Below are 62,577 nucleotides of genomic sequence, written 5' to 3' on the forward strand. Positions count from 1 at the left end.
AATTGTTGATGAATCGCACTCCATAAGAAACCGATGTTCATTTACAACTTTTGGCCCATTTGCTCCATTTTTCGTCGTCTCAGTCTTCCATTCAATTCATTCTTACCAATTTTACTCAACTTGGAGCCACCAGACTCGAACAGCACTTCGGCTTCGCCATATTTCCCTACCCAAAACCAGACACACCACGCTACCGACTAACTGCTGCATTTCACGCTGAGAATTTCACGCTGGCTTTGCCATTTTCAGCTACATCAGGTCCATCCATCATGGACTTTATTTCGCCCAAAATTGTCCGTCTGTTTTGATCCAAATATAGCTAATGTTTGTATACTCCATGTTTCATATGTTGGTCATATTTGCTACCATTTTCTCTCCGCTTACTCCTGTAATTAGTATGTCCAGATGTAACAAATGTAATTATGACCTCAGCTAATGTAGTCATGTACATTAACTTAATGTAATCATTGGCATGTTGTTTTTCCCAGAAGCAACAAATACACTAGATTACATCATCTCTACATCCTGTTAATGTAATTATTGTTCCTATGTTTTCTCAGCATACATGACATTAACTCCCGCTTTAGCGGGGTGCGCGCAGGCGACGCGAGCGGTTTAGCCAGCCTGTAATAACCCAGTAACTCGGTAGTGAGTTGTCATGTCTAAATGTTGATATTTAACCCTAACCCAGTAATAACCATAGTAAGTCACATGAATAGACATCAAAATCACTCAACCATCCTAACATAATACATCATGTAATGGTCTTATTTAGTGTTCAATTTCAACTGAACCATGATCATATATGTCATTTGTTTGTCTTCTCAGGTCTTACAGCAAGTAAAAATGTATGAACTAAAACATTTAGTCATTACCAGCAGGTTCTGTCCTTACCATCACAGTTCATTATGTGGTAGTAATGACGTGGTGGGAATAACAATTTTACGACATTTGGTCATAAATAGCAGGGATTCTAGCATGCTAACTCCAGTTGAACAGCTAGCATACAATGTACCCTAAATACACATAATTAAAACAATTTCAAAAATTAACATAATTTGATGAAATTATAGCCTATTTGGTAATGACCAAATAGACTCCACGACTTCCATGTGCTCCACTGTCACTATTCATATCCATGGTAACCAAGTACACACTTTTGAAAAAAAAAAGGTTATTGTCATGTAATTTGCTTGTCGTGGTGTTAATGACACAATACTTAGAGACGACTGTATTTTGTGTAAAGAAAGTATCAAATGGCTTATGCACATCTAATATGTATATAGTTTCCATGTATTTGACTCTTTTTAAACAGGTGCATTAAATATTTTGTAATTATCAAGACTTTTTAAAAGTGTAATACAAAGAAGAATGTCAAAAGTGGTGTGAGACAGAACAAAAACAGACATGACATGCTGAAGAAAACAAGAGTTGAAGGTTATTTTAGTATCTACTTAATGGATGTGAAATAAACAAACCTAAATTAGCATTTTATCTTAAAAATCGAACCCTGAGACACAAAGGCACTACAGAGGGTTGTGCGTACGGCCCAGTACATCACTAGGGCCAAGCTTCCTGCCATCTAGGACCTCTATATCAGGCGGTGTCAGAGGAAGGCCCTAAAAATGGTCAAAGACTTGTGGGAGTTAATGTTACATATAGGGACAGATGTACACATCTCCTTGCTAATTTTAGTATTACATCAGACCACAGGAGGAGAAGGCGATACTTAAGTGCATTTGCTCATCTGGAAAGGACAGCATACCAAAGATTAGATGGAGCGGAACATACAGAAGTACAATGGCCAAGGCCATAAGTGTTTAGGATAAACTGTACATACCAATGTCAGAGGGACACACAATCTACTAGTCCTAATAAGGGCAACATACCAAAGAGCACACCAAGCTAAACATAAGTACAAAGGTCAAAGACACAGGCCCATAGGACAGCTGGACATATATTACTTTTAGGACATGAAAGGGTCCCGCCACCATTATAACCTAACCGAAAGCAGATATGGGCGTTATTGGGCGTGAACAAACAGGAAGCTTAAACTAAAAGGTAATGGTGGCAGATGGACTGAGGAAAGTAACTGCATTTGCATGTGGGATGGACTCATATCGTATTAAAAGCCTTTATTGAATTCACAAGTTCTTGTAAGTGTTATACTTCTAAGACGATTTTCCACCACATACTCCAGCCACCCTAGTCATAGACTGTTCTCTCTGCTACCGCACGGTAGCTACCGCACGGCAAGCAGTACCGGAGCGCCAAGTCAAGGTCCAAGAGGCTTCTAAACAGCTTCAACCCCAAGTCATAAGACTCCTGAACAGCTAATCAAACGGCGACCCAGACTATTTGCATTGCCCTTATTTTATGATGCTGCTACTCTCTGTTATTATCTATGCATAGTCACTTTAATAACGCCATCTACATGTACATATTATCTTGACTGGGAATGACAGTCAAGTGCCCCCGCACATTGACTCTGTACCAGTACCCCCTGCATATAGCCTCACTATTGTTATTTTACTGCTCTTTAATTAATAATTTGTTACTTTTATTTATTATTTTTCTTCTTAAAACTGCATTGTTGGTTAAGGGCTTGTAAGTAAGTATTTCACTGTAAGGTCTACCTACACCTGTTGGATTTGATCACCCATATTCATCGTACTTCTCCAATATCAAACCAGTATGTCTTCTTTGTAACGAGACTGTTGCTGTTTGCAAAGAGTTCAATCTGAGATGTCATGATGAATCTAACCATGGTACTTTCAGAAGTAGATGTTCCACCCCAGATATGAAGCTGGAGTCTGATTCAGAAAGGAAGGTGGGCCTAAGGAGTGAACACCCTGTGTGCTTTACAGTGGTGATTTTAGCATGTACATATTTTATTGTTATCTAACATTTATTTAACTAGGCGGTTCTTATCGACTTACACAAATCCACAAGGAGTCAGTAGAAACCACATTTGTTTAAGCAAGTCAGCCATATCAGCTATGTTTTTTAAAAAGGCAGTAAATGAGGGTGAATTAGCTGCCAGACGAGGCTCCTGTGGCTGATAGCCAGGTGCAGCGGTGGTAAGGATTCACTCCATGGTGCTGAAAGCAAAGCTCTAGCATTATGTTGGACTAACTAAAATTCTGTTACAAATGGTTTATTTGAGCTGTTCTTGCCATAATATGGACTTGGTATTTTACCAAATCTTCTGTATACCACCCAGTGGCGTTTCACCAACAAAATGTTTTTTTGTCACTACATGTCAGCATGATATTTTAGTGTATTGATGACAATACATCTAATTTATTTGCTAAATAAATCAATACCATGTTAAGATAATGAAATGCATTCTGGGAATCATTGTGCAAAAATACTCTCCAAAGCGTTGTTGTTTCTGTCATCGTTTAAAGCAACAGTTGAGCTAGCTGTCAAGAGACAACGGGCAAAAGAAAAATAAAGAGAGAATGTCGAGAATAGAAAATTACGCATTTAAAAATCAGCAATGTATCAACACAAAAGTGGAGACCAAAAGAGCAAAGATCAAAAATGAGAAAGGACGAGAGGAGGTATCAAATTAGTTAAATTAGATTCCTTTTTCAAATGCAGTTCAAGTGCAGCCATTGCTAGCACAAGCAATGTAGCAGGACCAGAAGAGGATGTAGGTTTATCATCACCAGTAGCGGCTTTTAGCGTGTCAAGTGAGCCAAGGCCGAGCTGTTCCATCATACCAGAAGAAGCAACTTTGACAGAGGAGGATACAGGTTGTCAGGTATCGGAGGATACGACCCTGAGCACAAGCCAGGCCGGACAAGCTATCCCCGGGCCGGGCAGGGAGGAAGAGGATCAGGGCGAGGCTAGAATCGTGGTGGCTGAGGAAACAGGTGGAAGTGGGACAGACAACATTTTTACCTATCCAACTGACAGGGGGCATTATGCAACAAATGTGGATCCAAAGGCGGCGTTTTTCCAAGTCGTATTACACCACTACAACCAAGGCTGGAATCAAATGACCACGTACATGGCTATGTTATTCGGCCAAGGTAGATTGCACGTATTGTGAGCCTTGCTGGCTGTTCAGAGATCAGAGAGCCCCTTTCTTCTTTGATGCGTGATTGGAACCCCCCACTTGGCGACTATCTGGGTGGTTTAACGAGTGAACTCGAAGAGGGTGACCATATCACAGAATGGTCCTCATGTGGACCCGAAAGCTATGCTTTTAGGACTAAAGACAATCACGTGGTGTTGAAAGCCAAAGGCGTGACTCAAAACTATGAAAATGCCCAGCGTGTAAACTTGGAATCAATCACACGCTTGGTCGAGGGTTTCATAAACAACAGGAATAGTGACTTGGAGATTTTGAGCTCCTACAAAAAAATTGTTAGGGATAAAAAGGGCTTCCATCTAAGGAACACCCCACTAACTAAAAGATTCAGGGTAGTCTATGACAAGAGACTGCTATTGCCTGAAGGGACCACATTGCCCTTTGGCTACTGACTTATGCTACAAGCCCCCCCAGTGTGTCTTAAAGCTTAAGATATAATGACTGCTGTAGCTGATTTTGACCCCCGTTTGCAACTGCCATTTTCGGCCTAAATCGCAGGCCCATCAAATAGTGGTAAAACTTGCTTTGGAAAAAGTATTTTGAGAGAATTCTGAACATGTGTTATCTCAAAAGCCTGATAATGTTGTGTGGTGTTATTCATGTTATCAACCTCTGTATGATGAATTATTGAAGACAATAAAAATCAAGTTTGTTGAAGGAAAACCTGAATCCCTGTCTGATGATGAACTTCTCCCTCCTCATAAAAACAATCTGCTGGTTTTGGACAATATGCTATTTGCAGGTAGCGAACATCCCGAAATTGCACAAGCTTTTACCCAATATACTCATCATAGGAACCTGTCCGTGCTTTACTTGGTGCAGAATGTGTTTCACCAAGGTAAAAATAGCCGCACCATCAGTTTGAACGCCAATCCTAGAGACAAACTGCAAATTAGCATTCTAGCTCAGCAGATGTACCCGGGAAGGAAATCCTACTTTATGGAGAGCTATGAGGACGCTAACAAAGCGCCATTTTCTTATTTAATCGTGGATTTAAAAGCAAATATTCCAGAACACCTGAGGCTACGAACCAGCCTGCTCCTCATGGGAGTGGCCGGCTGCGTACATTCCTAAAAAGTAACAGCTATGTCTCTGCGTTTAAAAAGAAACCTGCCCCTCTTGAGAAGCCTAGTTGGGGCTACAGCTAAAGAACGGACGGCCATCTTGGGTCATCTCACTTTGGCATCGCCTGCAATATTAGTACCATCTCTTTTGGTCACTTTTAGACGCAAATGCACCAAGGTGTTGTTGAAGTCCAGATAGTTGTCACCGTGGCCTGGTATGAACAATTATATAGGACCGTTGTCTGTAATGGCAGAGAGTGGGGCTATCTCCACATAACTGGACCTCTCTATTTGAATGTTGGGTTAAGGGGGGCGTGAAAAGATCGAGCTCTGTCTTTACAGCTTCAGAGGACATGCGGTGTAAAAGAGCCATGGTGCTTGTTCTTTTAGAAAATACTTCAGAGTATTTTTGTCGTTTTTGATGTACTATATTGTGCTTCTTCATGAGTTTCTGAAAAGCATTATTAAAAAATTATTTTCCGCCATCAGTCTGCACTTTCTTGGGGGCTCCTCCATCCTTCAAGATAGGGTCAAAGGCCCGGGTCACCTCTGCCCCGCTCTTATTTAAGCCCCTTACAAATGCTATTTTAGAGAAAATATCTGTAACCGTTAGCATGTAGCGATTTCCATCATTTTCATCTGCAAGGACCTGCATGTCACATAGATCCGCCTTTCTTACAGGTTTATGGAGAGTATATGCATCCTGCTCTGATAACCACTCATTCACTTTAGCATCACTTAACCGGCTACCTGTTTCTTCGGCTATAGCTCTCTGTAAACGTTCCTTACCCCCATAAGACCCGGGGTTAGAGGGATTATAATAAATGTTTTTCAACATCTGCTCCGCCATCCTTCTTGCCTCTCTGAGGTACAATAACGTTAATGAGCCACTTTCAAATAACGACAACATTTCATTTTCATTATAGAATTTTTATTTTATTCATGCATCAAGTATTACGTATACAGACAATTCAGGATTCTTTCCAGGATACATGTCCCAGTTTTCGCAACGATCACAGCATGCAACACCCTGTATATTTGGTTTTAATTTACAGACTTGTGTCGCTGAACTTTTAAAACACACATGTCCGATATATAAGCATATAAACAACAAATATGATACACGTTACAATTAAATGGTGTTTCAAACAAGTAAAATCTTAGACAAAGTTGTTTCTAGTTCTTCAGAATCATCCACAACATGATTCATGATGTACAAAGAGAGCGTCCAACAGCTGGAACATTTTCAATTCCATTAGATCCCAAATTTGAAAAGGAATAAGCATGCGCAACCTAAAATCCCCTCCATCACAAATGTTTTGGTTGCGGGTTTCCTCGTTGCCGAAATAGAACTCCACGTAGCCACATGGAAGTCCATTCTTTCTTTGTATTTTCACCCTGTGAATTATTCTTCCTGAGGAGTCAGGGGCACCTTGAACAAGCTATACCCCTTGGTTATAAGGCTCAGTTTGTGACACACAACCTTGCGAAAAACCGTCCAGTCTTCAAGCCCGTAGTCCACTCCTAAAGTCTGGTCTGTATATTCTTCTCCTTCGGCTACCGTATAGAGGTTCACTCTACAGGCCAGGTAATCAAACCGATAACCCGATTGATGTCCATTAGACATCAGCACTTGATCTTTCAGCGTAGTTGCGGGCGGTATTTGGGTTCTATACACACTTAGAAACCGCTTTTTTTGGCGCATCGTATATTGTGGCTTGATACTTGGCCCTTTCTCGATGTTTCAACCGAGGTCCTGCTTCCGTTATTACAGTCATCACAGCTTTGCCACTGATCACAAAATCCATGCTGATTTAAAAAATCTTGTTTAGTGTTCTGAGGACGCATGTCTTGTTCTGGGCTTTATTTATAAGGCGTCTGCCAACCCCAATACCCCAGGACATTCGTGTTTCATAGAAAACAACCCTAAGGTCAATAAAACAGGGGGTGGGGGGGTCAAACTCTTTGAAATGGTCATCCCCCCCAGTTCAAAGAGGTCACTAGACATCAATCATCATGACAACTTCAAAGGCATTATATACATATTGTCGCACTCACTCCAAGGCGTGAGAACAGGAACAGGATGAACATATGGGCATAACCACGTGATCACTTCCCGCCAGGATGTCCTTACCGGATGCCCAAATATGGGCATGCACACGTCATCCGGACATAGGGTCATAAATCAAACGTTTGACGTGTGCCGTCTACTTTATTCTCTCTCACACCAAAACTGACAAGGTGCACACTGATCAGTAAAGAGAGACTAACATTCTATAATGCTCCCTTTCGTCTGCATTGTTCTCTCACAGTGAGAAACTATAGGATTACAATAGTGTTCTACACTTTCTTCATTTGATCAAATTCAACGTTGCCAATTATTTAATGACATGAGAATTAAGTGGAGTGTCTAATCTTAGCTGGTCTGAGAGAACTGATGAGGCCTGTCCTTTATGTATACATTTGTGTCTTTTTAAATGACCCAATCTGTAGAGCCTCTTCCCACAGTCAGTGCAGTGATAAGGCTTCTCTGAAGTGTGTATCCGTTGGTGTGTTTTTACATTGCCCAATTGGGAAAAACTCTTGCCACATTGAGAGCGGAAATAAGGCTTCTCTCCTTTGTCTTTTCTCGAATGACCTTAAAGCTCAGCTGGTGTTTTAACATTTCCTACAGTCAGATCAGTGGTAAGGCTCCTCTCGTGTTTCCTTTGGTGTCTTTTTAAATGGCACATTCAAGAGAAACACTTTCCACAGTCGGAGCAGGAGTAAGGCTTCTCTCCTGTGTGTATACGTTCATGTAGTTTTAAGTTGCCCAGTTGACAGAAACTTTTTCCACAGTCAGAGCAGGAGTAAGGCTTCTCTCCTGTGTGTGTATGTTCAGGTCATTTTAAGGTGTCCGGACGAGAGAAACTTGCCCCACAGTCAGAAAAGGAGTAAGGCTTCTCTTACTCCTGAGAGAAACTCTTTTCAAAGTCAGAGCAGGAGTAAGGCTTCTCTCCTTTGTGTATACGTTCATGCTGTTTTAAGGTGCCCAGGTGAGAGAAATTCTTTCCACAGTCAGAGCAGGAGTAAGGCTTCTCTCCTGTGTGTATACGTTCATGTTGTTTTAAGGCACCCAGTTGACAGAAACTCTTTCCACAGTCAGAGCAGGAGTAAGGCTTCTCTCCTGTGTGTATACGTTCATGTTGTTTTAAGTTGCCCAGTTGACAGAAACTTTTTCCACAGTCAGAGCAGGAGTAAGGCTTCTCTCCTGTGTGTGTTCTCTGGTGAACTTTTAGGTCAGTTGATGTTTTGAAGCATTTTACACAGTCAGAGCAGGAGTAAGGCTTCTCTCCTGTGTGTATACAATCATGTTGTTTTAAGGTGTCCGGACGAGAGAAACTCGCACCACAGTCATAGCAGGAGTAAGGCTTCTCTCCCGTGTGTATACGTTCATGTTTTTGTAAGGTGCACGGTCGAGAGAAACTCTTTCCACAGTAAGAGCAGGAGTAAGGCTTCTCTCCTATGTGTATACGTTCATGTTGTTTTAAGGTACCCAGTTGAGAGAAACTCTTTCCACAGTCAGAGCAGAAGTAAGGCTTCTCTCCTGTGTGTATACGTTCATGTTTTTTTAAAGTGCCCAGTCGAGAGAAACTCGCCCCACAGTCAGAGCAGGAGTAAGGCTTCTCTCCTTTGTGTATACGTTCATGGTGTTTTAAGGTGCCCCGTTGCGAAAAACTTGATCCACAGTCAGAGCAGGAGTAAGGCTTCTCTCCTGCGTGTAAACGCTCGTGTCTTTTTAGGTGGCCCAGTTGAGAGAAACTCCTTCCACAGTCAGAGCAGGAGTAAGGCTTCTCTCCTGTGTGCATATGTTCGTGACGTTTTAAGGCGTTACGATGAGAGAAACTCGCCCCGCAGTCAGAGCAGGAGTAAGGCTTCTTTCCTGTGTGTATATGTTCATGTTGTTTTAAGGTGCCCCGATGAGAGAAACTCTTTCCACAGTCAGAGCAGGAGAAAGGCTTCTCTGCTCTGTGTGTTCCATGATGAACTTTTAGCGCAGTTGACGTTTTGAAGCATTTTCCACATTCAGAGCAGGAGTAAGGCTTCTCTCCTGTGTGTGTTCTCTGATGAACTTTTAGTTTAGTTGATGTTTTGAAGCATTTTCTACATTCAGAGCAGGAGTAAAGCTTTTCTCCTGTGTGTATTTTTAGGTGTATTTTTAGCTTTGATAGAAATGGGAAAATCTCCTCACAATGTGTGCAGTGGTGAGACCTCTTTGCTATGTGATCTTCCTGCTGATGCTCTCTGGATGTAGAGAATGTCTCAACATGGTCTCCTGTGTGAACAATATCAGAACAACCAGTCAATTGGTGTGATATACATGTATATCAAATGTATTTCATGAAGCTCTTTTTACACAAGTTGTAACAAAGTTCTTTACAGAAACCAACCCAAAATACCCAAAGAGCAAGCAATGCAGATGTAGAAGCACAATGGCCACGAAAAACTCCCTAGAAAGCAGGAACCTTGGAGGAAACAGAGAGGAACCAGGCTCAAAGGGGTGGCCGGTCCTCTTCTGTCTGTACCGGGTGACATATCTATTCATATCAGTAGCCTGTACAATACAGGGGAATACAACTATTCTAAAAGTGGGTAACAGATGAAAGCTAAAAAAAGGGGCTTGTCATCCTCCACTCACTATAACAAGGGTTAGAAACGACACAGACTAATTTCATATCATCCTCCACTCACTATCACAAGAGTTAGTAACTACACAGACTCACTTCATAGAACTTTAAAACACTGGCAGTTGGTCTACTTCACTTCTTTAGTCTACTCTCTGATCACTCCAGACAGCTCAGTTAATAAAAAAAAATGCTGGCAATACCGGTGTCAAACCATGCACATCTCAGTAGTAGGAAATAACATCTACCTTCTCATTGAAACAGTTCATCATGAAACAGCTCTACTGCAACGTTTCATACACAGTGGGAAGTTGGAATGAACAACAAACTTAGAACCTGCTCTTACCATGATTAACAGATTTCCCAATCTTCTCCTCCTCTTCTTCATCTTTAATGTTGACATTCAGCTCCAGTGTTTGACTGCAGTCTTCCACCTTCACTGATGCCATCTCTGGATCCTGCAGTGCAAACTGGGCTCCACTGTCACAATCAGGACCCAGTGACTGTGGGGTTGGACTCAGTGTGGAAGGAGAGAGGCAGGCTGGGTTTGTCATTACTGTTGATGTTACTGGCCTCAGACTTAATTCTAGTCCTGTAGTAACAATGAGAAACAGAAACAAATGTTATTGTCTTGACAGTTCTGGCACTTTCTTTACTCTCTAAAAATATATTATATGTTCAATTATCTAATTCAGTGCTTGACTTGGACTGAAATGGGTGCTGGTACTGTTTATATTTAGGCACAGGAGCTCCACAATACTGTTGAGCTAATATTCTATAAGAGGAACTGCCACGACTTCCGTCGAAGTCGATCCCTCTCCTTGTTCGGGCGACGCTCGGCTGTCGACGTCACCGGTCTTCTAGTCATCGCCGATCCATTACATGTTCAGTAATCAACCCTCTGTTTTCCACATGTATGTGTGTGTGTTAGTTCTATGTTGATGGCTGTATCTGATGGCTGGTATTTTGTTGCCGGGCTAAGTATCGCTCTCGTCTCCTGCCTCTCAGGGAAGGCCCTGGAGTGGGCCAACGCCTTATGTGGGGGAAGAAGAAGCTTGTTGGACCACTTCGGGATTTCACCCGCTGCTTCCGGGCAGTCTTTGACCACCCGCCTGAGGGTAGAGCGGCGGGTGAACGTCTCGTACACCTGAGGCAGGGGACGAGGAGCGCACACGAGTTTGTGATGGAATGACAGGGCCCTGATCGATCACTACCGGTGCAGTCTGCGCGAGGACGTCCGTCGGGAGTTGGCCTGCAGGGACACCACTCTCACATTCAACCAGCTGGTGGACCTGTCCATCCGGCTGGATAACCGCGGACATCCAGATCGGGGTCTGTCAATTCCATCCCCCAGCACCACCGCCCATGGAGCTGGGAGGTGCTGCACTTAGGGCGACCGGAGGCGGGGCCATTCCATGCACCATCTGTGAGGGCACCCTGCCGGTTGGTGCTGGGGAGGTTCCTCTGGGAGTAGAGGCAGCAGGCGCGAGGACGTCCGTCGGGACACTCTCGTGTCAACCCAGGTGAGTAGGGGTTTCCATCGGTGCTACTACAGTGGAAAGCCTAGACCAGGTCTCCACCGTGCGCATCCCCTCTGAATATACCGATTTGACTCAATTACCACCCCATCGACGGGGGGGGGGGAATTGTGCGATAAATCTCCCGATAGACGCAGCACTTCCCGTAATTGTCTGACTCCCACCACGGTAAAGAAAGTGCAGCGGTTTCTAGGGTTTGCCAACTACTACCGGAGGTTTATCCGGGGCTTTGGTCAGGTAGCAGCTGCCATGACCTCACTGCTGAAGGGGTCGGCTGAGGCGGACAGGGCTTTTGTTCACGGCTGTTTACCTCGGCTCCCGTGCTGGCGCATCCGGATCCCTCTTTGGCGTTCATAGTTGAGGTGGACGCAGGTCCGAGACTGGGTTAGGACCCGTGCGCTCTCAGCGCTCAGGTATGCCACCAAAGCGCCGCCCCTGTGCCTTCTTTTCGAAGAAGCTCAGCCCGGTGGAGCGAAACTATGACGTGGGGGACCGTCGTCAAGACCTTGAAGGCGTGGAGACATTGGCTTGAGAGGGCTAAACACCCTTTTCTCATCTGGACTGACCACCGCAATCTGGAGTACATCCGGGCGGCGAGGAGACTGAACCCTCGCCAGGCAAGGTGGGCCATGTTCTTTACCCGTTTTGTTTTCACCCTGTCCTACAGACCAGGTTCCTAGAACGCTAAGGCAGATGCACTGAGGACATAGTATCTGATCGAGGTCCCCAGTTCACATCAAGGGTCTGGAGGGCGTTCATCGAACGTCTGGGGGTCTCGGTCAGCCTTACCTCAGGTTTTCACCCCAAGAGTAACGGTCAGGTGGAGAGAGTGAACCAGGATGTGGGTAGGTTTCTGCGGTCCTATTGCCAGGACCGGCCGGGGGAGTGGGCGGCGTTCACACCTTGGCCAGAGATTGCCCATCCACTAACCTCTCCCCCTTCCAGTGCGTACTGGGGTACCAGCCGGTTCTGGCACCTAGGCATCAGTGCCAGATCGAGGCTCCTGCGGTGGACGATTGGTTTAGGCGCTCGGAGGAGACATGGGACACCGCTCATGTGCACCTTCAGTGGGCCGGGAGGCGTCAGAGGACTGGCGCAGACCGCCACGGCACACCGGGGCTCTCGACCCTCCACCTGCCCCTCCACCTGCCCTGCCGGAAGCTGGGCCCGCGGTTTGTGGGGCCATTCAAAGTCCTGAGGAGACTGAACAAGGTTTGTTACAGGTTACAGCTTCCCCCCCGATTACCATATTAACCCCTCGTTCCATGTGTCTCTACTCAGGCCGGTGGTGGCTGGTCCACTCCAGGAGTCTGAGGTGCGTGAGGTTCCTCCGCCCCCTTTGGACATCGAGGGGGACCCGGCGTATGCAGTTCGGGCCATACTGGACTCGGGCCATACTGGACTCGGAGGCGACTAGCGAGGGGCCTTCAGTACCTCGTGGAGTGTGAGGGGTAAGGTCCGGAGGAGAGATCCTGGGTGCCGGTGGAGGACGTATTGGACCCGTCGATGCTGCAGGAGTTCCACCGTCTCCATCCGGGTCGTCCCCGAGGCCGGTGTCGGCGCGCGGCTCAAGGGGGGGTACTGTCATGACTTCCACCGAAGTCAGTCCTTCTTGTTCGGGCGGCGCTCGGCGGTCAGCGTCACCGGTATTCTAGCCATTGCCAATCCACTTTTCATTTTCCATTTGTTTTGTCTTTGTTTTTTTCACACCTGGTTTCAATTCCCCCATTACAGATTCAGTATTTAACCCTCTGTTTTCCACATACATACTGCTTGATGGCTGGTATTTTGTTGCCGGGCTTTGTATGAACGCCAGTTTATTCGTGGTACCGGTATATTTCACGGACCGTTGTATTGTTTCTATACCGGTGTTTTGTCGTGTATTAAATACCTTGTCCACGCATCTCAACTCTCCTGCGTCTGACTCCTTTTCACCAGTTACCCAAAGCCTTGACAGGAACATGAGCTCAAACAGTAGACATTTGAGGTGCCGGTTCTCTGCTCCAGTGAGCTCCTGTCCAAGTCAAGCACTGATCTCATTTCAATGGATCAGGTAGCTAAGCATTGACAACAAAACACTAATTCATTCATATCACAAAGTACACACTTTAAAATTAGTCTACACAAACTAAGTGCACTTAAACTAAAGTAGATTTCCCCAATTCACATAAATGGCAAAAACACATTTAGTACAAGTTTAGTTAACCTGGTCTTCACTGTATTATTTTAATCAAAAACCAATTGTGTTTCCCGTTCACACCATAGTAACATTTATAGATAAAGATAGAAGCAACTGAAGGTGTCTGACTATTAGTACACATGTAGAAAACTGATGATCATTACATTAAGCTTCAAAACTGGAGTGTGACCATGAAATGGTCTCTCTGCACCAGCACTGAAGTCCGTTGGAGCAGACAGAGCTCCATTTTACCAGCTCGTGAATTTTACACAAAACCAATAACATGCTAAACAAACTCAGAAAGCTCAAATACTTGTATTCTTTATTAAAACTACATTGAGGAAATTATGTACATTTATTCAGACAAACCAAAAGATTCTAGCTATGTGAATTGTAAAATAGTTGATAACAATCACTCGCTTTCACACAAAAAAATAAAAAATAAATAAAAACTCTCTTTTATTTATTTAATTATTTTTTAGAATGAGGCTGTAACGTAACAAAACGTGGGAAAAGTCAAGGGGTCTAAATACTTTCTGAATGGGAGAGGGGATACCTAGTCAGTTGTACAACTGAATGATTTCAACTAAAATGTGTCTTCCACATTTAACCCAACCCCTCTGAATCAAAGAGGTGGAGGGGGGGGGGGGGGGCTGCCATAATCGACATTCACGTCTTCGGTGCCCAAGGATAAGTGGCTTAACTGCCTTGCTCAGGGGCAGAATAACATTTTTACCTTGTCAGCTCGGGGATTCAATCCAGCAACCTTTCCTCCACTCACTATCACAAAGGTTAGTAACGACACAGACTCATTTCATAGAACTTTAAAACACTGGCAGTTTGTCCACTTCACTTCTTTAGTCTCCTCTCTGAACACTCCAGACAGTCCAGTTAATAAAACAAATGCTGGCAATACTGGTGTCAAACCATGCAAGTGTCAGTAGTAGTGATGCACCGCTATGACATTTTTTGCCCATTCCGATATTTTCCTTGACAAAAAAAACAGCTACCGATACCCGATATTGACATTTTTTGCGGCCTTTTATGCATTTTAGTACAGTTAAATAGTTAACACACACACAAACACACACATGGACGCAGCAGTCTAAGGCACAGCATCTCAGTGCAAGAGGCGTCACTACAGTCCCCGGTTCAAATCCTGGCTGTATCACATCCGGCCATGATTGGGCGGCGCACAACTGGCCCATCGTCATCCGGGTTTGGCCGAGGTAGGCCATCATTGTAAATAAGAATTTGTTAGTTAGTTAAATAACACACCAAAAAGTTATTTTGTTGGCATTTCCATATGTCCCCATTACCAGTAAAACATAATCAAAACCTATTTCCTCACTTACTTGCTGTGCTGTTCATTTGTTCCGTCGTTTCATTCTCAACCAGGATTTCTATGGAAGCCGTTTGGGTCTTTGCGTGTCAAAAAACAAGCTTGTTGACCAATCAGGACCTGAATATGACTGGCCGTCACATAATAATTTTACGCGTTCATATTTTTTTTACGTAGTTATTACACATTGATTACACAATCACTCGAATTTCATATGTCAACGATTCATCAATACGTATGCTCTGATGTTGGTCATAAAAAAAGCTAGCTAACTCATGGATGCAAACAATGTTCTTCCCCAAAAACTTTGCAAACCGACATAATCTGTTTCAGTAGCTATAGTCAGGTAGCTAACTATATAGCTAGGTATCATTATCTAAAATAGCCCTAATTTATAAGACGGTTCTTATTTGATTAATGGTGGTTGGACCCATCTATGTGAAACTAGCAACAATAAGGATTAGCCACAATAGTGGAATTTGCAGTTAGCCTTCAAAGTAAAGGTAGGGCATAATTCTACTATTTGTAATCATTTGCATCACTATCAATGACATACCTTTATTTTGAAAACAGCAAATTCCACTTTTGTGCCAATCCTTATTGTGGCTAGCTTCACAACACATAACCCGGTCCGGTCGAGCCTCACTAGCCAGATGAAGCTAGTTGGCTGCTTATAACGGAAGCTTTGGGCAACAGGCTAAAGTAGCTGGCTAACTGTTTATTTTCATGAACTGAAATTCAATTTCAATAGGCGAACAACAAGTGGCAACCTAGCTATTGTTTTCAGGCTGGTTGTATTGGTGCTAACGTAAACTCACGTAAACTCGTACATCGCCTTGGTCCGTACAATTACCCTTATTTTAGCGCCCCAAAAGCGTAATACTTCCAGATCAACTGTAATGTCAATACCATTGTAAAGCACAATTTCTCCCCTTTCCAACATTATCAATTACATGACGTAAACACTGCCCGTTTCTTGCATAATTCAAGCAGGCAATGAGCCCTGTGGGGTCTTTTTTTAAATGGCAGGTGGGGAAGCTAAACTAATGCGTGATAGTGAGAAGGAGAGATGTTGTGTGGGAAAATTGCTTTTTTCCCCACTCAATCTGTCCAACTTATCGCCTCAAATGTCAATAAAACACGATAAAGAGTTTATATAAATGTTTTATTAGATTCCTATTTGAAGGTTTGTGTCGAATTTTAATAGGGTTTTTAGGGCAGTGCTAAAGTGATCTTAGAAGTAAACAGCGCCTTTGAGAATGCTGATCGCATGCAATGATGACGCAAAAAATGACTAGGTATCCTCTCCTTACCCCCGTCACTGTCCATTTCTTGTTTTTAAAACGATGAGAGAAGTGCTACACCTGGTGGAGAGAGATTGTAAGACATAAATAGTTGCTTTATGCATGCTGTTCGTTACAGCATGACACGTCACGATGTAACGGAGGGTCAGTTTTTTTCAGCTTTTCTCCAATACTATGAAGCCATTACCATGTCTATCAACGCTTACATAGAAACGTAGTTCACACCCCAGAATTTGAAGTCAACACACAGCAGACATGGTGGGCTAGGATGGGAATGCTGTGTCGCAAAAGTTTACGCGAGTTCATTACGTCCTGTACCTACGTTATATAGGTAGGTATTTACGTCAGCTTTGACACCGGTTTTGCACATCAGCGTTAACCTAGACACCTGATATGTTCACCGATATATTGTGTATCCCTAGTCAGTAGCATGAAATAACATCTACCTTCTCATTGAAACAGTTCATCATGAAACAGTTCTACTGCAACTTTTCATACACAGTGGGAAGTTGGAATGAACAACAAACTTAGTTAGATAGAACCTGCTCTTACCATGAGAAACAGATGTCCCAATCTTCTCCTCCACTTCTTCATCTTTAATGTTGGCATTCAGTTCCACTGTTTGACTGCAGTCTTCCAGCTTCACTGATGCCATCTCTGGATCCTGCAGAGCAAACTGGGCTCCACTGTCACAATCAGGACCCAGTGACTGTAGGTTTGGACTCAGTGTGGAAGGAGAGTGTCGTGGAAATACCGGAGCCTGTGAGTTCAAAAATACTTTATTACAAAGTAATAGAACCCGAGCTGGTTCATGAAGCAAGTGTCTTTCCAGCCTTGGCATACACTTGTTATAGTTTTCCTCCTTTACGTAACTCCTCTTTATGTTAATGGTTCATCCCCTCGGCCATTTAGCCACCATTATCTTTTTGCCTTGCACTAACTTTAGCTTGGTTTCACATTAGGGCATAGATTCCATTCATAGCAATGGTACAAAAATAGACAGATATGCACACTCCCAAGACAGGTGCATGTAGGGCATAGATTCCATTCCTGGCATAACCATAGCAACAGTAAACATGAAGCCATAGCAATGGTACAACAATAAACAGACACACCCACTCTCAAGACAGGTGCATGTTTAATGGTGCCTAATGACCTAGACATACATAGAGAGTGCACTTATTCTGCTGACTACTCTAAGATGTATAATGTGCACACATTTACTGGAAAATTCCCAATAAGAGGCAGGCTGGGTTTGTCCTCACTGTTGATGTTACCAGCCTCAGGCTTAATCTGAGTCGGCCAGTAGTAATAAATAGGAAAGGATACAAAAGTTACTCTTGACAGTTCTGGCACTTTATTCTCTATAAGAGGAACATGAGCTCAAGCGGTAGAAATTTGAGGTGCTGGTACTCAGCTCCAGTGAGCTCCTGTCCAATTCAAGCACTGATCTCATTTCAACAGATCTGGTAGCTAAGCATTGACAACAAAACACGAGTTCATTCACATTAGACAAAGTATACACTTTATATTAGGCTACAGAACTTAATCTATAGTAGATTTCTGAATTGACATAAATGACTCAAAAACCATTTAGTACAAGGTTGCAGTATGTTTTAGGCAGCACTATGTACTATTTTCCTGAATAACCTGGTCTTCCCTGTATTATTCCAATCAAAAAACTATATTATTTCCGTTCACACCATAGTAACATTTATAGACAGACAGAAACAACTGAATGTCTCAATATTAGTACACGTGTAGAAAACTGATAATCATTACATTTATCTCCAAAACAGTAGTGCAACCGTAAAATGGTGTCTCTCTGCTGCACCCTCACTGCCTGCACTGAAGTCCGTTGATGCAGACCGAGAGGGAGCCGCCATTTTACCAGCTCGTGAATTTTAACGTTACACAAAACCAAAAACGAACCCAGAAATCTCAAATTATTTGATCCTTAATGAGATTACCTTGACGAGATACATCCACTCAGACAAACCCAGAGTATCTATGTCAATTGTAAAAATTTAAAAATTAAAAAAGTGATCACGTTCACTCACGCGGTTTGGCACATTTTTTTTTCTCTACCAGACGTGATAATAACTTGACGTATTTGTTACCTAGCATGTTATGACGGGTTCTTAAGATATTAAAACGTGCTATTACATACCAGTAGTAATACATTTGAAACGTACACAGAAGTTGGTCTCGACTGCACAATTCTGGCGTGTCCTTTGTTGTGAAGAATGATGTGCGCCTGCGTGGAATTTCCTGTTCCCCCACTACCAGCTTCTAAACCCAAGAGACGCAAACAACGCGAGACTTCAGAGAACGCTTGTGAAGCGGACCAAGCATGGGTTTGAGAAGTCAATGAGAGAAGTGAACAATTTTGATACTTTTGCAGTGGTTAAATGGGGATCCTAATAAATACCAAAAATATTCCGTCGGTCCACACTTGAAACATGGCCATTATTTTATCAATTTCATAACTGCAGTGGTTTATTCACAATCGCTCTCACTGCGTATCTTACATATCGCAGCATCACATGAGTAGGCAGACACTCTTCACTCTTCCAACGAAACTCCAGATATAACACATTTTATCGGTGCCCTGCTCCAAAAAACAATGCTCTCTCCTTCTGCTCTTCTGAGACGCATGAAATCAAAACCACTACTGGTCACTCTGACTGACTCTACCTTTCCTAATGCCTCCTTTACCATCTTCCTGACCTCAAATGCACTCCATAAGAAACCCATGTTCATTTACAACTTTTGGCCTGTTTGCTCCATTTTTCGTCGTCTCCGTCTTCCATTCAATTCATTCTTACCAATTTTACTCAACTTGGAGCCACCAGACTCGAACAGCACTTCGGCTTCGCCATATTTCCCTACCCAAAACCAGACACACCACGCTACCGACTAACTCCTGCATGTAGAATCCTGCATTGAAAAAAGCCAACATCTACCGGTTAAATGGGAATTTCACGCTGGCTTTGCAGGTCCATCCATCAATGACTTTATTTCGCCCAAAATTGTCCGTCTGTTTTGATCCAAATATAGCTAATGTTTGTATACTCCATGTTTCATATGTTGGTCATTTTTTGCTACCATTTTCTCTCCGCTTACTCTTGTAATTAGTATGTCCAGATGTAACAAATGTAATTATGACCTCAGCTAATGTAGTCATGTACATTAACTTAATGTAATCATTGGCATGTTGTTTTGCCCAGAAGCAACAAATACACGAGATTACATCATCTCTACATCCTGTCAATGTAATTATTGTTCCTATGTTTTCTCAGCATACATGACATTAACTCCCGATTTAGCGGGGTGCGCGCAGGCGAAGCGAGCGGTTTAGCCAGCCTGTAATAACCCAGTAACTCCGTAGTGAGTTGTCATGTCTAAATGTTGATATTTAACCCGAACCCAGTAATAATAATACATACCAATGTCAGAGGGACACACAATATACTAGTCCTAATAAGGGCAACATACCAAAGAGCACACCAAGCTAAACACAAGTACAAAGGCCAAAGACACAGGCCCATAGGACAGCTGGACATATATTACTTTTAGGACATGAAAGGGTCCCGCCACCATTATAACCTAACCGAAAGCAGATATGGGCGTTATTGGGCGTGAACAAACAGGAAGCTTAAACTAAAAGGTAATGGTGGCAGATGGACTGAGGAAAGTAACTTCATTTGCATGTGGGATGGACTCATATCGTATTAAAAGCCTTTATTGAATTCACAAGTTCTTGTAAGTGTTATATTTCTAAGACGATTTTCCACCACATACTCCAGCCACCCTAGTCATAGACTGTTCTCTCTGCTACCGCACGGCAAGCAGTCTAGGTCCAAGAGGCTTCTAAACAGCTTCAACCCCAAGTCATAAGACTCCTGAACAGCTAATCAAATGGCGACCCAGACTATTTGTATTGCCCCCCCCCCCCTTTATTTTATGCTGCTGCTACTCTCTGTTATTATCTATGCATAGTCACTTTAATAACGCCACCTACATGTACATATTATCTTGACTGGGAATGACGGTCAAGTGCCCCGGCACATTGACTCTGTACCAGTACCCCCTGCATATAGCCTCGCTATTGTTATTTTACTGCTCTTTAATCATTTGTTACTTTTATTTATTATTTTTCTTCTTAAAACTGCATTGTTGGTTAATTAAGGGCTTGTAAGTAAGTATTTCACTGTAAGGTCTACCTACACCTGTTGGATTTGATCACCCATATTCATCGTACTTCTCCAATATCAAACCAGTATGTCTTCTTTGTAACGAGACTGTTGCTGTTTGCAAAGAGTTCAATCTGAGATGTCATTATGAATCTAACCGTGGTACATTCAGAAGTAGATGTTCCACCCCAGATATGAAGCTGGAGTCTGATTCAGAAAGGAAGGTGGGCCTAAGGAGTGAACACCCTGTGTGCTTTACAGTGGCGATTTTAGCATGTACATATTTTGTTATTTAACCTTAATTTAACTAGGCGGTTCTTATCGACTTACACAAATCCACAAGGAGTCAGTAGAAACCACATTTGTTTAAGCAAGTCAGCCATATCAGCTATGTTTTTAAAAAGGCAGTAAATGAAGGTGAATTAGCTGCCAGACGAGGCTCCTGTGGCTGATAGCCAGGTGCAGCGGTGGTAAGGATTCACTCCATGGTGCTGAAAGCAAAGCTCTAGCATTATGTTGGACTAACTAAAATTCTATAACAAATGGTTTATTTGAGCTGTTCTTGCCATAATATGGACTTGGTATTTTACCAAATCTTCTGTATACCACCCAGTGGCGTTTCACCAACAACATGTTTTTTTGTCACTACATGTCAGCATGATATTTTAGTGTATTGATGACAATACATCTAATTTATTTTCTAAATAAATCAATACCATGTTAAAATAATGAAATGCATTCTGGGATTCATTGTGCAAAAATACTCTCCAAAGCGTTGTTGTTTCTGTCATCGTTTAAAGCAACAGTTGAGCTAGCTGTCAAGAGACAACGGGCAAAAGAAAAATAAAGAGAGAATGTCGAGAATAGAAAATTACGGATTTAAAAATCAGCAATGTATCAACACAAAAGTGGAGACCAAAAGAGCAAGGATCAAAAATGAGAAAGGAGGAGAGGAGGTATCAAATTAGTTAAATTAGATTCCTTTTTCAAATGCAGTTCAAGTGCAGCCATTGCTAGCACAAGCAATGTAGCAGGACCAGAAGAGGATGTAGGTTTATCATCACCAGCAGCGGCTTTTAGCGTTTTAAGTGAGCCAAGGCCGAGCTGTTCCATCATACCAGAAGAAGCAACTTTGACAGAGGAGGATACAGGTTGTCAGGTATCGGCGGATACGACCCTCAGCACAAGCCAGGCCGGACAAGCTATCCCCGGGCCGGGCAGGGAGGAAGAGGATCAGGGCGAGGCTAGAATCGTGGTGGCTGAGGAAACAGGTGGAAGTGGGACAGACAACATTTTTACCTATCCAACTGACAGGGGGCATTATGCAACAAATGTGGATCCAAAGGCGGCGTTTTTCCGAGTCGTATTACACCACTACAACCAAGGCTGGAATCAAATGACCACGTACATGGCTATGTTATTCGGCCAAGGTAGATTGCACGTATTGTGAGCCTTGCTGGCTGTTCGGAGATCAGAGAGACCCTTTCTTCTTTGATGCGTGATTGGAACCCCCCACTTGGCGACTATCTGGGTGGTTTAACGAGTGAACTCGAAGAGGGTGACCATATCACAGAATGGTCCTCATGTGGACCCGAAAGCTATGCTTTTAGGACTAAAGACAATCACGTGGTGTTGAAAGCCAAAGGCGTGACTCAAAACTATGAAAATGCCCCGCGTGTAAACTTGGAATCAATCACACGCTTGGTCGAGGGTTTCATAAACAACAGGAATAGTGACTTGGAGATTTTGAGCTCCTACAAAAAAATTGTTAGGGATAAAAAGGGCTTCCATCTAAGGAACACCCCACTAACTAAAAGATTCAGGGTAGTCTATGACAAGAGACTGCTATTGTCTGACGGGACCACATTGCCCTTTGGCTACTGACTTATGCTACAAGCCCCCCCAGTGTGTCTTAAAGCTTAAGATATAATGACTGCTGTAGCTGATTTTGACCCCCGTTTGCAACTGCCATTTTCGGCCTAAATCGCAGGCCCATCAAATAGTGGTAAAACTTGCTTTGTAAAAAGTATTTTGAGAGAATTCTGAACATGTGTTATCTCAAAAGCCTGATAATGTTGTGTGGTGTTATTCATGTTATCAACCTCTGTATGATGAATTATTGAAGACAATAAAAATCACGTTTGTTGAAGGAAAACCTGAATCCCTGTCTGATGATGAACTTCTCCCTCCTCATAAAAACAATCTGCTGGTTTTGGACGATATGCTATTTGCAGGTAGCGAACATCCCGAAATTGCACGAGCTTTTACCCAATATACTCATCATAGGAACCTGTCCGTGCTTTACTTGGTGCAGAATGTGTTTCACCAAGGTAAAAATAGTTGTAGCATTAGCTTGAACGCCAATTACATGGTTTTGTTCAAAAATCCTAGAGACAAACTGCAAATTAGCATTCTAGCTCAGCAGATGTACCCGGGAAGGAAATCCTACTTTATGGAGAGCTATGAGGACGCTAACAAAGCGCCATTTTCTTATTTAATCGTGGATTTAAAAGCCAATATTCCAGAACACCTGAGGCTACGAACCAGCCTGCTCCTCATGGGAGTGGCCGGCTGCGTACATTCCTAAAAAGTAACAGCTATGTCTCTGCGTTTAAAAAGAAACCTGCCCCTCTTGAGAAGCCTAGTTGGGGCTACAGCTAAAGAACGGACGGCCATCTTGGGTCATCTCACTTTGGCATCTCCTGCATTATTAGTACCATCTCTTTTGGTCACTTTTAGACGCAAATGCACCAAGGTGTTGTTGAAGTCCAGATAGTTGTCACCGTGGCCTGGTATGAACAATTCTATGGGACCGTTGTCTGTAATGGCAGAGAGTGGGGTTATCTCCACATAACTGGACCTCTCTATTTGAATGTTGGGTTAAGGGGGGCGTGAAAAGATCGAGCTCTGTCTTTACAGCTTCAGAGGACATGCGGTGTAAAAGAGCCATGTTGCACTCTTCTTTTAGAAAATACTTCAGAGTATTTTTGTCGTTTTTGGTCCAGACCTCCTCACTGTACCACGTCTTTGACTTACTGAGTTTCTTTTAACTGTTAACCTCCGCTTTTTAGAAGCAAGCCTGCGCCTTATACCCGGAGGTCTCTTTTTTGGTCTTCGAGACAACATCATAAACCCCGAGCTTTCTTGATGCTCTGCATCTGGTGACGCCCTTCTGGTCATAGCATTGGCTACAACCTCACTTACTGTATTTTTAGCCACCGATTTTAGTTTAGTTTAGTTAGGTTACGAAATATACCTCCTATCCCCGAACCGTACATGGTCGGGGATCCATAATAGCCGGGTAGTCCATTACCCACTATGAGACATAGCGGTTAGGGTCGAGATGTTGATGGTCCATAACCCTATTTAAATTTATTTGTATTATGTTTATAAAAATATATAATACTAATATTATATATGTAGAGAGGTTTTGGTGGGTCTAAAGTGGAGTTTTACAATCATTTTACCATAAGGAAATTCAATGTTTTCGTTCTGATCCGTTTTAAGCTCAACCAGAAAGTTTTCAATATATTTCTTGCTTACAGGTACGTAGTGTGGCTTGTCGTAGGTGACAGTGACTATGTCCCCATCCTTTCCGTCTATATGAACTGTTCTCAGGAGGGGCACACAGCTGTCTCCGACCCTTTGATAGGATATGATGTCGGTATACACAAATATGTTGTAAAATCCTGACTGTATATCCGCAGGGAATAATTTATCTTTCACATACGTCCATTTATTGGGACCCATCCCCAACATGTAGGCTAACTTACCGCTGGTCTTTATACCCCCGTCAGCATCCCCTGAGATTTGTACACGTTTATGTATAGGGTTGTAGATCAGGAATATTTCCATATTGTTCGGGGTTAGGAGTTCATTCAACTCTGAGACGATCCTGTCGACGGTTCTGTAGAATCCTTTTTTAAGCTTAATAAGTTTTGCAGGTTCCGATATCCCTTTGCAATAAAAATCACGGTCCTTATCTTTGATATTATACCAACTATGGGGGTATGTAATCTCGCTGAGACCTACTTCCCAGGCCTCTGGTAACTCTAAAGGCTTTGGAAAATTGGTTGTATAATTCTAACTCTGACTATTACGACGCATTACTGGGGGGAGTCAGGTAGAAGCCGGTGTGTTCCATGATGCACTCCTGTGTACATGCGAATGATGGAGTATTTATCATGCATGAGGGTTTAAGTTAACCCCCGATGCCTCCACCACATCCTGCTCTAATACCCAACTGTTGAACTTTTGGGGCCAGTTTTTCCAGCGGACCAGCACCCATTTTTTTTTTTTACCCTTTTCTCTCTTTTGATCTAGAATCTCCTCCACGTGAAAGACTTTGTCTTTATCCAACTGTACCTTCTGTAATTCCTGCTCATATAAAAAGATCCCTCTATAAGCTCCCCGTCATAATATTTTAACTTGTAGACCTGGGGTATGCGTGGTAGACACTGTGGGAGCAAGATGTACATATAGGGAGAAACATAATACTGTACCACAAGAGAAAGATACACTTAGAGTGCATTTGCCATTCTGGTAAAATGCATTGTCTATTGTATAGGACAGGAAGCTAAAGTAAGGCCATGAGAGCATAGGACAGCTGGACATACCAAGGTCAGAGGGACATACAAAGGAGGGGGTCAGCCAAATGACCAACTGATGGACTATAGACATAGGGCATATATTTTTAGGACATGAAGTGAAGAGACACAGTCTACTAGTCCTAATAAGGACAAGCTAAACATAAGGGGCCCATAGGATAAGATGGGCATGTATTATTTTTGGGACATGAAGAGGTCCTGTCACCATTATAACTTGACTGAAAGCAGATATGGGCGTTATTGGGCGTGAACAAGCAGGAAGCACAGATTGAAAGATAATGGTGGCAGATGGACTGAGGGAAGTAACTTCATTTGCATGTGGGATGGACTCATATGCTGTATGTGTATAAAAACAGAGCCAGTGCTCTGGAAAAGGGTGTGTTCCGCGGACCATCTAGGCTTCTGATATGTTTGTATTAAAAGCCTATATTGAATTCACAAGTTCTTGTAAGTGTTATATTTTGTAACGATCCTCCAAGACAACACTCGGTAGCGGTGAACAACTAATCGCTGCTCATATTTTTAGTCTAAACACCCCTCAACTTGGATATACGCACCAAGTCCCCAACTATGAATTAAAATATTTTTTTTTCTTACGGCGAAGGGGGAACAAACCATACAGATTTTTAAAGACTTGAAGAAAAGAGTTTTCAGAAGAGACCTCGGAGGGGTTCATACATATACTCTTATGGCAGCTGTTGTTGTATCCCTTCACTAAACCTTGAACTATATCGATATATCTATGCGTGTGGTGAGCTGTAAAATATTGCCACATCCGCTCCTTCAGAGTTCTGTTAAAGCGTTCAACAACTGAAGCTTTCAAATCCGAGCCTGTAGCAACATGTACTATATTGTCCTTCTTCATGAGTTTCTGAAAAGTATTATTAAAAAAATTATTTTCCGCCATCAGTCTGCACTTTCTTGGGGGCTCCTCCATCCTTCAAGATAGGGTCAAAGGCCCGGGTCACCTCTGCCCCGCTCTTATTTAAGCCCCTTACAAATGCTATTTTAGAGAAAATATCTGTAACCGTTAGCATGTAGCGATTTCCATCATTTTTATCTGCAAGGACCTGCATGTCACATAGATCCGCCTTTCTTACAGGTTTATGGAGAGTATATGCATCCTGCTCTGATAACCACTCATTCACTTTAGCATCACTTAACCGGCTACCTGTTTCTTCGGCTATAGCTCTCTGTAAACGTTCCTTACCCCCATAAGACCCGGGGTTAGAGGGATTATAATAAATGTTTTTCAACATCTGCTCCGCCATCCTTCTTGCCTCTCTGAGGTACAATAACGTTAATGAGCCACTTTCAAATAACGACAACATTTCATTTTCATTATAGAATTCTTATTTTATTCATGCATCAAGTATTACGTATACAGACAATTCAGGATTGTCTGTATATTCAGTCCCAGTTTTCTCAACGATCACAGCATGCAACACCCTGTATATTTGGTTTTGAGTTACAGACTTGTGTCGCTGAACTTTGAAAACACACATGTCCGATATATAAGCACATAAAGAACAAATATGATACACGTTACAATTAAATGGTGTTTCAAACAAATAAAAATCTTAGACAAAGTTGTTTCTAGTTCTTCAGAATCATCCACAACATGATTCATGATTTGTTCCATTTTCAGCACACGCTCTACATTAACCCAGGCATTGTGTGTTGTGTAGAACGATACATCGTTCACTTTATTTTCAATAATCTGATGCATAACATTTGTAAGTTCTCTCAAAATAAGACATTTATTTATTATCTCTAACATCGTATACACATAGTTGCCCATCGCGTTACATCTAAATAGCAAAATGTCACTCGGTCTCTTGGGGTTTATTGAGCCAGAAAGTCATCACATCAGCCACCACAGCTTCCCGGTATTTATTGTCGTCCAACAGGGTGTGTCGGATTTCTTTGAGTTTATCGTGGATGTAGATTGCCTGCTTCAGTTCATGTAGGAATACCGTGGTTACCAAGTAAACTCCGGGGAAAGATGGCACAAGACCCATAGACTCCAGGGCTCTGACCAGCGATGGTATAAACCTGCAGGACCACAGTCTTTTCACCAGCTCCTCAAATTGGTTGAAGAAGTAGTATCTTGGCGGGTCATATACGGTGCTTGCTGGGGTGATTGATCTCACAACCGATGCATTTCTCTCTTATATATTCTCCAATCACCACGTCTAGAAGTGTGGCTACAGAGGCCTTGATGGTGTCCACAAAAATAGTACTGACTACCCCATCAAACACGTCCTCAGGCTGTGTACATGTAGGGGGTGTCGTGGGTCTCGCCAGGGGGGAGTAGAAAGCCGGGCTGCGAGGCATAGAGTCCTTAGGGTCTGGCCCCCATGTCGTATCGGAGTCCTGGTATGTTGTATGAATATCCATGGTGTATGATGAAATGAAGAACTGGAGGCTTTAAGGGCCCTCCTTTTATTGTTGAACCAGTCCTTTGGGTATCAGGGCGTGGTTAACGCAACCGCGTACTTAGTTTTCTTCGGAGGCTGTCCCTTCTGAGGATGTACCTTCTTGGGGCTCCTTTGAATCATAATCCTCAGGATTCGTATATATTATGCACTTCTTTACATGAACAATGCTCTGCCGCTGTTGGCTCTGTACAAAGAGAGCGTCCAACAGCTGGAACATTTTCAATTCCATTAGATCCCAAATTTGAAAAGGAATAAGCATGAGCAACCTAAAATCCCCAGTCAGGCTTCCATCACAAATGTTTCGTCCAGTCTTCAAGCCCGTAGTCCACTCCTAAAGTCTGGTCTGTATATTCTTCTCCTTCGGCTACCGTATAGAGGTTCACTCTACAGGCCAGGTAATCAAACCGATACCCGATTGATGTCCATTAGACATCAGCACTTGATCTTTCAGCGTAGTTGCGGGCGGTATTTGGGTTCTATACACACTTAGAAACCGCCTTTTTTGGCGCATCGTATTCAACCGAGGTCCTGCTTCCGTTGTTACAGTCATCACAGCTTTGCCACTGATCACAAAATCCATGCTGATTTAAAAAATCTTGTTTAGTGTTCTGGGGACACATGCCTTATAAATAAAGCCCAGAACAAGACGTCTGCCAACCCCAATACCCCAGGACATTCGTGTTTCATAGACAACAACCCTAAGGTCAATAAACAGGGGGTGGGGGGGTCAAACTCTTTGAAATGGTCATCCCCCCAGTTCAAAGAGGTCACTAGACATCAATCATCATGACAACTTCAAAGGCATTATATACATATTGTCGCACTCACTCTAAGGCGTGAGAACAGGAACAGGATAAACATATATGGGCATAACCACGTGATCACTTCCCGCCAGGATGACCTTACCGGATGCCCAAATATGGGCATGCACACGTCATCCGGACATAGGGTCATAAATCAAACGTTTGACGTGTGCCGTCTACTTTATTCTCTCTCACACCAAAACTGACAAGGTGCACACTGATCAGTAAAGAGAGACTAACATTATATAATGCTCCCTTTCCTCTGCATTGTTCTCTCACAGTGAGAAACTATACGATTACAATAGTGTTCTACACTTTCTTCATTTTATCAAATTCAACGTTGCCAATTATTTAATGACATGAGAATTAAGTGGAGTGTCTAATCTTAGCTGGTCTGAGAGAACTGATGAGGCCTGTCCTTTATGTATACATTTGTGTCTTTTTAAATGACCCAATCTGTAGAACCTCTTCCCACAGTCAGTGCAGTGATAAGGCTTCTCTGAAGTGTGTATCCGTTGGTGTGTTTTTACATTGCCCAATTGGGAAAAACTCTTGCCACATTGAGAGCGGAAATAAGGCTTCTCTCCTTTGTCTTTTCTCGAATGACCTTAGGGCTCAGCTGGTGTTTTAACATTTCCTACAGTCAGATCAGTGGTAAGGCTCCACTCGTGTTTCCTTTGGTGTCTTTTTAAATGGCACATTCAAGAGAAACACTTTCCACAGTCGGAGCAGGAGTAAGGCTTCTCTCCAGTGTGTGTATGTTCAGGTCATTTTAAGGTGTCCGGACGAGAGAAACTTGCCCCACAGTCAGAAAAGGAGTAAGGCTTCTCTTACTCCTGAGAGAAACTATTTTCAAAGTCAGAGCAGGAGTAAGGCTTCTCTCCTTTGTGTATACGTTCATGCTGTTTTAAGGTGCCCAGGTGAGAGAAATTCTTTCCACAGTCAGAGCAGGAGTAAGGCTTCTCTCCTGTGTGTATGCGTTCATGTTGTTTTAATGCACCCAGTTGACAGAAACTTTTTCCACAGTCAGAGCAGGAGTAAGGCTTCTCTCCTGTGTGTATACGTTCATGTTGTTTTAAGTTACCCAGTCGACAGAAGCTCTTTCCACAGTCAGAGCAGGAGTAAGGCTTCTCTCCTGTGTGTGTTCTCTGGTGAACTTTTAGGTCAGTTGATGTTTTGAAGCATTTTACACAGTCAGAGCAGGAGTAAGGCTTCTCTCCTGTGTGTATACAATCATGTTGTTTTAAGGTGTCCGGACGAGAGAAGCTCTCACCACAGTCATAGCAGGAGTAAGGCTTCTCTCCCGTGTGTATACGTTCATGTTTTTGTAAGGTGCACGGTCGAGAGAAACTCTTTCCACAGTAAGAGCAGGAGTAAGGCTTCTCTCCTGTGTGTATACGTTCATGTTGTTTTAAGGTACCCAGTTGAGAGAAACTCTTTCCACAGTCAGAGCAGAAGTAAGGCTTCTCTCCTGTGTGTATACGTTCATGTTTTTTTAAAGTGCCCAGTCGAGAGAAACTCGCCCCACAGTCAGAGCAGGAGTAAGGCTTCTCTCCTTTGTGTATACGTTCATGGTGTTTTAAGGTGCCCCGTTGAGAAAAACTTGATCCACAGTCAGAGCAGGAGTAAGGCTTCTCTCCTGCGTGTAAACGCTTGTGTCTTTTTAGGTGGCCCAGTTGAGAGAAACTCCTTCCACAGTCAGAGCAAGAGTAAGGCTTCTCTCCTGTGTGCATATGTTCGTGACGTTTTAAGGCGTTACGATGAGAGAAACTCGCCCCGCAGTCAGAGCAGGAGTAAGGCTTCTTTCCTGTGTGTATATGTTCATGTTGTTTTAAGGTGCCCCGTTGAGAAAAACTCAATCCACAGTCAGAGCAGGAGTAAGGCTTCTCTCCTGCGTGTAAATGCTCGTGTCTTTTTAGGTGGCCCAGTCGAGAGAAACTCCTTCCACAGTCAGAGCAGGAGTAAGGCTTCTCTCCTGTGTGCATATGTTCGTGACGTTTTAAGGTGTTCCGATGAGAGAAACTCGCCCCGCAGTCAGAGCAGGAGTAAGGCTTCTTTCCTGTGTGTATATGTTCATGTTGTTTTAAGGTATCCCGATGAGAGAAACTCTTTCCACAGTCAGAGCAGGAGAAAGGCTTCTCTGCTCTGTGTGTTCCATGATGAACTTTTAGCGCAGTTGACGTTTTGAAGCATTTTCCACATTCAGAGCAGGAGTAAGGCTTCTCTCCTGTGTGTGTTCTCTGATGAACTTTTAGTTTAGTTGATGTTTTGAAGCATTTTCTACATTCAGAGCAGGAGTAAAGCTTTTCTCCTGTGTGTATTTTTAGGTGTATTTTTAGCTTTGATAGAAATGGGAAAATCTCCTCACAATGTGTGCAGTGGTGAGACCTCTTTGCTATGTGATCTTCCTGCTGATGCTCTCTGGATGTAGAGAATGTCTCAACATGGTCTCCTGTGTGAACAATATCAGAACAACCAGTCAATTGGTGTGATATACATGTATATCAAATGTATTTTATGAAGCCCTTTTTACACAAGTTGTAACAAAGTTCTTTACAGAAACCAACCCAAAATCCCCAAAGAGCAAGCAATGCAGATGTAGAAGCACAATGGCCACGAAAAACTCCCTAGAAAGCAGGAACCTTGGAGGAAACAGAGAGGAACCAGGCTCAAAGGGGTGGCCGGTCCTCTTCTGTCTGTACCGGGTGACATATCTACTCATATCAGTAGGCTGTACAATACAGGGGAATAAAACTATTCTAAAAGTGGGTAACAGATGAAAGCTAAAAAAAGGGGCTTGTCATCCTCTACTCACTATCACAAGGGTTAGAAACGACACAGACTTATTTCATATCATCCTCCACTCACTATAACAAGGGTTAGAAACGACACAGACTAATTTCATATCATCCTCCACTCACTATCACAAGAGTTAGTAACTACACAGACTCACTTCATAGAACTTTAAACACTGGCAGTTGGTCTACTTCACTTCTTTAGTCTACTCTCTGATCACTCCAGATAGCTCAGTTAATAAAACAAATGCTGGCAATACCGGTGTCAAACCATGCACATCTCAGTAGTAGGAAATAACATCTACCTTCTCATTGAAACAGTTCATCATGAAACAGCTCTACTGCAACTTTTCATACACAGTGGGAAGTTGGAATGAACAACAAACTTAGTTAGATAGAACCTGCTCTTACCATGATTAACAGATTTCACAATCTTCTCCTCCTCTTCTTCATCTTTAATGTTGACATTCAGCTCCAGTGTTTGACTGCAGTCTTCCACCTTCACTGATGCCATCTCTGGATCCTGCAGAGCAAACTGGGCTCCACTGTCACAATCAGGACCCAGTGACTGTAGGTTTGGACTCAGTGTGGAAGGAGAGTGTCGTGGAAATACCGGAGCCTGTGAGTTCAAAAAGACTTTATTACAAAGTAATAGAACCCGAGCTGGTTCATGAAGCAAGTGTCTTTCCAGCCTTGGCATACACTTGTTATAGTTTTCCTCCTTTACGTAACTCCTCTTTATGTTAATGGTTCATCCCCTCGGCCATTTAGCCACCATTATCTTTTTGCCTTGCACTAACTTTAGCTTGGTTTCACATTAGGGCATAGATTCCATTCATAGCAATGGTACAAAAATAGACAGATATGCACACTCCCAAGACAGGTGCATGTAGGGCATAGATTCCATTCCTGGCATAACCATAGCAACAGTAAACATGAAGCCATAGCAATGGTACAACAATAAACAGACACACCCACTCTCAAGACAGGTGCATGTTTAATGGTGCCTAATGACCTAGACACACATATAGAGTGCACTTATTCTGCTGACTACTCTAAGATGTATAATGTGCACACATTTACTGGAAAATTCCCAATAAGAGGCAGGCTGGGTTTGTCCTCACTGTTGATGTTACCAGCCTCAGGCTTAATCTGAGTCGGCCAGTAGTAATAAATAGGAACGGATACAAAAGTTACTCTTGACAGTTCTGGCACTTTATTGTCTATAAGAGGAACATGAGCTCAAGCAGTAGAAATTTGAGGTGCTGGTACTCAGCTCCAGTGAGCTCCTGTCCAATTCAAGCACTGATCTCATTTCAACAGATCTGGTAGCTAAGCATTGACAACAAAACACGAGTTAATTCACATTAGACAAAGTTTACACTTTATATTAGGCTACAGAACTTAATCTATAGTAGATTTCTGAATTTACATAAATGACTCAAAAACCATTCAGTACAAGGTTGCAGTATGTTTCAGGCAGCACTATGTACTATTTTCCTGAATAACCTGGTCGTCCCTGTATTATTCCAATCAAAAAACTATATTATTTCCGTTCACACCATAGTAACACTTATAGACAGACAGAAACAACTGAATGTCTCAATATTAGTACACGTGTAGAAAACTGATCATCGTTACATTTATCTCCAAAACAGTAGTGCAACCGTAAAATGGTGTCTCTCTGCTGCACCCTCACTGCCTGCACTGAAGTCCGTTGATGCAGACCGAGAGGGAGCCGCCATTTTACCAGCTCGTGAATTTTAACGTTACACAAAACCAAAAACGACATGTTAAACGAACCCAGAAATCTCAAATTATTTGATCCTTAATGAGATTACCTTGACGAGATACATCCACTCAGATAAACCCAGAGTATCTATGTCAATTGTAAAAAAAAAAATAATTTAAAAAGTGATCACGTTCACTCACGCGGTTTGGCACATTTTTTTTCTTCTACCAAACGTGATAATAACTTGACGTATTTGTTACCTAGCATATTATGACATGTTCTTAAGATATTAAAACGTGCTATTACATACCAGTAGTAATACATTTGAAACGTACACAGAAGTTGTGGTCTCGACTGCACAATTCTGGCGTGTCCTTTGTTGTGAAGAATGATGTGCGCATGAGCGGAATTTCCTGTTCCCCCACTACCAGTTTCTAAACCCAGAGACGCAAACAACGCGAGACTTCAGAGAACGCTTGTGAAGCGGACCAATCATGGGTTTGAGAAGTCAATGAGAGAAGTGAACAATTTTGATACTTTTGCAGTGGTTAAATGGGGATCCTAATAAATACCAAAAATATTCCGTCGGTCCACACTTGAAACATGGCCATTATTTTATCAATTTCATAACTGCAGTGGTTTATTCACAATCGCTCTCACTGCGTATCTTACATATCGCAGCATCACATGAGTAGGCAGACACTCTTCACTCTTCCAACGAAACTCCAGATATAACACATTTTATCGGTGCCCTGCTCCAAAAAACAATGCTCTCTCCTTCTGCTCTTCTGAGACGCATGAAATCAAAACCACTACTGGTCACTCTGACTGACTACCTTTCCTAATGCCTCCTTTACCATCTTCCTGACCTCAAATGATCTCCCAACAATACATAATTGTTGATGAATCGCACTCCATAAGAAACCGATGTTCATTTACAACTTTTGGCCTGTTTGCTCCATTTTTCGTCGTCTCCGTCTTCCATTCAATTAATTCTTACCAATTAACTCAACTTGGAGCCACCAGACTCGAACAGCACTTCGGCTTCGCCATATTTCCCTACCCAAAACCAGACACACCACGCTACCGACTAACTCCTGCATGTAGAATCCTGCATTGAAAAAAGCCAACATCTACCGGTTAAATGGGAATTTCACGCTGGCTTTGCAGGTCCATCCATCAAGGACTTTATTTCGCCCAAAATTGTCCGTCTGTTTTGATCCAAATATAGCTAATGTTTGTATACTCCATGTTTCATATGTTGGTCATTTTTTGCTACCATTTTCTCTCCGCTTACTCTTGTAATTAGTATGTCCAGATGTAACAAATGTAATTATGACCTCAGCTAATGTAGTCATGTACATTAACTTAATGTAATCATTGGCATGTTGTTTTGCCCAGAAGCAACAAATACACGAGATTACATCATCTCTACATCCTGTCAATGTAATTATTGTTCCTATGTTTTCTCAGCATACATGACATTAACTCCCGCTTTAGCGGGGTGCGCGCAGGCGACGCGAGCGGTTTAGCCAGCCTGTAATAACCCAGTAACTCCGTAGTGAGTTGTCATGTCTAAATGTTGATATTTAACCCGAACCCAGTAATAATAATACATACCAATGTCAGAGGGACACACAATATACTAGTCCTAATAAGGGCAACATACCAAAGAGCACACCAAGCTAAACACAAGTACAAAGGCCAAAGACACAGGCCCATAGGACAGCTGGACATATATTACTTTTAGGACATGAAAGGGTCCCGCCACCATTATAACCTAACCGAAAGCAGATATGGGCGTTATTGGGCGTGAACAAACAGGAAGCTTAAACTAAAAGGTAATGGTGGCAGATGGACTGAGGAAAGTAACTTCATTTGCATGTGGGATGGACTCATATCGTATTAAAAGCCTTTATTGAATTCACAAGTTCTTGTAAGTGTTATATTTCTAAGACGATTTTCCACCACATACTCCAGCCACCCTAGTCATAGACTGTTCTCTCTGCTACCGCACGGCAAGCAGTACCGGAGCGCCAAGTCAAGGTCCAAGAGGCTTCTAAACAGCTTCAACCCCCAAGTCATAAGACTCCTGAACAGCTAATCAAATGGCGACCCAGACTATTTGTATTGCCACCCCCCCCCCCCTTTATTTTATGCTGCTGCTACTCTCTGTTATTATCTATGCATAGTCACTTTAATAACGCCACCTACATGTACATATTACCTCAATTACCTTGACTGGGAATGACAGTCAAGTGCCCCCCCGCACATTGACTCTGTACCAGTACCCCCTGCATATAGCCTCGCTATTGTTATTTTACTGCTCTTTAATCATTTGTTACTTTTATTTATTATTTTTCTTCTTAAAACTGCATTGTTGGTTAAGGGCTTGTAAGTAAGTATTTCACTGTAAGGTCTACCTACACCTGTTGGATTTGATCACCCATATTCATCGTACTTCTCCAATTTCAAACCAGTATGTCTTCTTTGTAACGAGACTGTTGCTGTTTGCAAAGAGTTCAATCTGAGATGTCATGATGAATCTAACCATGGTACTTTCAGAAGTAGATGTTCCACCCCAGATATGAAGCTGAAGTCTGATGCAGAAAGGAAGGTGGGCCTAAGGAGTGAACACCCTGTGTGCTTTACAGTGGTGATTTTAGCATGTACATATTTTATTGTTATCTAACATTTATTTAACTAGGCGGTTCTTATCGACTTACACAAATCCACAAGGAGTCAGTAGAAACCACATTTGTTTAAGCAAGTCAGCCATATCAGCTATGTTTTTTAAAAAGGCAGTAAATGAGGGTGAATTAGCTGCCAGACGAGGCTCCTGTGGCTGATAGCCAGGTGCAGCGGTGGTAAGGATTCACTCCATGGTGCTGAAAGCAAAGCTCTAGCATTATGTTGGACTAACTAAAATTCTGTTACAAATGGTTTATTTGAGCTGTTCTTGCCATAATATGGACTTGGTATTTTACCAAATCTTCTGTATACCACCCAGTGGCGTTTCACCAACAAAATGTTTTTTTGTCACTACATGTCAGCATGATATTTTAGTGTATTGATGACAATACATCTAATTTATTTGCTAAATAAATCAATACCATGTTAAGATAATGAAATGCATTCTGGGAATCATTGTGCAAAAATACTCTCCAAAGCGTTGTTGTTTCTGTCATCGTTTAAAGCAACAGTTGAGCTAGCTGTCAAGAGACAACGGGCAAAAGAAAAATAAAGAGAGAATGTCGAGAATAGAAAATTACGGATTTAAAAATCAGCAATGTATCAACACAAAAGTGGAGACCAAAAGAGCAAGGATCAAAAATGAGAAAGGACGAGAGGAGGTATCAAATTAGTTAAATTAGATTCCTTTTTCAAATGCAGTTCAAGTGCAGCCATTGCTAGCACAAGCAATGTAGCAGGACCAGAAGAGGATCTAGGTTTATCATCACCAGCAGCAGCTTTTAGCGTGTCAAGTGAGCCAAGGCCGAGCTGTTCCATCATACCAGAAGAAGCAACTTTGACAGAGGAGGATACAGGTTGTCAGGGATCGGCGGATACGACCCTGAGCACAAGCCAGGCCGGACAAGCTATCCCCGGGCCGGGCAGGGAGGAAGAGGATCAGGGCGAGGCTAGAATCGTGGTGGCTGAGGAAACAGGTGGAAGTGGGACAGACAACATTTTTACCTATCCAACTGACAGGGGGCATTATGCAACAAATGTGGATCCAAAGGCGGCGTTTTTCCGAGTCGTATTACACCACTACAACCAAGGCTGGAATCAAATGACCACGTACATGGCTATGTTATTCGGCCAAGGTAGATTGCACGTATTGTGAGCCTTGCTGGCTGTTCGGAGATCAGAGAGCCCCTTTCTTCTCTGATGCGTGGGTGAATGGAGTGAGAGATTGGCGCCATCTAACACCCAAAATAGCATGTCATGAGACATCCCAGATTCACATCCTCATATACCTGTTTGGTATATGAGCAATGGAAGCTCAATGGCACTATTGACGCAGAAAGAGAGAGGCGTGCGTAAACGCAGCAAATTTCTGGCGACAGGTGTTGGAGCGTATAGTTAATGTAACTCTCACACTTGCATTGTGTAATTTAGCGTTCAGCTGGATGCACTGTGAAAAGCTGGGGCAGGTCAACAGTGGGAATTTTCTCAGTATAATTGAACTGCTGTCATTTTACGTGCCAGTTCTGAAGGAACTTTTAGAACGCCCATCAGGATCCGTTAACTATCTCAGTCCTCAAATCCAAAATGAGCTGATTTATATTTTAGCTGAGCGAGTGAAGTGTGACATTCAGGCAGAGATGCAGGAAGCCCCATTCTTTTCTATTAGTATGGACACCACACCGGATGTATCCAAAGTAGACCAGTTAAGCCAAGTTTATCGCTAGGTGAGAGTGATAAGGGATGCAAATAATGTGGCCACAGATCTGACCATCAGAGTTGTTTTGGGGATTTCTGGAGACTTCAACATAAAAACCTGACAGCATAGAGGACAAGGGGCTGGATATTTCAAAACGTCGTGGGCAGGGGTATGATGGAGCTGCTAACATGAGTGGGGTGTATTCGGGTGTGCAGGCCAGAATATCTGAAAAGGAGCCGCTTGCTGTTTATGTGCATTGCTCAGCGCATAATCTTAACCTGGCTCTCAACGACTCTATCAAAAATGTGCCAGAGATTAAACAGTTTTAACAATATGATACTGTTGAACTGTTTTACACCTTCTTCGGGTATAGCATAAAGCGATGGTCAGTGTTGAGTGGTATATTTGATTTTGCATCAGAAAATGTAACTCCAAAACAACTGTGTCCCACCCGCTGGTCATCTAGATAGGAGTCCCTTGCCGCCCTGAGATACAGATATATGTGGACGTAATGAAGGACCTCACCAACATTGTGCTTTTAATAAATGGATCACTGGTCACTTTAAATAATGCCCCGTTAATAATGTTTACATATCTTACAATACTCATCTCATATGTTTATACTGTATCTTATACCAACAAGAGAACGGGTTTACTAAGTGACGTCTCACATTAAAACCTTTCAGCAATATTTTGGGCGATTAACCGGAACGTGCGGAAAAAAACAAATACACCGTTGGTCTACTCAAAGCAATGAAAACACGAGACAGAGATAATTACTAACTTGGTCAAGCCAATATCTACTAAAATTTTAAAATCGGCTGGTCCTATGTCCACACTCGAGAAATTAATTATGACCAAGTCTACTCGTTCCTGAACTACATTGGGCCCAACTACAATGCTCAAAAAAATAAAGGGAACACTAAAATAACACATCCTAGATCTGAATGAATGAAATATTCTTATTAAATACTTTTTTCTTTACATAGTTGAATGTGCTGACAACAAAATCACACAAAAATGATCAATGCAAATCAAATTTATCAACCCATGGAGGTCTGGATTTGGAGTCACACTCAAAATGAAAGTGGAAAACCACACTACAGGCTGATCCAACTTTGATGTAATGTCCTGAAAACAAGTCAAAAATAGACTCAGTAGTGTGTGTGGCCTCCACGTGCCTGTATGACCTCCCTACAACGCCTGGGCATGCTCCTGATGAGGTTGTGGATGGTCTCCTGAGAGCTCTCCTCCCAGACCTGGACTAAAGCATCCGCCAACTCCTGGACAGTCTGTGGTGCAACGTGGCGTTGGTGGATGGAGCGAGACATGATGTCCCAGATGTGCTCAATTGGATTCAGGTCTGGGGAACAGGCGGGCAGTCCATAGCATCAATGCCTTCCTCTTGCAGGAACTGCTGACACACTCCAGCCACATGAGGTCTAGCATGGTCTGAGTAATATAGGGTATGTAAACAAAGTGGCATAGTTTAAAGTGGCTAGTGATACATGTATTACATAAAGATGCAGTAGATGATAGAGTGCAGTACATTATATACATATGAGATGAGTAATGTAGGGTAAGTAGCATTGTTTAAAGTGGCTAGTGATATATTTTTCCATCAATTCCCAAAGTGGTGTGTTGACAGCAGCCACTCAATGTTAGTGGTGGCTGTTTAACAGTCTGATGGCCTTGAGATAGAAGCTGTTTTTCAGTCTCTCGGTCCCAGCTTTGATGCACCTGTACTGACCTCGCCGTCTGGATGATAGCGGGGTGAACAGGCAGTGGCACGGGTGGTTGTTGTCCTTGATGATCTTTATGGCCTTCCTGTGACATCGGGTGGTGTAGGTGTCCTGGAGGGCAGGTAGTTTGCCCCCGGTGATGCGTTGTGCAGACCTCACTACCCTCTGGAGAGCCTTACGGTTGTGGGCGGAGCAGTTGCCGTACCAGGCGGTGATACAGCCCGACAGGATGCTCTCGATTGTGCATCTGTTGAAGTTTGTGAGTGCTTTTGGTGACAAGCCGAATTTCTTCAGCCTCCTGAGGTTGAAGAGGTGCTGCTGCGCCTTCTTCACGGCGCTGTCTGTGTGGGTGGACCAATTCAGTTTGTCCGTGATGTGTACGCCGAGGAACTTAAAACTTACTACCCTCTCCACTACTGTCCCATCGATGTGGATAGGAGGGTGCTCCCTCTGCTGTTTCCTGAAGTCCACAATCATCTCCTTTGTTTTGTTGACGTTAAGTGTGAGGTTATTTTCCTGACACCACACTCCGAGGGCCCTCACATCCTCCCTGTAGGCCGTCTCGTTGTTGTTGGTAATCAAGCCTACCACTGTAGTGTCGTCCGCAAACTTGATGATTGAGTTGGAGGCGTGCATGGCCACGCAGTCGTGGGTGAACAGGGAGTACAGGAGAGGTCTCAGAACGCACCCTTGTGGGGCCCCAGTGTTGAGGAACAGCGGGGTGGAGAGGTTGTTACCTACCCTCACCACCTGGGGGCGGCCCGTCAGGAAGTCCAGTACCCAGTTGCACAGGGCGGGGTCGAGACCCAGGGTCTCGAGCTTGATGATGAGTTTGGAGGGTACTATGGTGTTAAATTCTGAGCTGTAGTCGATGAACAGCATTCTCACATAGGTATTCCTCTTGGGTTAGGGCAGTGTGGTTGCGATTGCGTCGTCTGTGGACCTATTTGGGCGGTAAGCAAATTGGAGTGGGTCTAGGGTGTCAGGTAGGGTAGAGGTGATATGGTCCTTGACTAGTCTCTCAAAGCACTTCATGATGACGGAAGTGAGTGCTACGGGGCGGTAGTCGTTTAGCTCAGTTACCTTAGCTTTCTTGGGAACAGGGAAAATGGTGGCCCTCTTGAAGCATGTGGGAACAGCAGACTGGGATAAGGATTGATTGAATATGTCTGTAAACACACCAGCCAGCTGGTCTGCGCATGCTCTGAGGACGCGGCTGGGGATGCCGTCTGGGCCTGCAGCCTTGCGAGGGTTAACACGTTTAACCTCTCTAGGGTATGTGGGATGCTAGCATCCCATCTGGCCAACATCCAGTGAGGTTGCAGAGCGCCAAATTCAATTACAGAAATGCTCATTATAAAAATTCAGAAAACAAAAACATATTTTACATAGGTTCAAAGATTAACTTCTTGTTAAACCAACCACAGTGTCATATTTATAAAATGCTTTTCGGCGAAAGCATACCTAGCCAAGAACATACCTAGCCCAGAACATAGCCCAGTTGACAAATTACTGCACACAGTAACCAGCCAAGCAGAAAAAGAGATAAAATTACTCCCTTACCTTTGATGATCTTCATATGGTGGCAATCAGAAGACCTTCATTTACTCAATAAATGTTCCTTTTGTTCGATGAAGTCTCTTTCTATCCAAAAACCTCAGTTTTGTTAGTGTGTTTTCTTCAGTAATCCACAGGTTCAAACTCAGTCAAAACAATCAGATTAAAAAAAAATCCAAATTGTAGCCGTAAAGTTCATAGAAACACGTCAAACAATGTTTATATTCAATCCTCAGGTTGTTTTTTTTTTGTTGCCTAAATGATCTATAATATTTCAACCGGACAATGACGTCGTCAACAGAAAAAGGTAAACAAGAAATGCACATGCGCCTGAAAAAAGCTCTGCGACACGTCAGGGGTCCCACTCGTTCAGACTGGTCTTACTCCCTCATTTATAAGAATACAAGCCTGAAACGATTTCTAAAGACTGTTGACATCTAGTGGAAGGCATAGGAACTGCAGATGGAGTCCTAAGTCAATGGATACTGTAATGGCATTGAATAGAAAACTACAAAAAAAACACCCCAAAAAAACATTGGCGAGTAGTATGCTAGGGAGCGGTGCGCCCGTCTCCGGCGCCTGACCACAAGACCGCTGCCTCTTTTACTACGTCGTTGTTTTGGGTCGTCGGCTGGGGTCCGATCCATTGTCCTGGGTGGAAGGCAGAACACAGGATCCGCTTCGGGGAAGTCATATTCCTGGTCGTAATGATGGTGAGTTGACGTTGCTCTTATATTTCAGTAATTCCTCCCGACTGTATGTAATGAAATCTAAGATTACCTGGGGTAACAATGTAAGAAATAACACGTAAAAACAAAACACTGCATAGTTTCCTAGGAACGCGAAGCGAGGCAGACATCTCTGTAGGCACCGGAAGTACAATTGTCTTGACTGTTCTGGCACGTTCTTGATTAACTCTATTAAATATATTACATTTTCTCTTGTTCAATTATCTAGTTCAGTGCTCGACTTGGACTGAAATAGTTGCCGATACTCATTTTGGGTGCCGGTACCGTTTCCATTTAGGTGCAGGAGCTCCACAATACCTTTGAGCTAATACTTAAACTATAGTAGATAAATGCATAAAACCGAGGTAAAGACAGTTTCAAGTTGGATATACCGATGGATATTCGCACGTTCAAACCTCAATAGCTTTCAAACAACTTGAGCCACAGACTCCAAATAAGTGTCATGATGTTGGAAAAATTGCGCACAACATTCCACAGGTCTTATTTTTACGATTTGGACATTAATTCGCTTTTCAAAGCTAATAAACATGTGGAAATGTGAGCAGCATTTTGTATTCCAAGTTGAATTAGTTAGGGAGCGTAAACAAAGTACAAACTATTTTTACATTCCAATTTCAATAGCTCCTTGGTTATGTGACCTACTGACTTCAAACAGGGTTCAGAATGTCCACGCAGTGGGCCTACACATTACACATCCTTAAGTTTGTCCATTTTCATCTCACATGGTTTTACATGAATTTTTCAAAATGTAGAATTTCAATAGCTCCTTGGTCATGTGGCCTACTGACCTCAAACAAGGTTCAAAATGTCCACTGACTGACTATACCTTCATATCGCACACTCTGATGTTTGTATACTTTCATCTCATGCTATTCGACTTAAATCTGTAAGCTTTGCTGGTCTTCATTTTACATTGGTGTTACATTTTTTTAAATGTAGTCAACAAATGTCCCATCCTCGCAATAACTGTCTTTCACATGGACACTGAAAGATCCGCAAATGGCTGTATGTGGTATGGATCAAGGACAGGAGAGGTGTTCATACAGAGGTGCGTAAAGGAAGGCACACAGGTAGGCCTCATGAAAAACAGTGGTTCACATGCTCTTTTTAATCACAGTAATAGGCAGTGATTTGTCAGTCAGAGGGAGCTTGATAACGTGAAAGAATCCTTTTCATAGCATCACTTTCATACTGTACATGAAGACAAATCCTTCTACGTTGAGTATTAGAACCCAGTTAACAGAACCTGATAATGACTTGATATTTGAGTGCATTCACAACAAGCCACTTGCAGACAACTTACAAAATGCAATAGTGCATTTGAGGGTTCATTTTTCTGATGAAAATAGTTATTTGATGCATGGCCTACTATTTCTACCTGGGAGTAAAATCCTTTTTCCAAAAATGATTTTTTGTGAAGAGGTATGATGGTTGTGATATGGGTCATTTAATAGTAAAATAATTTAAGGGATCAATACATTTCTATATTGCTTCCCCAGTATCTGCATTTTTTTCCTTACCTTTATTTAACCAGGTAGGCTAGTTGAGAACAAGTTCTCATTTGCAACTGCAACCTGGCCAAGATAAAGCATAGCAGTGTGAACAGACAACACAGAGTTACATGAACCATCAGGCCAAGTGTTTTTGGTTGACCCTGCTGGACAGAAAGAGAAGGAGGAATCAGATTCAAATTCAGGTCTTAGTTATTCCATTGTACTGGATCTAATACATATTAGCATTTTACATACATTCATAAGTGTAATACTTTTTTATGACATACTGTGAAAAACTCTTGGCTGCTGGCTCAGTCACTTTCAGACATGCGTAGAGCAGACTTGAACCACAGGGGTTCTCTGTAAAGAGAGAGTAATCCAAAAGGCACAGACACACCCCTTGACTTTCAATTGGCACCGTTGACCTGTATGTATTCTCTCCTGATTGGCTCTGTGGTGCACAGTCTAGCAGTCTGACTAAAGTGCCAGAGGTATGAGGAGAGACATCCTCCTTTATATTCATGGGAACAAATATTTCCTAACACTTTGGACAGTTAGAAGACACAATGCATCAATTCAACAAAATAAAAGCATTACTAATTACTGTCCATGAGTAACCTCAACCTTGTGGGTCTATGGGTGTTTGAGCCAATAAAGTGTCAACTCAATTCTACCACTGACTAGTCTCTCATGCCCCTATGAACGGCGACACAGGGCAATAGTTTATCTAAACCAGACCTTTTTTACTGGAGTACACTAACCCCTATTTGGGGCTCTTTTCTTGACACATAGTAGCAGTAAACCAGATAACAAGTCAATAAGAACAAAAGTAGATTGTTGTATGGGTGTATTACATCCTGTGCTGGTCCCATTGTCATATCCATTCTGGATTCTGAATGATAAATCACAGCTGAAAAATGACTATGTATGTGTATTCATTTTCCGCCAAGACAGAACTACCAAAGGGGGTGGAGTTGCAATCTACAGCAGAGACAGCCTGCAGAGTTCTTTCATGCTATCCAGGTCTTTGCCCAAACAGTTTGAGCTTCTACTTTTAAAAATCCACCTTTCCGGAAATAAGTCTCTCACTGTTGCCGCTTGTTACAGACCCCCCTCAGCTGCGCCCTGGACACCATATGTGAATGAATTGCTCCCCATTTATCTTCAGAGTTTGTAATGTTAGGTGACCTAAACTGGGATATGCTTAACACCCTGTCCGTCCTCCAATCTAAGCTAGATGCCCTCAATCTCACCCAAATTATCATGGAACCTACCAGGAACAACCCCAAATCCATAAACCCTCATAGATATCATCCTGACCAACCTGTCTTCTAAATACACCTCTGCTGTCTTCAACCAGGATCTCAGCGATCACTTCATTGCCTGTGTCCGTAATGGGTCCGCAGTCAAACGACCACCCCTCATCCCAGTCAAACACTCCCTAAAACACTTCAGCGAGCAGGCCTTTCTAATCGACCTGGCCCGGGTATCCTGGAAAGATATTGAGCTCATCCCGTCAGTAAAGGATGCCTGGTTATTCTTTAAAAGTGCCTTCCTCACCATCTTACATAAGCATGCCCATTCAAAAAAATGTAGAGCCAGGAACAGATATATCCCTTGGTTCACTCCAGACCTGACTGCCCTTGACCAGCACAAAAACATCCTGTGGTGTACTGCATTAGCATCAAATAGCCCCCGTGATAAGCAACATTTCAGGGAAGTTAGGAACCAATATACACAGGCAGTTTGGAAAGCAAAGGTTAGCATTTTCAAACAGAAATTTACATCCTGTAGCACAAACTCCAAAAGCTTCTGGGACACTAAATTCCACAGAGAATAAGAGCACCTCCTCCCAGCTGCCCACTGCACTGCGGCTAGGAAACTCTGTCACCACCGATAAATCTACGATTATCGAGAATTTCAATAAGCATTTTTCTAAGGCTGGGCTTGCTTTCCACCTGTCTACCCGTACCTCGGTCAACAGCTCTGCACCCCCCACAGCAATTTGCCCTAGCCTTCCCCATTTCTCCTTCACCCACATCCAGGTAGCTGATGTTCTGAAAGAGCTGTAAAATCTGGACCCCTACAAATCAGCCGGGTTAAACAATCTGGACCCTCCCTTTCTAAAATTATCCGCTGCAATTGTTGCAACCCCTATTACTAGCCTGTTCAACCTCTTTCGTATCATCTGAGATCCCCAAAGATTGGTAAACTGCCGCCGTCATCCCCCTCTTCAAAGGGGGAGACACGCTAGACCCAAACTGTTACAGACCTATATCTATCCTACCCTGCCTTTCTAAGGTCTTCGAAAACCAAGATAACAAACAGATCACCGACCATTTCAAATCCCACCGCTATGCAATCTGGTTTCCACCTCTATGCAAACGACACCATTCTGTATACTTCTGGCCCTTCTTTGGTCACGGTGTTGACTAACCTCCAGACAAGCTTCAATGCCATACAACTGGCCTCCAACTGCTCTTAAATGCAAGTAAAACTAAATGCATGCTCTTCAACCAATCGCTGCCGCCCCTGCCCACCCGCCTAGCATCACTACTCTGGACGGTTCTGACTTAGAATATGTGGACTAGAGGTCGACCGATTAATCGGAATGGCCGATTAATTAGGGCCAATTTCAAGTTATAACAATTGGAAATCAATCATTTTGGATGCAGATTAAAAATGTAAAATAAAGTTTTTATTTTTAAATACCTTTATTTAACCAGGCAAGTCAGTTAGGAACACATTCTTATTTTCAATGACGGCCTAGGAACGGTGGGTTAACTGCCTTGTTCAGGGGCAGAAAGACAGATTTTTACCATGTCAGCTCAGGGATTCAATCTTGCAACCTTACAGTTAACTAGTCCAACGCTCTAACCACCTGCCTCACGAGGAGCCCGCCTGTTACGCGAATGCAGTAAGAAGCCAAGATAAGTTTAATGCTAGCTAGCAACTTATCTTAAAAAAAACAATCAATCGTAATCACTAGTTATAACTACACATGGTTGATGATATTACTAGTTTATCTAGCGTGTCCTGCGTTGCATATACTCGATGCAGTGCGCATTCGTGAAAAGGACTGTTGTTGCTCCTAACCATAAACATCAATGCCTTTCTTAAAATGAATACACAGAAGAATATATTTTTAAACCTGCATATTTAGCTAAAGAAATCCAGGCTAGCAGGCAATATTAACCAGGTGAAATTGTGTCACTTCTCTTGCATTCATTGCACGCAGAGTCAGGGTATACGCAACCGTTTGGGCCGCCTGGCTCATTGCGAACTAGTTTGCCAGAATTTTACGGAATTATGACATAAAATTGAAGGTTGTGCAATGTAACAGGAATATTTAGACTGATGGATGCCACCCGTTAGATAAAATACGGAACGGTTCCGTATTTCACTGAAAGAATAAATGTTTTGAGACGATAGTTTCCAGATTCTACCATATTAATTAACTAAGGCTCGTATTTCTGTGTGTTATTATGTTATAATTAAGTCTATGATTTGATAGAGCAGTCTGACTGAGCGATGGTGGGCAGCAGCAGGCTCGTAAGCATTCAATCAAACAGCACTTTTGTGCGTTTTGCCAGAAGCTCTGCTGTTTATGAATTCAAGCCTATCAACTCCTGAGATTAGGCTGGTGTAACCGATGTGAAATGGCTAGCTAGTTAGCGGGGTGCGCGCTAATAGCATTTCAAACGTCACTCGCTCTGAGACGGAGTGGTTGTTCCCCTTGCTCTGCATGGGTAACGCTGATTCGAGGGTGGCTGTTGTCGATGTGTTCCTGGTTTGAGCCCAGGTGCCGGCGAGGAGTGGGATGGAAGCTATACTGTTATACTGGCAATACTAAAGTGTCTATAAGAACATCCAATAGTCAATGGTACAGTGGGGCAAAAAAGTATTTAGTCAGCCACCAATTGTGCAAGTTCTCCCACTTAAAAAGATGAGGCCTGTAATTTTCATCACAGGTACACTTCAACTATGACAGACAGATTTTTTTTTTAAATCAAGAAAATCACATGTAGGATTTTTAAATAAAATAAAATAAAAACTGGGAAAATAAGTACTTAGAACTACCAATTATTGTAGATAAATATTAAAGAAATGGGTAAACACAACACTGGACTGAACCCCTTAATTGTCAAACTAATAATAATGTACAACAATATAGAAGATACTGGACTAGAGATAACGCAATATGGGTGTATATCCACTGCACGCTACTTAGGTGTGTAATTGACATGACCAAGGAGCTATTGCAAATGTGAAACTATGAAAAATGTACATTGCAGAGCATGATTTTACAGGACACAAACAAGAGTGTGCAATATAGAAGGGTAGTCAGCGGACATTAGGTCACACGACCAAGGAGCAATTAAAATTTAAAATGCTGAAAAATTCATGTAAAACCACGTGAGATGAAAATGGACAAACTAAAGGGTGTGCAGTGTGTGTATAACATCGGGTTTGCTACAACCAGTTTTTAAAATGTTAGGAGTATTAGTTAAAGAGCTATTGAAATTTGAACATTTTGATTTGTCACTATGTTGACGGTCCCTAACTGCTGTTGGTGGACGTAAGGAAAACTACAGGCGAATATCCGACCTGAAACCGTCTTTACCTCTGTGTGCAGTGCATACATGACTCAAAAACCATTTAGTACAAGGTTACAGTTTGTTTTAGGCAGCACTATGTACTATTTTCTTAATAACCTGGTCTTCACTGTATTACTTCAATCAAAAACCAAAAGTATTTACTGTTCACACCATAATAACATTTATAGATAAAGACAGTAACAACTGAATGTCTCTGAATATTAGTACACATGCAACGTTAGAAAATCATTACATTCCACGCGTAAACAGTCCGTTGACTGGGGACCGCCATTTTACCAGCTTGTGAATTTTACAGAAACCAATAATATGCAAAACGATCTCAGAAATCTCAAATAAATGTACTATTTGTGAAATTTCCTTGATAAAACGATGTACATCCATTCAGACAAACCCAGAGTCTCTAGCTATGTGACTTGTAAACTTGTTTTTAAATCACGTTCTTCCCTCGGTTTGACACAAAAATAACACATCAAACCTTAACCAAACGTGATAATACCTAAATGGGTTTGTTACCTAGCATGGTATAACATATCCTTTCGACACTAGAAAGTCTAAACGTGTTATTACATACCTGTAGTGATAAATTGAAACGGACACAAAGGTTATCTTCTTGACTGCACAGTTCTGGCGCTTTCTTTAAACCGAAGACTGGTGCGCGCCTGCCCGGAACTTCCTGTTCCCCCACTAACACAGTGCAACAGTACGTGCATTCCAGGATCATTGGCATGGCCCTACCCCATTACCCCGGACACTTCTCCTTTACATAGAGTTGATCAAGCTGTTGATTATGGCCTGTGGAATGTTGTCCCATTCCTCTTTAGTGTGTTATTTTTCTTTTTCTTACGAGGTATCTTATATGTAACGGTTTTATAACCGTGTAAATCTCTCTAGAACAAGGTGACTTTGATCAATATATTCGCCTGTATTTACCCCCCCCCAAAATAAAATGCTAATTAGCTGCTAATGTGGCTATCTTAAAGAACTACAAATACCATGACGATCTGGACAAGACTGCCGAATCCAGTCAAAGGTCAGGATCTCAGAATTAGCTATATAATGTTAGCTAAATGTAGTAATGAATAAGTAGACTACATTTATTTAAATGGCCAATTCTGTTAACTGTCTTGTGCAAGTTTTAAATTGACACAATACCTGTTATCAAAGGTGTCAGCTAGAGATGACATGCAGGAGATTGCAGTAATTTGTTGTTTGTACATAATGTTTGATGCTAATTAGTGTTTTATAACGTGAGATGAAATATAGCCGAGTATATTGATAAAAGTCACCTTGTCCGAGAATAATTTATATGGTTATCAAATCGTCACGCCAGGGTAAGCATACACAAAACATAGCCCTTATTTTAAGTGTTTCTAAAATGAAAAAATTATTGGAACCCTCTCCCTTTTGACCGCTAGATTTTATGACACCGTTTTTGCAAATTTAATAAAGTGAAATATCACATTTATTTAAGTATTCAGACCTTTTACTCCGGACTTTGTTGAAGAACATTTAGCAGTGATTACAGCCTTGTCTTCCTGGGTATGTTGCTACAAGGTTGGCATACCTGTATTTGGGGAATTTCTCCCATTCTTCTCTGCAGATCCATATAACTTTTGATATAGAGATATTTAAACAAAACGATTTTGTGGTAAAAAAAATAAAAAATAATAATACGTTTATTTTTCCAATAAAAAATCTAATAAAAAAGACAGCAATACTAACAATGACATTCATTGTACTGTTGAATGGGACGGCCAATTTAGAGGACAAAACAAAACTTAACTCACACACACATAATAAAACAAAATCCTATTAGGTGGTACATGTATAGGAAAACAGCATATAGTCATTACAAGCAGTGTAGTTAAGCCAAAAATAGATATTGAGTGGAGTACAGCACAGAGTAGCAGCAGATCGTCAACCCAGTTATGAAGCAGGACTAGACCATTTATCCAGTATCGGCTGCCATATTTTGTAAAACATTGGACTTCTATTGGAGGTATTGTATCGAATCTTTTCCATATGTATTACATTCCCTAAATCCCATAACCACATTTCAAAGGTGGGTACAGTCTCCAGTTTCCAAAATTGCAATATGAGCCTTTTGGCTAATAGAGTACAAAGAGAGACAGCTTTCCCTTCGTGGTTATTCCCATCAACTGTACCAAACAGAGCGATCAATGGGTCTGGGGCTAGAACTCTATCAAACTCTATCAAAGGCTCTAGATAAGTAATCAAAAATGAGAGCCCAGTAAACATGTAACTAGGGACATGTCCAGAATAATAACCTCTCACACAGTGGTGAGGTGTCCGGGAATATTTTATGCCGTTTCACTTTTGAGTAATGTAACCTGTGTATCACCTTAAACTGTACAAGGTTGTGTCTGGCATTCACTGAACTGTGGTTTGTATTCCTGAGAGCTTCTACCCAGTCCTCATCTGAGATTTCTGAACCAAGTTCTTGTTCCCAAGCCCTTTTAATAGTGTCTGTGGATATCTCTGTGGGCCTGTAGCTCATCATACAGTCTAGAGACCGACCCTTTTGAATGGGGTTTGACAAGGATCAAGCTATCTAATGTAAGACTATTTGGCTTCATGCCATACTGTGGGATGTGTGTCCTTACCTCCAAATCAGAAATTTCGTATCTGAAAAAATGTGTTGTTGGCATGTTGAACTTTCCCTGTAATTGTTGAAATGAAGCTAACTGACCATCTATGTATAGATTACCAATTGTTGTGAGCCCCTTCTCCCTCCACTGTGAAAACACCACATCATCCAATGCGGGGTGGAAAGCATGATTCAGGCAAATCGGGCTGTCAATGTATACAGTGGGTATGTTAAGAAAATACCTAATCTGTTATATTATGGTAAATTGATCACATTTTTGAGATGTAATTTTTTTAATAGATATATTCCAATGATGTTAGATCTATAATTGTTTTTTAAACATACAAGTAGGAAAGCCTTAAGATAAATAATAACTTGTTTAGAGAGAAACATTTGGATAGTTTTTGAGTAAAGTAGTGTGTTGTGGGCAGCCCGCCCTACTAGGGGGTAACTTGCCCCTGGGGGCTAATTACCCGTTAATTGTTATGAATGTGTTTCGACCTGTCATTTAGACAATGACTAGCCCAGTTAACTAGTTTATGCTAACTTGCTAGCTAGCAACTTCACTAGCATCAAATGCTAGCCAGCTAGCTAGTTAGCATAAGCCGCTAGGAGTGCTAGCTAGCAACCTTACTTCCAGATCGCCTGAGGTAAAATACATTAAAAAGATAATGTAACTTAATTGCAGTTGTAAATGTTTCCACTAGTGACTGAAAGCTTTACAGTTAATGTCACATTATAGCCTTTTAGTTGTTTTACACAGCATTTTATGTCATATAACTAGATAGCTAGCTAAGTATTTAAGAGAGAGCTTTTAAATTGGCATCTCTCCCCCTGTTTTCAGTCACAGGTGGAGACTGGATTAGGTGGGAGCAGTGTAGGAGTTGAACTCATGAGTGCTCCGATTTTACTGGGCATAGCTTTATTTGTGACCTATGTACACATTAGAATCGTGCCATAGCAGAGCATGAGAGAGTTGCCACATCAATGTTACACTGAATTAATTAGTTACGTTATTGTTATTAAATGTTGTATTCCAATGTTATTTCATGTTATATTCCATTCCAATATTAGATTCAATTAATTATTTATTTTCATGAATTTAAAACTACTAATGAAAACCTTTTGCTCCTAAATGTCATTTTAAAGACTGCTGGGATTTAAAATCTTCTATTATTAAAATAATATTTAGTGCAATTGTACATAATGGATTGTATGGAAAAGGAACAACAAAGAAAGTACAAAGAAAATGAATGTGCAGGTAGTTCAGATATTAATGGTGACAAAAATGGTGACAAAAATTAATCCATGCTTTTGTCACTTCTAGGTTAGACTACTGCAATGCTCTACTTTCCGGCTACACGGATAAAGCACTAAATAAACTTCAGTTGGTGCTAAATACGGCTGCTAGAATCCTGACTAGAACCAAAAAAATTGATCATATTACTCCAGTGCTAGCCTCTCTACACTGGCTTCCTGTCAAAGCAAGGGCTGATTTCAAGGTTTTACTGCTAACCTACAAAGCATTACATGGGCTTGCTCCTACCTATCTCTCTGATTTGGTCCTGCCGTACATACCTACACGTACGCTACGGTCACAAGACGCAGGCCTCCTAATTGTCCCTAGCTTGGAATTTCTAAGCAAACAGCTGGAGGCAGGGCTTTCTCCTATAGAGCTCCATTTCTATGGAACGGTCTGCCTACCCATGTCAGAGACGCAAACTCGGTCTCAACCTTTAAGTCTTTACTGAAGACTCATCTCTTCAGTGGGTCATATGATTGAGTGTAGTCTGGCCCAGGAGTGGGAAGGTGAACGGAAAGGCTCTGGAGCAACGAACCGCCCTTGCTGTCTCTGCCTGGCCGGTTCCCCTCTTTCCTCTGGGATTCTCTGCCTCTAACCCTATTACAGGGGCTGAGTCACTGGCTTACTGGGGCTCTCTCATGCCGTCCCTGGAAGGGGTGCGTCACCTGAGTGGGTTGATTCACTGATGTGGTCATCCTGTCTGGGTTGGCGCTCCCCCTTGGGTTGTGCCATGGCAGAGATCTTTGTGGGCTATACTCAGCCTTGTCTCAGGATGGTAAGTTGGTGGTTGAAGATATCCCTCTAGTGGTGTGGGGGCTGTGCTTTGGCAAAGTGGGTGGGGTTATATCCTTCCTGTTTGGCCCTGTCCGGGGCTGTCCTCAGATGGGGCCACAGTGTCTCCTGACCCCTCCTGTCTCAGCCTCCAGTATTTATGCTGCAGTAGTTTATGTGTCGGAGGGCTAGGGTCAGTTTGTTATATCTGGAGTACTTCTCCTGTCCTATTCGGTGTCCTGTGTGAATCTAAGTGTGCGTTCTCTAATTCTCTCCTTCTCTCTTTCTTTCTCTCTCTCGGAGGACCTGAGCCCTAGGACCATGCCCCAGGACTACCTGACATGATGACTCCTTGCTGTCCCCAGTCCACCTGGCCGTGCTGCTGCTCCAGTTTCAACTGTTCTGCCTTATCATTATTCAACCATGCTGGTCATCTATGAACATTTGAACATATTGGCAATGTTCTGTTATAATCTCCACCCGGCACAGCCAGAAGAGGACTGGCCACCCCACATAGCCTGGTTCCTCTCTAGGTTTCTTCCTAGGTTTTGGCCTTTCTAGGGAGTTTTTCCTAGCCACCGTGCTTCTACACCTGCATTGCTTGCTGTTTGGGGCTTTAGGCTGGAGTTCTGTACAGCACTTTGAGATATCAGCTGATGTACGAAGGGCTATATAAATCAATTTGATTTGGTTTTGATTTGATGTGCAACACCATTCCCTCCACCCCACCCTCCACATATTTTATTTAAAAAACTAAAGACAACTAGACTTAGCTTTTAAGTGTTACTTACCAAATCATTTCTAAATAAAACTGATCAAATAGATTAACACACCTGTGTGAAACCCTATGCCATAATCTTCTGCCAGGGTAACTGTAGCCATTTATTTCCCTTTACAGTTTATTCACTTAAGCATGACCAATTTTATTTTACAAATGTTGCTTTTTTTGCGTCAGCAATTACCCCCTTGTACCCTACGTTGTGACAATGTAGGACTAGTGAAACCATTTATAACACAGACGTTCCTGTTAGTCTATAAGGTGTCAGCGTGCTTCCCATTCAGAAGAATTTTGTGCATATATTTTGATGACATTTTTGTTTTGGACATTCCGTAAGGGTTTTTCCGGTTGTTCGGGCACATATTTGTACCTTGAGGCAAGCTGTAGTCTCCTCCCCTTCGTTGGTGATTGGTCAACAGTAGGGATTCTTCAAGAAAGTCTTTGTTGTCATTAAACTTCAGAAGACTCTGTTTCTTGCCGTTTGTTTCATTGAGAAATACTGCACCAAACATCTCAGTTAGATGTAAAATTGCACGACTAAGAACTCCTTAGCAAAATCGTTAACATTAATGACATATTTCTTGTGTTATCTGACTATTTTGAGGAAGTGGTTAAATAGACCCTTTTCCAGTACACTACACACTGATGTCACGGATGCGTGTTACTCTTGGAGGCAGTAGCCTAGATTTAAGTTTTTATTACTTTTAAACAAAATCACTTTTTTGGTTCTCATACCTTTACAATTATGTTTTGATTCTTGCTTGAACAGTCACTAAGATTATAGAATACTAATGTTCATTGATATGGGCTATAGCAAAATATCCCTTTTACTGGTGGAAGTGAAGTTTAATAGAGTTGATTTGTGATGACACAAACATTATATGAAGCAGGACATTCATACAAGCCTAAAAATCCTATTATTATTATCCAAAAGTAGTGTGAAATGCACTCATAAGCAACATGTAAATAGTCTTTTTTTGCTGGTGTTCTATAAGAACTCCCCCTTGTTCTGCCTCCAATTTTCGCATTGCCATCTTCCAGCAATGTTTGTAAACACATAAAGCGATCTATGGCGTCTCAAAATGGACAAACAGTACTACTGCCGCTTTTTAAGCAAAGGTCTTTTAAGGAAGTATGCGAGCACACTCGTTCGGTTCACCTAGCCTTCTTAATGAGATGACAAAAGCAGTTTTCCTTTATAAAATAAATGAATGTTTATTTATAACACATGCCTAGAGCAAATGCACCTCTAACTAAATGTAACTCCAAAGGAACTCTAATTAAAGGGATAGCCTTGGTTTAAAGGGATAGCCTTGGATTAAAGGGATAGCCTTGGTTTAAAGGGATAGCCTTGGTTTAAAGGGATAGCCTTGGTTTCCTTGGAAACCCTGGTTTCATCACCCTGTATACAATCCCAAAATGTGAACGTCAGCAGTGAAGTTCTCAAGATGGAGGAATTTAAGTACAGCAGTGTTCCCCAACCCTGGTCCCAAAGGGGTGTATCCAGTGTGTTGGGGGATAAGGCAAAATCCCCTTGGACGAGGATTGGGAAACACTGCAGTACATAGCAAAAAGTGTGATGATGATGATGCAAATTATAGTACATTATCATCTCACTTTTTCCTCTGTACTGAAAGTTCTCTATCTTGAAAACTTGATTGCTAACATACAACATGCAACATTTTTGGCATTGTATTAACAGTGGACTAATGAACAAAATACTACAAGAAGTTTTGTTTGTTTGTTGTGAAAACAGAACCTACCGCTCCATTAAAGGATTTCCTTATTTTACAACTTGAAGTCCTGTATGTAAGATCACTTGGTTTCTATTCAGGGGACGAGGTATGTACTCAAGATTCATGGTGTGCACTCAGGAGAGGAACCTCTGATCTTAGCAGTGCCATTCTTACCCCTTCACAGCACTGCACTGTGGTACTTCAATGTTTTCCTGCCGCTGTCGAACAGATAAAGGATTTGTCAATATCTGCCGTTTCCATCACGTTGCAATGATTGTTTTGCAAAAACAAAACATAGTCTAATAAATCTGGGCCAATGGAAACCTGTCTACTGATGCCATCTCTAGATCCTGCAGTGCTAACTAGACCCAGTGACTGTAGGTTTGGACTCAGTGTGGAAGGAGAGAGGCAGGCTGGATTTGTCCTCCCTGTCAACTCTGGATAGGATCCCAGGTCTAAATAGAAGTCTAAGATCAACCTCCTGGTCCTCCTGTGCATGCCCCATCGCACTGTGTGTATGAACACATTTTGAACAATGGCTACCTAAAATGCTGTGGTCCTTACTAACACAATAGGAAAGGTTGAGATAGTCGTGGGCCATCACAGGTCTCAAAAATATAAATATTGTTTAATTCTCCAAATTTGGGGATTAGGGGTTTTGGGCAAGAATAATGTCTTTGTTCTGCATAGGCTCTCCCTCCTTATTCCATGGCAGCAAAGAGAGTTTCTACCAGGAATTTAAGACCGTTGTAAAACCTGGAGTGGGCACAATATACACCCAAAAGGGCCACGTTGTGTCATCTGCAATCTTGATGATTGAATTGGAGGTGTGCTTGGCCACACAGTTATGGGTGAACAGGGAGTACAGGAGGGGGCTGAGCACGCACCCTTGTGGGGCCCCAGTGTTGAGGATCAGCAGGGAGGTGGCCCGTCAGGAAGTCCAGGATGCAGTGGCACAGGGCAGGGTTCAGACACAGGGCCTCCAGCTTAAAGATGAGCTTGGAGGGTACTATGGTGTTGAATGCTGAGCTATAGTCAATGAACAGCATTCTTACATAGGTATTCCTCTTGTCCAGATAGGATAGGGCAATGTGTAGAGTGATGGCGATTGCATCGTCTGTGGATCTATTGGGGCGGTAAACAAATTGAAATGGGTCTAGGGTGGCAGGTAAGGTAGACGTGATATGACCCTTGACTCGTCTCTCAAAGCACTTCATGATGACAGAGGTGAGTGCTACTGGGCGATAGTCATTTAGTTCAGTTACCTTTGCCTTCTTGGGCACAGGAACAATGGTGGCAATCTTGAAGCATGTGGGGACAGCAGAATGGGAGAGATTGAATATGCCCATGAACACACCAGCCAGCTGGTCTGCTCATGCTCTGAGGACATGGCTCGGGATGCTGTCTGTGCCGGCAGCCTTGCGAGGGTTAACACGTTTAAATGTTTTACTCACGTTGGCCACGGAGAAGGAGAGCCCACAGTCCTTGGTAACGGGCCGCATCGGTGGTACTGTTATCCTCAATGTGTGCAAAGAATGTGTGACAGGTGAGTTCTCAGCTCTTTCACTCTGAATATTCATATCAATGTCACTCTGAAATGGACCATCAATACCAGAGTTCTAGAAGACTATTTACATAATCAACTAGGCATTTTAACAGTCTGATTCTCAATATAGTACTGGCCATATGTTGAGCTATAACAATTGGTCGTGGATTGGGTCTGTTGAAATGAATACTGTAGTGGTGTGAGAAAGGAAACCCAATCTTCCTCTCTGGTTCCATTCCCCAATAGTCAGTGGGTCATTCTTGAATTGAATGGGAAATATTGTCCCTGGGCTTTGGTTCCTAATAAAACACTTTTTTAAAATTTATTTTTAAATTTCTATGAAATGAGTCTGTGTAGTTCCTAACCCTTGTGATAGTGAGTGGATGATATATGAGTCTGTGTAGTTCCTAACCCTGGTGATAGTGAGAGGACGATATGAAATGAGTCTGTGTAGTGACTAACCCTTGTGATAGTGAGTGGAGGATGATATGAAATTAGTCTGTGTAGTTACTAACCCTTGTGATAGTGAGTGGAGGATGATATGAAATGAGTCTGTGTAGTTACTAACCCTTGTGATAGTGAGTGGAGGATGATATGAAATTAGTCTGTGTAGTTACTAACCCTTGTGATAGTGAGTGGAGGATGATATGAAATGAGTCTGTGTAGTGACTAACCCTTGTGATAGTGAGTGGAGGATGATATGAAATGAGTCTGTGTAGTTCCTATCCCTTGTGATAGTGAGTGGAGGATGATATGAAATGAGGCTGTGTAGTTACTAACCCTTGTGATAGTGAGAGGATGATATGAAATGAGTCTGTGTAGTTCCTATCCCTTGTGATAGTGAGTGGAGGATGATATGAAATGAGGCTGTGTAGTTACTAACCCTTGTGATAGTGAGAGGATGATATGAAATGAGTCTGTGTAGTTCCTATCCCTTGTGATAGTGAGTGGAGGATGATATGAAATGAGTCTGTGTAGTTCCTAAACCTTGTGATAGTGAGTAGAGGATGATATGAAATGAGTCTGTGTAGTTACTAATCCTTGTGATAGTGAGTGGAGGATGATATGAAATGAGTCTGTGTAGTTACTAACCCTTGTGATAGTGAGTGGAGGATGATATGAAATGAGTCTGTGTAGTTACTAACCCTTATGATACTGAGTGGATGATATGAAATGAGTCTGTGTAGTTACTAACCCTTGTGATAGTGAGTGGAGGATGATATGAAATGAGTCTGTGTAGTTACTAACCCTTGTGATAGTGAGTGGAGGATGATATGAAATGAGTCTGTGTAGTTCCTAAACCTTGTGATAGTGAGTGGAGGACGATATGAAATGAGTCTGTGTAGTTACTAACCCTTGTGATAGTGAGTGGAGGATGATATGAAATTAGTCTGTGTAGTTACTAAACCTTGTGATAGTGAGTGGAGGATGATATGAAATGAGTCTGTGTAGTTACTAACCCTTGTGATAGTGAGTGGAGGATGATATGAAATGAGTCTGTGTAGTTACTAACCCTTGTGATAGTGAGAGGATGATATGAAATGAGTCTGTAGTTACTAACCCTTGTGATAGTGAGTGGAGGATGGTATGAAATGAGTCTGTAGTTACTAACCCTTGTGATAGTGAGTGGAGGATGATATGAAATGAGTCTGTGTAGTTACTAACCCTTGTGATAGTGAGAGGATTATATGAAATGAGTCTGTAGTTACTAACCCTTGTGATAGTGAGTGGAGGATTATATGAAATGAGTCTGTAGTTACTAACCCTTGTGATAGTGAGTGGAGGATTATATGAAATGAGTCTGTAGTTACTAACCCTTGTGATAGTGAGTGGAGGATGATATGAAATGAGTCTGTGTAGTTACTAACCCTTGTGATAGTGAGTGGAGGATGATATGATATGAGTCTGTGTAGTTACTAATCCTTGTGATAGTGAGTGGAGGATGATATGAAATGAGTCTGTGTAGTTACTAACCCTTGTGATAGTGAGTGGAGGATGATATGAAATGAGTCTGTGTAGTTACTAACCCTGGTGATAGTGAGTGGAGGATGATATGAAATGAGTCTGTGTAGTTACTAACCCTTGTGATAGTGAGTGGAGGATGATATATGAGTCTGTGTAGTTACTAACCCTTGTTATAGTGAGTGGAGGACAAAACGCCCCTTTTTTAGCTTTAAACTCTTGCCCACTTTTAGAATAGTTTTATTCCCCTTTTGCATTGTACAGTAGAATAAGGGTGAACTATGAAATAGCACATATGGAATCATGTAGTACCCAAAAAAAGTGTTATACAAATCAAAATATATTTGAGATTCTTCAAAGCAGCCACCCTTTGCCTGGATGACAGATTTGCACACTCTTGTCATTCTCTCAACCAGCTTCATGAGATAGTCACTTGGAATATATTTTCAATTAATGTGTGTGCCTAGTTAAAAGTGAATTTGTGGAATTTATTTCCTCAGTGCGTTTGAGCCAATCAGTTATATTGTGACAACGTAGGGCTGGTATACAGAAGATAGCCCTATTTATTAAAAGACTAAGTCCATATTATTGCTAAGAACAGCTCAAACAATTAAAGAGAAACAACAGTCCCTCATTACTTTTGGACATGATCAGTCAATCCTGAAAATGTCAAGAACTTTCTTGTTTCAGCATGACAATGTCCCCGCGCCCAAAGCAAGGTCCATACAGAAATGGTTTGTTGAGATCGTTGTGGAAGAACTTGACCACACACCTTTGGGATGAATTGGAACAATTCCCGTACGGGAGTTGTAGCGATGAGACAAGATAGTAGCTACTACAACAATTGGATACTACGAAATTGGGGAGGAAAAAGGGGTAAAATTCAAAAATAAAAAAATTAAAAATGTTTTTGAATGTGAAATGTTATATAAAACACCGTAGGCACAATTTCTGTCATTTCCTTTTCAACTAAAATAACCAATAAAAATCTTTAATTGTTAAATAGTTTGGTCTCAGCCACTATTAGATCTTGTTTCCAGATCGGGTGAAGAAGATATTCAGAGAAAAAAACAGTTAAGAGATTTAATTTTCCAAAACGTTTAACATGCCTGTATTTGTAAAATCAACCATATATTTTAATAGAACAGGTTGACTATTAACATAGACATGGGTGATTTTACCACAGTAATCAGATGGACATTATGTTATGGTCATTGAATTGTTTATCCCACTAGTTATGTGTTAAATGTGTATTGTAGCCTACACTGTGTAGGACTATGAATTGGGAAGCTATAGGCTTTTTTTTAATAGGCTAATTATGTTCTGGCCCGCAGACTAGCTACAAGGTGAGCAACAAATTGACTGGAGGCCAAACCTAGTTACCAACCCACATTGTATCTAGTAAATTATAAACTGGGTGGTTCAGCCCTGAATGCTGATTGGCTGGGTATGACAAGACTTGTCAATTCAATTTCCCCCATCTTCATCACAATACAGATAATTAAAATGTGTGGTTATAGTGCTAAACTTGAAGGACTCATTGTCTCTGTGAATTGAAATTATACTGTTCCCCACCAGTGCCCTCAGAAGAGGAAACAACGATACAATGTAGTCTAACAACATCTCTCTCAAACAGCACAGATGTGATTCACTGTAGAAGCACTGGTCCTCTTACATTTTAATTCCAGGTTGCATATTACAATATTTAAGGGCATATACTGTTATACAGTAATAATGTTTTACTGTGATTGAATACATTCAGCAGGGTGGGAACAATGTATTCCATTTCAAATGTGTCTCCCAGTGCAGCTTTACTTCCAGGCTATTATGACACATCTGGCAGTTTTTTCTATGTTTCTAGGCCCAGTACAATGAAAAACATAGTTTTTTGGCCACTACCATTCCACGAAAATACCATGCTATATTTTTTTAAATTGTACTACAATCCTACATTTTAGTATGGGCTGTTCTTCACATCAGGGTGCTGCTGCAGAGTCTCTTGACCATGTAAGGCGGGCCGGGCACAAAGCTCAAGACGCCTCTCCACTTTCCTCCGGTAGTTATTTAACAAGCTGATAACACATCACTCCCGACAGACACAAGCAAAAACTCTTGCATAAATGTAGCAGCCTATACATCTAATCATTAGTGATCTGACATGCTGTATTACATGGAAACTGTAGGCTACTAACAACAGCAGCTACATAGTCTAGTTTACTATGGCCCTGTACCTCTGACCAGGGTAAACACAGTGGTAATGTTGTGTATTGTATATACAGTATTTCACTTCAAACAGTTTATTTCATTTAAATTATAAGATTTTTAAAAATAGGTTGCTCAGCATTAATTAATATGCAAACATTATTTTTCATTACAATCTTGTCATTTAGCAGATGCTCTTATCCAGAGCAAATTACAGGACAAATAAGGGTTAATTGCCTTGCTCAAGGGCACAATGACAGATTTTACACCTAGTCAGCTCGGGATTCAAACCAGCGACCTTTCAGTTACTGGCCCAACACTCTTAACCGCTGGCTACCTGCCAGATCAATTAACTTCAATACAGTTATTCAAATACATTCATCATCAATGACTACAATAATGAATCTAGTATTAAAAGACAGACACTGCAGCCATGAAGGGATGCAAGTGATTGGCATTCATCGTTTATCAAGGGGCCCAATGTGCTCCCTGAAAACACACCCCAACCATCACACCACCAGTCTGCAATGCTGACACACAGAGTGGATGCATGCAGTGATGTAAAGTACTTAAATAATTTTTTCTCAAATAACTTTTAATCGTGTTTTGGGGGTATCTATACTTTACTATTTATATTTTTCACAACTTTTACATTTATTTCACTACATTCATAAAGAAATTACAGTGCCTTGCGAAAGTATTCGGCCCCCTTGAACTTTGCGACCTTTTGCAACATTTCAGGCTTCAAACATAAAGATATAAAACTGTATTTTTTTGTGAAGAATCAACAACAAGTGGGACACAATCATGAAGTGGAACGACATTTATTGGATATTTCAAACTTTTTTAACAAATCAAAAACTGAAAAATTGGGCGTGCAAAATTATTCAGCCCCCTTTACTTTCAGTGCAGCAAACTCTCTCCAGAAGTTCAGTGAGGATCTCTGAATGATCCAATGTTGACCTAAATGACTAATGATGATAAATACAATCCACCTGTGTGTAATCAAGTCTCCGTATAAATGCACCTGCACTGTGATAGTCTCAGAGGTCCGTTAAAAGCGCAGAGAGCATCATGAAGAACAAGGAACACACCAGGCAGGTCCGAGATACTGTTGTGAAAAAGTTTAACGCCGGATTTGGATACAAAAAGATTTCCCAAGCTTTAAACATCCCAAGGAGCACTGTGCAAGCGATAATATTGAAATGGAAGGAGTATCAGACCACTGCAAATCTACCAAGACCTGGCCGTCCCTCTAAACTTTCAGCTCATACAAGGAAAAGACTGATCAGAGATGCAGCCAAGAGGCCCATGATCACTCTGGATGAACTGCAGAGATCTACAGCTGAGGTGGGAGACTCTGTCCATAGGACAACAATCAGTCGTATATTGCACAAATCTGGCCTTTATGGAAGAGTGGCAAGAAGAAAGCCATTTCTTAAAGATATCCATAAAAAGTGTCGTTTAAAGTTTGCCACAAGCCACCTGGGAGACACACCAAACATGTGGAAGAAGGTGCTCTGGTCAGATGAAACCAAAATTGAACTTTTTGGCAACAATGCAAAACGTTATGTTTGGCGTAAAAGCAACACAGCTGAACACACCATCCCCACTGTCAAACATGGTGGTGGCAGCATCATGGTTTGGGCCTGCTTTTCTTCAGCAGGGACAGGGAAGATGGTTAAAATTGATGGGAAGATGGATGGAGCCAAATACAGGACCATTCTGGAAGAAAACCTGATGGAGTCTGCAAAAGACCTGAGACTGGGACGGAGATTTGTCTTCCAACAAGACAATGATCCAAAACATAAAGCAAAATCTACAATGGAATGGTTCAAAAATAAACATATCCAGGTGTTAGAATAGCCAAGTCAAAGTCCAGACCTGAATCCAATCGAGAATCTGTGCAAAGAACTGAAAACTGCTGTTCACAAATGCTCTCCATCCAACCTCACTGAGCTCGAGCTGTTTTGCAAGGAAGAATGGGAAAACATTTCAGTCTCTCGATGTGCAAAACTGATAGAGACATACCCCAAGCGACTTACAGCTGTAATCGCAGCAAAAGGTGGCGCTACAAAGTATTAACTTAAGGGGGCTGAATAATTTTGCACGCCCAATTTTTCAGTTTTTGATTTGTTAAAAAAGTTTGAAATATCCAATAAATGTCGTTCCACTTCATGATTGTGTCCCACTTGTTGTTGATTCTTCACAAAAAAATACAGTTTTATATCTTTATGTTTGAAGCCTGAAATGTGGCAAAAGGTCGCAAAGTTCAAGGGGGCCGAATACTTTCGCAAGGCACTGTATGTACTTTTTACTCCATACATTTTCCCTGACACCCAAAAGTACTTGTTACA

General features: G+C 42.0%; 2 protein-coding genes across 3 annotated transcripts; both read right to left on the bottom strand.

Moving 5' to 3' along the window:
- Positions 1 to 8,032: 8,032 nt before the first annotated feature.
- LOC139372847 (zinc finger protein 345-like) lies at positions 8,033 to 18,459 on the bottom strand. Its single transcript, XM_071112683.1, has 4 exons — positions 18,364 to 18,459; positions 16,746 to 16,953; positions 10,177 to 10,422; positions 8,033 to 9,481 (listed from the first exon to the last, which is right to left on the bottom strand). The coding sequence occupies exons 2-4, from the start codon at positions 16,846 to 16,848 to the stop codon at positions 8,112 to 8,114; spliced, it is 1,719 nt and encodes a 572-aa protein (XP_070968784.1). The 5' UTR covers positions 16,849 to 16,953; positions 18,364 to 18,459; the 3' UTR covers positions 8,033 to 8,111.
- A 7,878-nt stretch (positions 18,460 to 26,337) lies between these two features.
- LOC139372839 (zinc finger protein 658B-like) lies at positions 26,338 to 33,156 on the bottom strand. Of its 2 annotated transcripts, none has more exons than XM_071112673.1 (3): positions 33,078 to 33,156; positions 31,447 to 31,654; positions 26,338 to 30,692 (listed from the first exon to the last, which is right to left on the bottom strand). In XM_071112673.1, the coding sequence occupies exons 2-3, from the start codon at positions 31,547 to 31,549 to the stop codon at positions 29,071 to 29,073; spliced, it is 1,725 nt and encodes a 574-aa protein (XP_070968774.1). In that variant the 5' UTR covers positions 31,550 to 31,654; positions 33,078 to 33,156; the 3' UTR covers positions 26,338 to 29,070. The 2 variants fall into 2 exon arrangements, with proteins under 2 accessions (XP_070968774.1, XP_070968773.1); XM_071112672.1 differs by lacking the exon at positions 33,078 to 33,156 and adding an exon at positions 32,877 to 32,932 and having other exon boundaries at positions 28,610 to 30,692.
- Between the last annotated feature and the right edge of the window lie 29,421 nt (positions 33,157 to 62,577).

The sequence above is a fragment of the Oncorhynchus clarkii genome, chromosome 18 (genome assembly GCF_045791955.1).
Source record: "Oncorhynchus clarkii lewisi isolate Uvic-CL-2024 chromosome 18, UVic_Ocla_1.0, whole genome shotgun sequence".
NCBI lineage: Eukaryota > Metazoa > Chordata > Actinopteri > Salmoniformes > Salmonidae > Oncorhynchus > Oncorhynchus clarkii.

Coding starts and splice junctions, on each gene's coding strand:
- LOC139372839 (XM_071112672.1), bottom strand. Junction 30,693..31,446: donor TGTGAAATCTGTTAATCATG/GTAAGAGCAGGT, acceptor TTGTTCACACAG/GAGACCATGTTGAGACATTC.
- LOC139372847 (XM_071112683.1), bottom strand. CDS start 16,848: ATGGCATCAGTGAAGCTGGAAGACTGCAGTCAAACAGTGGAACTGAAT. Junction 10,423..16,745: donor TGGGACATCTGTTTCTCATG/GTAAGAGCAGGT, acceptor TTGTTACTACAG/GACTAGAATTAAGTCTGAGG. Junction 9,482..10,176: donor TGGGAAATCTGTTAATCATG/GTAAGAGCAGGT, acceptor TTGTTCACACAG/GAGACCATGTTGAGACATTC.